Source organism: Pezoporus wallicus, unplaced genomic scaffold, assembly GCF_028554395.1.
Source record: "Pezoporus wallicus isolate ANWC-B61680 ecotype Strahan unplaced genomic scaffold, APGP_CSIRO_Pwel_v1 contig_3017, whole genome shotgun sequence".
NCBI classification, from domain to species: domain Eukaryota; kingdom Metazoa; phylum Chordata; class Aves; order Psittaciformes; family Psittacidae; genus Pezoporus; species Pezoporus wallicus.
The window spans coordinates 802,862-874,950 of record NW_026638957.1 but is presented as its reverse complement, the minus strand read 5'-3'; the positions used below and the strand labels follow the sequence as shown (position 1 = coordinate 874,950).

Here is a 72,089-nt window from a genome sequence, read left to right as displayed (position 1 = left end):
ATCTTAACATAAGTATTATACAAGATAATATTTTGTGCTCAGATAGGGTTTGTTTTCTTTTGAAGCATGCCTGCATCATTAACAACCCATGGCATTAAGCTCATAGATCACATCCAAAGCATTAATGCTATTCTCAGAGAAATTGCCTTCAGAATGCTTTTTGGAACAAATTTAAACCCCTAATTGTCTCGGAGGAGCTCTAAATCTAAGTATCCATTCATTCAGATGTCCCAAATGATGAATATGCTAATGAAGAACAAACAGGGAAAGACTCTTGAAGTGATCATAACTTGCCCTTACGTAGACTTCACTATCACAAGCTGTGCAGGGGTAGAATAATGCTGACATTCAAAATTGGCTTGTTTTCTTTTCTTTATTAAAAAATGTTGCTTCTCTTTTAGTGTTTTAACACTTCTTGGACTCTGCCCAAAGAAGGCTGCTTTGCCCCTGGTTTTACCTAGGTGAGTTTATAATTTAATAGTCAGTGGCACATTTTGAGAGGGAGAAGGCATAAATGTGTATTGATACAAAGAGGTGGAAGTTAAACTCTTCTATAAATTTCTGGGCAAGCATTCCACCACTAGTAATGCCTAGGAATGGTGAGCACCCGCATGTTTTGGGAAGCCTAACTTTTTATCACATGTTCAGTACACTGAAAACGGGACAAAGGGCAAAGATCCTAATTTCTCACAGAAATTATTCAGCTGTGCTTCTGACACTACTGAAGATAATGCTAAGCCCACTCTGCTGATGATTTTTTGAGTGAGTTGTGCTCTGATGAAAGTGCACTGTCATTCAGATATGACCAAAGATGTCAGATCAAGATAAATAGTTACAGGTTTCTCTAGCACATAAATGCCTGAATTCCCAAAGTTTTGGTGGAGTTTGTCATGCACTCTAAACCACCAGTAAATGGACTGCCTAGACACTCAGGTCTTCCTCAGAAAATCACCCCAGGGAACCAAAGTAGGTTTCTACACAAATTCTGGTCTATTATCAAACTGATGCATCAAATCAGCTTAGCACCTATACCAGTATCTCATGTTGAAGCCCTTTTGGAGACCTCAGCCTACTTGCCACTTTGCAGGTCTTCCCTAAGACAAGAAATACAGTTCAGTAAGTTGAAGAAAATTTAGTACTCAGCAACTGAGCATTCTCAATATTGAAAATTGAGTATTCTCCTCCAAATAGCTGCAGATGTATAGTTTACTTAGAGTTACTCATTTGAACTCTCTTGTGTACTCAATAATACATAAATGAGAGGACTTAATCAATTTTCAACTAAAATCACTGAAATGAAGGGGCAGTACATGAAGTATGCTTAAAACCCACAGAAATCAAGAATAATAAAAAAAAAACACTAAGTGCTGGAGGGAGATGTGCTAACAGGAATCTTCAGAGGAAAATTGAGGATCTACATGTAGCCTTATTTTTGTGCTCTACAGAAGTCCAAGAAGAAAACCCGTATGCAGTGGCAGTGAATTTAAAGTCTCACTACAGTGGCCAAAACATATTTAATCTTAATAACAGCAGTAAAAACAATCTTGAAATATAAGAGGTATTTATATCTTGAACCCATCAAATCAACTGTAATAGACATTAGATGAAATGAGTAATAATTCCACTCACAAATAATCAGAAAAAATTCTGAACAATTCCACTGTATTCCTTCCTTTTTAGTAAAAAATGGAATTGAGACTATTACCAAATATATGTACTTTATTAAATAAATAGCATAAATTGATGAGGAGCTTAAGTACTGTTAAAAAAAAACAAAGGGTTATGGAACAGTATTTGAATTTGTAAATTTAACAAACTATTTAAAGTCTTGTCAAATAATTATGTCTTCATATTTCATTCCATAAAATCTTATCACAAATTGTGTTTTTTCCCAAATGATCTTGTTAGCACAAAGTAAAATTTACTAATAGTACTAAAATTATGAACGCTTTGAATACTGATCACTGCTTAACACTGAACTGCTTTCTATAATGATTACAATTTAACAGGAGTCACAAAATCTTAAAGATCTCAATGGTCTGCAAAGGTAGAAGACTTAGAAGGTCACTGGGAACACTTCAATTATACATGGTGCTCTTCATTCCAGTTAGACCTAAAGATAATAGCTTCAGTAACCAAATAGAGCCTTTAAGATCATATTGAGTTTAATACTAAAACTTCATTGCTTTAAAAGCCCTGTTCTAAATTAACTTTCATACTAATCAAACAATATACATTGATGCAACCTTTCAGCTTTTTTCTTTTGAATAATAATTGTCATACAAGTAAATTAATAATTAATTATTCATTATGTCATTATATCATCATATTTATCATAATTACATCAATTATGCCATTAATAAGTGTCATACAAGTAAAACACCTATTTATTTTTTTAATCAGAAGTGCAAACCCAATAATTAAAAATCCTTGTACCTTGTACAATGGATGTATTAAAACCCTATGGAATCACAGATTGAATGAGATTGGAAGGGTCCTCTGGAGGTTATCTTTTCTACACACTCTGCTCAAACAGGGCACTTAGAACAGGATGCCCAGGAGCACGTCTGGATGGCTTTTGAGTATCTCCAAAGAGGAAGATATAACTTCCTCTCTATGAAACCTGTTCCAGTGTTTGAGCACCCTCACCATAAAAAGCTGTTTCTTGATGTTCAGATGGAACATCTGTGTTTCAGTTTGTGCCCACTGCCTCTGGTCCTGTCACTGGGCACCACCAAAAACAGCCTGGCTCCCTTATCTTTCAGGCATTAATATACATTGATAAGATCCCCCTGAGCCACCTCTTGCCCAGGGAGAAGTCTCAGCTCTCTTAACTTTTCCTCATGTGCTCCAGGTCCTTAATCACCTTCGTGACTCTTTACTGGACTCTCTGCAATATTTCTGTGGAGCCTGTAAATGGACATAATACTCCCAGTGTCGCCTCACCAGTGTTGAGTAGGGGGAAGGATTAACCCCCTCAGCCTGCTGACAGCACTTTACCTAGTGCAGCCCAGGGTACCTTTAGTCTTCTCTGACACAAAGGCACACTGCTGTCTGATTTTCAACTTGGTGTCTACCAGGACCCTCAGGTCCTTCTCTGCCAAGCTTCTTTCCAGCCAGACACTATGTAAGTTGATAGAGAAATGTTTAGACCTTCTATGTTAATCTTTGAGCATCTGCCTAAACCCTTGTTAAAACATCATTACACATAAAAATATGAAGCTATTAATAAAACTATTTTCACACAGTGTCCAAGTTGAACAAACAATGAAACTGTACTCATTTGACAATTAGAAAGAACATTTTAAAGAAAAGTTAAAATCTGAAAATATGCTTACAGGAAGCAGTATCTGCTGCTGCATTTCATGAGATTTTTCTTTCAGGCTATGTGTGTGAGAAAAGCTTTAAGCTATTATTATGCTTATCTTTTAATCTTCAAACTTTCTAATTTGACCTGATGTCATTCTTCTGCCTTATCCATTACAGCAGTGACATTCTTTTGGTATCAGCAGTGGCTTTTTGATAATCTTGCAATTACTTTTAAAGAATTATGAAATAAATTGAGCTGGAAGCAAGCAACTCTCTAATCTTTATTCTACTCCTTTAAAATTTCTGATCCCTTTAGAGGCATCTCCCTCCTTGAATCTAAGCAATGCTTTTTATTTCTTTCTTTTTTTTCACAAGGTTTGCAGATTTATTAATTGTCACTATCTGACTCTTTCAGGCTATTCTTCCAGCCGAGTTGAGGTATTTTAAGTAAGTAAAAGATTTCCCATTTAGAATACTTTTACTAGTATTGCTCTTTGTACAGAGAAAGAAAACAAATCCAGGTAAATATTCTCTTAACCATGAACAAATTTAACAATTAGAGCTCAGCAAAAAAACTTTTCTTGTCCAAGCTACTCAGAATGAGAAATAGGAATCAAAAAGAATGGGAGAACTGGAGAACAACTGACATTAAAAATAATAATAATAAAAAAGACATACAAACAAAACCAGATTTTCCAATATTTCATTAAATATTTTAGCTTTGATTACTAACCAGGAATATGGGATTTATACAATAACCTGGGGGGAAATGCCAACTGAAAAAGCAATGTTGTCAAACCTGCTCTTTCTTTCTTTCTTTCCCTAAAATCTCTTTGGGTAATAAAAATGTCTTTTTAAATGTCACTGCTGAAATTATGCTATGCATAATATAAAAAATGTTATTTTTTTTCCCCTCCTTTTAATATGTCTACCGTTGCCTGTAATATCAGGTAGAAAAATTGTTGCAAGAGCTAAAACCTGTTGGTCATGCTTGTGTTTATATTTTCTTTTTAAAGGAACTTTTGCTGTAGCATTTTGATTTCAAAGACAATTGAATGGATACAAATTACCCAGCACAACAGGATCTTTCTTTTCCCATATCAAACTCTGGGAGAGTATAAAAACTTTGCTATATGATGGTTGATGAAGATGTTTGATTGTAACGTTTGGCAGTGTCTTGTTTGGAAACCACAGGCAGTCAATCGTGCCCCATAGTCTGGCTTATCCACCTGTCAAACAGGATTATTATTACTCAAAGGCTCAGTAAGGCTTAGTAAATACATATAGCAAGCCTTAGGACCTCCAGGTGAACATCCCTGTACAGAAGGGTAAAGTATCATGAAGCAGGCTCTGGGAAACACAAGAAGGCCTTATGCCAGAGCACTGGGAACTGCCTAACCAGACCAGAAGCTGAAGTCAACTGTCACCAGATGTTTTTATGCCTGGGTTTCACTGTCAGATACCTGATTCCCTAGCTTTACCAGGATTACAGCTTTTAGAGAGTTACCTTTCCCTTCCCAACTCCACATCTCCTCGGTCCTTCAAGTGTCTACTTCAATCCCCTGCTCTGTCAGTCAAATGTTAGGAGCTGAGGATGTTTGCACTTTGCCTAAAACCTTACACTACCCTTACGTCAGTGTTAGGGGGAAAATATTATCCCACAGAAAGTTTCCATCTGATTCCCACAAAAGAATTTCAATGTTATTTTGTCTAAATCCTGTTGTTCCCAGATCTTGTTTTTTCTATCCCCCTTGTGAGCAGCTCCTCCTCTCATTGCATAGAATAAAGCTTATTTGTCAGGGACCTATTGCAGATCCTGCCCTTTACAGGAGATTTAAGCTTGTGCTGCATTTGCAATAGAAAGAGCTGTGTAGAAGCATAAAGTACCATCTTTGAAGAAGGATGAGAAATTTCTGCAGTCAATGATGGACATTAGAGGATTATATAGGACATTAGAGCATATGTAGGGGTCTTGACTTAAATTTCCTCTTTACTCCCAGACATTACCACCCATAGGGATTCTCATTTCTATTGAATTAGCATTTCATTGTTGTGCAGTTATTTAATGTTGCTTTCTTTTGACAAATCATATCTTTTCAATTAAATAAATCAAGTTAAAACAAATTGTGTGAGACACTGGTTAACTAATATCCGTGTGAAAGCCTGAAGCCTGTGTGTCGAAGGCAAAGTAATGGAAACCAACTAAGGCAATATAAGTAAGTGAAGCTGGAATTCGCTTTTGAAGGTGCCTGTATATGATTACAGATAGGCTGCATGTTTATAAGTGTATTTATTCAAATTGCTTCTGTTCTGGTATTCATCTGACATAAGAGCCAAATTGCTGAGAGAACAAAGGTCAAATTCAATCTTCAGACAAGCACCTTCAGTTCCTGCTTGTTTAATGAGAGCTGAACTTAGAGGGCAGTGCTGCTTCCCAAGTGTTGTCAACGCAGCTGAAGTCTTGAAGTAATAGAATCTCAGGGAAGGTTTTGTTCTTCTGAAAATTTCACATAAACTTCAGCTGGAGTGATTCAGAAACTAAAATCAATCCTGACACAAATATCCAAGCTTATTGTCATCTTTTTGGTTTTTTTTTGAAGAGTAGGCAATAGGGATATAGTCAATATTATACTGTGTGACTATGTTGAATTTTTTTAACATAAGCAAGATCTCAGCCCTTGAACTAGAAATAAATTCATTATAGGTTGGGCTATAAATAAAATTATGGTAGTATGTTATATTTCTTACCATAACACCCCTCTTTGTTTTGATGAATTTAGAAGTGAAATTGTCTCTGGCAGGACAAGAAAAAATATGTTTGGGTGGAGGAAAATACCTTTATAATCTTGGAGAAATCATGGATAGCAGTGTCCAAAGTGTAGTTTAATGGGTATGTCACACTGGTAGATTTGTTCCTGTGTAAACTGCATGACTTTAAGAAACCTCTGAATATGAAGTTAGCAAATGCTCAGTAGGAGTATTATAAAGTCTTCAAGAATTATTCTCTGCACAGCCACCCTCACTAAGCACTATTCATTCCTGCACAACTCCTGTGTAACAACCTTCCAGTGAGATTTTGTATTTTTCTTCCCTAGGCTGTGAGCACGAAGCTTGGGTCTCCTTCACTACCTGGTTCTGCCAGAATTAAGAGGGGCAAAAAAAAGATTGTTTCTTCTACAGCCTGACTAACCCTACTGCTGGCAACAGATGTCTATGGATGAAACTGCCTTTTGGCATGAAGAGATAGGAACATGAGGAAAAGGAAGATAAGGGTGTGTTGAGATGGACAAATCTACGCTTGAGCATTATGTTTGGCATCTTGGGAAACAATAGCATCTTGGGAAACAATGGATATCTAGCAGAGGCTGCAAGGGAAAAGACAAGAGGAGAAAAGGGGGAAACTCCAGTACAAAATGGAATCTCTTTGTTTTCTCAGAAGTAGTTCTGAAACACACAGATGTCATCAAATTGTCATGGCTATAGTAATGAGAGTAATAGAAATAACACAGATCTTTCCTGCCTGCGTGACCACAAGACAAATGTTCCTTAGAGGTTTATGAGAAAGGGAGAAATTAATCACAAAGTAATAGGCTGACTTCCTGTGCCGCAGCTGTAAGCATGAGTGGTCTAGGAAAAATGAGATCAAAAATTTCATAACTTGTCAGCATTTGTGTTAACCTGAACCAGTTTCTTCAAATGTAGCCATTTATATTTGAGGGCAGCCTTACACGAAGAATGGAGGTGGCATTTGGTTTAAAAAAAAAAAAAAAAAAAAATTAAAGAATTCAAATTTTGGACCTCTCAAGTCAGCAGTTGAATAAGTCTTCACAGGAGAGGGGGCTACCATCCAAATTGTCCCCATCATCTGTGTCACCAGTCACTAAATCCCTGCAAAATGTTTTTACATCTGAATTCAGATCCAAATTGGTAAATGACATTGAAAAGCTACTTAATAGTCTTAGATTTGTTTTACTGTAGGCTTTGCTACGATTTCATGAGACTGTTTCTTTCTCAGTTTTCTAGGTTAATGCATTCTCCTGATGACAGATTGAGACTATAAAATTGATAGAAACATTTTATTTTTTTTTTTTTTTAGGGGAACATTTCCTTAAGCAATTTATAATTACAAAAGAAAACATATGCCAAACACTGGCAATTTCATCATGAAGAGCAGCAGCTTCAAGTCCCCTTGCATCCCTCATTGGATGAACCTTCAAAAGCATTTCCTTAATCTTTTAAGGCTCTTTTCAAATCAAAGCAGCAATTCTTGGGAATTTGAAAGTGTGCAGATCCTCATTTCTATTCAAGAGGAAGATCTTCTGCCACACTGTTCACTAGTTCATCTTCATGAGCTTTAGTACTGCTTTTGCTGTATGACAGGCAGACTGCCATGATTTTGCTGACTTCAATTATGTGAACATAGACACAGTTTCCCATTAGGAAAGGTGTTTGAGGAGTTTATACATTTGCTCAAATAAAGACAAAATCCTTCTAATCCTTAAACTGCTCTTAAAATGTTGAATAAAGGAAAAAAAGAAAAGGGGGTGGTGGAGTAGACATTCATTGAGTCAATTGAAATACATTGTGTCAGTCTTTTCAAATTATTTTGTTTTAATTTGGCCATTCAGTTTCTTTCTTGCATAATAGGAAAGCTACATCTAGAAACAGGATATAATTTAATATTCAACCTGAAATGTATTTTTTCAGCAATTTCAAGCCTCCAACCAGCTGTAGCTTATAACAATAAAATAGGAATGTGGCTTCTTAAAAGTTTAAAGCATTGCGAATTTAACCTGAACTTCAAACCCACCTCCAATAGAAAAAGGATTATTTGTGGATTGTAAAGTTCAAACATATTCCTCCCTGACTTTTGCGTATGTTAGTTGTTCCCAGTCTGACTAAAGCAGTGTAAAGGAATAACTGAGTTAGTTAGTATGTAATAAGCTTTTAAGGAAATGATACAAGAACGTAACAATTGAGCTTGATTTATCATAATTTCACAGGAAAACAGAAATTAAAAATAACATGTATTTTATAAATTTAATTTTCATTGTTTCACTATTAGCCCCAGACTACTCATAGTAAGAATACTGCTTTACCTCAATATGTCTCCTGTGTTCATTTACAGCAAGGGTGAGAAAGGCTGTTGAAAAAACTCCTGGAAGAAGAAAGCAGGATTTCAATAAAACATGAAAAGAAAATGAGAAATAAAAGAATAAGAAGACACAGTGCCCAATAAACTCTTACAAATCAGCTGATCACTAATAATACTTTGCATTTCTTTTAGGTTTGATGGCTTGTCATTCTGAAAGGATTTTAATCTCCAGACTTCCTACTCCATTCTCCTCCACAAGGAAGCAGAAGTATGGTACCAATCAAATGCTTCACCACTTCAGTTCCTGAACAACAGTTAGGCATTTAAGCCATTTTTGCTTAAATAAAATATGACTGCATTACCTTCATCAGGTGTCAATGAGTACCTAACTATTAGGAGCTAATTAATTCAAGTCACTTCCTTCTACATGTATAGATGATATGGCATTCATAGAGGATTGTAAAAGCAGGAAGACAGCTGAAGCCTGAAAGCTAATAACCAGCCCTTTTGGAGAACTTCATAAGTTCAGCTGAATGTTCTCAAAGGCTGAATTTAAAAACTACATTAGTAAGGAGAGATAAGGTCATTAGTTCAAAAATGCATTCCACTTTTGCTTTCCCTTGACTTTTATAACATACAAAGCAATTGAAACCACAGTTGGGGCAGTTAAGGTAGCTCTGTGAACAGCAGTATTTCAGCAGGAGGTAACAACACTAATTTAGAAAGGAATAGAATTGACCTCAACTTTTTTTTAAACTCAGGGCTTTATTTTTTTGGTTTTGAGAATTCTTCAAAGAGAATGTAAAAAAGCCTCTACAATACTTTGAGAAATACAAAATTTATTCTCTTACCACCCAGATGCAGCCTTGGTGCCAGAGTAATGAATGCATTAGAAATACCCAGAGATTAGACTTTCTTTATGTTTCTAATAAGAGACACTTAGTTTAGGCAGCTTAGATCCATGGTTTTGGATTTGTAAAAAACAAACAACTATGGTTTCAGAAAGATCTTGAACAAACAAAATTAAAATGAGGTTTTCTTTTGGCTTGGAAATGAAAGAATACCCAATCTGGAACATCAGATCTCTCAGAAAGCACAAATGGGCCATTTAAAATCATTTAAGTGTGCATACAGCTACATTTAGGTGCACGCAGCACTTTTCCAGACATAACAGAAGTAAAAAACAGTGGAAAGGAGTGCAGATTTTCTTGAAAGATTTCAATTGTGTGAACAAGTGCACAACAAGCGCTTGTGACAAATATATTTAACACAAAAAAATCTAGTATTATTTTGGAAAGTTAAATCTATCATTTTGAGTCCAGGTCCTAGTCCTTGTTTATTTGATATCTTTATAGCATAAACCACTCCAAGTGCCTCTCAATAAATTCAGTGTCATTGCAGCAAGTCATAAGGAATGTGTCATTACTGCCATTTTACAGATTTGAAGACGAAGCACAAGGAGGTCAAGAGATCTTCTGCTGCACAAGGACAAAAAACATTATAACCAGTTGAAAGACTTCTCAAAAGATTGTGCTATCTTCCTGCTTTGATATGAACCAAGACTCCAAGCTTCACTGCAAATCTACACCCATGAACCACTTCATTCACAGTTTAACACTGCTTATGCTACCGACGCACACTGGTACTAGCTAATTTCATAGTTGGAGGTAGTGGTCTTACCAATAATTTTACACAGGTTTTTTGTTGGATTTTGGTTATTTGTGTTTTCTGGTTTGCTTTATATATTTTTTAGCTCCTTCCATTGTTTTTCCCAGAGACGAAATATGCTCATTGCTCATGCAAAAAAAGAAAAAACAGACAAACAAAAAATCTATGTATAGACACATGATTATCTAGTTTTGACTTCTGTGTTTCTGGATGTTGGGGAGCCATTTGTTCTGGATAAGGACATGTGTTCTAAATTAATTGAACATAAATTAACAACAGTCTGGATTTCCAGTTTTAGTATTTTACTTGCGTACTTCATTTGAGGCTGCAGTTGCAAGCTTTCACTATAATGCAATTTTGACATTACAGTTATTTCTTCAAGAATCAGTGCTGCTGCCATGATAAATAATGAAATAATCTCTACAAGTTAAGAAAACTACAAGGTGTTTCCTCTGGTTACAGGCCACTTGCGAATATATCTTTCTCCCTGTGTTTGCCTTGATAAACGTCACATTTGTGATAGAACAGGTGAACTTCAACGAGATTTAGATCTCTTTAGTGTGAGGGAGGGGAGTGGTTTACCAAATGTTTTACAACAACATATGTTCATAACTAATGGTGCTACTCAAAATCATAAATAACAGAAGAAATTGATATTGCAAGTACAGTTTGTCTAGCATCTCTCAATTACACAAGCAGTGGATATGTATCAAGTTTATGATATTGCATAAATTTTTATTAGACACTATAAAAGGCTTATACTTTTATAATAATATGCAAATAGACTATTTAGCTTGCTTACTGCCCCATCAAAATAAAATCCCCATAGGGTATCTAGGCAGCAGTAAACAAAAGTCTTTCAGGAGTTTGCTGCTGACCTTTATATAACTGCTAGGATTCCAGGGAATAGAAATAGGAGATACAAAAATTGCTGCAGTAGCTTCTCTACAGCAGCATATAACTGCAGGTGACGTTTTGGAGGACTGTGTATTTTCTTGTACTATGTGTTAGTTCACGATGAACATATTATGAACATGGACATACTTTTTCCTAAATGGCAAGGTGGATAGGAGCTCTGAGAAAGCACCAGGGACTGAGGGGTGCATGTCCAGCCTGCTGTCCCACATGATGTAGGCTTAAGGTGAATTTGAATTTCATAGATACTTCCTTATTTGTCTGGTGAATCAACTCACAGAAGTAACTCTGTCCTTACTGACAAGAGGGACCTTCAGCAGCTACTCTTTGAGATACACTACAATGTATTACCCATCTTCTTCTGACATGGAATTGAAAACAGAAGCTGCACTCAAGGAAAGCCTTTCATATCAGAAAAACAACGTGTTCTAGGAGAAAAAGAAATGACAGCTTCAGAAAGACTATGATAATAATCTGCACCGGTTTTGTATTTTATCCAATTTTTGTTAATAATTTTCACTTCCAGGTAAGCATACAAACCTGAAGGACACAGGCATTACTTCTTCCTCTATGTTTTAGACTGGTTTAGATTAATGTTTGTACTTCATGTAAGGGGTACTATTAAGAAGGCAGACTGCAAATTCACCTAGTCAATATTGCTTTTGGTCTGATTGTAGAAAAGTCAAGTACACAGTGGGAAGAGTGTGTGGTTGTGAATTTAAACTTGAATCCTGATAGAGTAGTTAACCTGAGTCACTCATTTCTGCACTGAGTTCCTCTACACAAGTTGCTCTGAAATAGAAATTGAAATGCTGAAGGACAGGATTGTGTTTTCTGTTGTGAGTCTCGTGAAGAATGACACCTTTGAGAATCTTGGAGTCACATACCTAAACACCAAAGGCATCCCAAGTGGAATTTAAAACAGTTTCCTGATGTCAGCCTCACTTTCTCTTGGTCTAGTTAATGTCTAGGACAGCACTGCATGTTTTTTATTACTTTCTGGGGCACCTCAAAAGTACCCAAGTTTCACTCATGTTACTGTCATTATGTTTCTAATCCATTTCTAGTCAAGAATGACTTAACTGAACCAAATCTACACTGAAATCATCAGTATTGTCAAGAAGGAATACTGGACAATAACACCTATGTCAGGGTTGTCCAGTTCAATACTCCGAGATCATGATTACTCTAACCCTCCTCCAACTAAACACCTGAATAAATGTGCAATATTATTGGTCTGCTTGGTTCCAGAGTCAGTAAATGAAGATTTCAAGGTGGAAGTGATACAGAAATGCAAAAAATTATAAGTACTGTACACTTAAACAAGTACATTCTGTTCTATTTATTAATATATTTATAAGTTTTAATGCAGTTTGCCCTGCTTTTTTTGACTACTTAATAGACATGTTTGGTAAAGTAAGGAGACAGCAGACTGAAAATAACTTTTGGATATTAAGTAAAATCCATGCATTTTGAAGTCACATATTTGAAGAATATCTAATTTTAACAAAGCAATGTACTGGTTGGTAAGTTTGCTTTTTTTTCGGGATATGCCCAGTAACAATTATATTTTGTTATTAATATATAGTTGGCAATCATCGAATCATAGAATAGTTAGAGTTGGAAAGGACCTTCAGATCATCTAGTTCCAACCCCCTGTCGTGGGCAGGGACACCTCACACTATACCATATCGCCCAAGGCTTTGTCCAACCTGGCCTTAAACACTGCCAGGAATGGAGCATTCACAACCTCCCTGGGCAACCTATTCCAGTGCCTCACCACCCTCACAGGAAAGAACTTCCTTATATCCAATCTAAACTTCCCCTGTTTAAATTTGAACCCGTTACCCCTTGTCCTGTCACTACAGTCCCTAATGAAGAGTCCCTCCCCAGCATCCCTATAACCCCTCTTCAGATACTGGAAGGCTGCTATGAGGTCTCCATGCAGCCTTCTCTTCTCCAGGCAGAACAGCCTCAAATTCCTCAACCTGTCTTCATATGGGAGGTGCTTCAGTCCCCTGATCATCCTCATGGCCCTTCTCTGGACTTGTTCCATCAGTTCCATGTCCTTTTTATGTTGAGGACACCAGAACTGCACACAATACTCCAGGTGAGGTCTCACAAGAGCAGAGTAGAGGGGCAGGATCATCTCCTACCACCTGCTGGTCACGCTCCTTTTGATGCAGCCCAGGATACGGTTGGCTTTCTGGGCTGCAAGCGCACACTGCTGGCCCATGTTCATTTTCTCATCAACCAACACCCCCAAGTCCTTCTTGGCAGGGCTGCTCTGAATCTCTTCTCTGACCAGCCTGTAGCTGTGACTGGGATTGCTCCCACCCAGGTGTAGGACCTTGCACTTGTCATGGTTAAACTTCATGAGGTTGTCATCAGCCCACCTCACAAGCATGTCAAGGTCCCTCTGGATGGCATTTCTTCCCTCCAGCGTATCAACCGAACCACACAGCTTGGTGTCATTGTCAAACTTGCTGAGGGCGCACTCAATCCCACTGTCCAGCGACGAATATGTTGAACAAGACCGATCCCAACACCGATCCCTGAGGGACACCACTTGTTACTGGTCTCCAGCTGGACATTGAGCCATTGACCACAACTCTGTCCGTGCATAATCTTTCATTCATACATCAGCACTAATTTTACTACTGCACATTGTTTTTTTCTTAGCTGCACAATGCTCCATTTTGCATTTCAGGTTCTATGTCTTAATTTTAAGTCATTTATGGCCCTTTTTTGCTATTCTCTGTGAGGCTGTTTGTGAGTGCATGTGTATACGTATAGCAACATGAAAAATTTCTTTAGTTCTCATATTTTTTCCATTAGGTTTAGAAAATAACTTCTGGTCTCTATGCAATATAGACATTTTATTTTACTTAAATGCAGTTGAAATTAACAGGCTTGTAAGCAACTCTGGAGCAAAGGATGGTAATAATATTTTAAATTTAGGTAAGAGTTATCAAAATGATTCACAAGCTACAGACTTTTAAGAGTTGCAATGAATTACACCTCCCCCTGAGATGTGTGCCCAAACAAGATGGTTGGCAAGCAGCAGAGACCAGTGTTCTGAACACTATATATTTATATTACTATTTTTTTTTTTATTTCTTCTACTTTATACATTCTGGTATTGTTTCCAGTTTTCATCAGTTTTCAAACAAATTCACAAGAGGTGCCAGAGTAAAACTTTTCTGTTTTCTTGTACCTTTACAAACTTTTAATATTTCCAACTGCAGTGATCTGAAATCTAAGGTTCTTCCCATTGAAATAGTCATTTCCTTTAAAAAGATTTACAAACTAAAATAGGATTAATACATAATGAAAAAGTAAAAATCATAGGGAATTGCTAATTGTGCTGTAATATGAAGAATTTGGGGAGAAAGGATAATAGTCTGGGAATGCTGGAAATTAACACATTTTTTATTACCAAGTCCATATTTTTAATACCTATGTTTCTGCTTGTCTCCTGTTATGTTATTTATTGGAGTACTTCAGGAATACTTAGTATAATTGCATTATAATTATCTTAAATATATGATATGAAACTTTTTTTATATTTGATTCATAAGATTTTAATTTTCCTAAAAAAATCCGTTTCCTTTTAAATAAATTGCTTTGATCAATAAAACAACCCAAACCAACCACCACCAGCACTAAAAAAATAAACAAAAAATGCCAAACAACAAACAAAAATGCAACAAAGAATTCCCTTCCCCCAGGAAAAAAAAAAAAGGAAAAAAAAACTAACAAAAAAATTAACCACAACAAAAACAACCAAACGAAAACAAACCAACCCAAGAAAACCTCAGAAGAGCTGACTCTGGAAATCAGATTTGAGGTAACAACTAACAGGTACAGTAAAGTCCTGATATGTGCGTCTCTGGATGCATTTGTGAGACCTGCTGGCTGGGCAAAGACCATATGAAGTAGATAATTTGAAGAACACATGCTTATTTCTTTCAATGGGGATGGATAAAGGAAGAAATCACCATAAATGAACAATACGGTTTGATGAAGATGCTCATTCCCTTTCCTTCCAGGATATTCAGCATACTCTTTAAAAGCGTGGTAAGATCAACTGGGATGCAGGTGCAGAGAAGGAATTGGTCATATTTAAGGGATGTGGGTGAAATCTAGGTTCTAAAGTCTGAATTCTAATTAGATATACCTCACTTGACTTCAGCCTTAACCTAGCAGCTTCTAACTTCCACAAGCATTTGGGATTCATGTCACCAAATGTCGCATTTTTGTCTTCATTAGTTATGCAGTCTTGCTTTACAGTCAGTTGAAATAAACAGATAATTCTAGGTCACATTTGTCTCATTATAAGTCTAATGTTTAAAATAGATCAGATGAATCACACTTCAGAGAGGTCCATTTCTCTTCATTGATTATAAAAGGAGACTAAATGTCTAACGTTAGGAGAGATCTATCCCTCAGGTCGTTGCAGCCAAGTGTAGTGCCATGCAGGCATCACTCAGCAGCTCTAGGCTAGCTGCTTTGTCTACCAGGGCAGTTTCTAACAGGTCTGGAAGTAATTATGTTAGTGTAGCCTTCTGACTACAGTCATTTGCTTGCTTATATTCTTGCATTTGGAGTGAAAATCTGGTATTGGCTCGGTCCCTGCCTGGAGCTGCAGTGCTCTTAGAGTAATAACCTTTAGTTTTCACTTGCAAGTTCTCCTAATGCTCCCAGCCTATTCAGTGATACGCCTCTCTAGTGTAAGCATTTTCCTCTGTTATTTACCATTCTTGCCTGTCACCTACTAACTTATCTTTTTAAGAAGCAATTTCATATTTATTCCTGGATCATGGATAAAAAAAATATTAAATATTGTCAGACTGAATACCAGTTCCTCTGAAAACATTCACATTCAGTGATCACTCCATACTGACCCCTACCTTTGGAGATCCATCACTTTGTATTTCATTAAGCATGTGCTTTATTTTTATAGAGTATGAAGGTAATTTTTCAATATCTGAATGTGAGATGGTTTAAGTCAAATGTTTTGCAAAAATCTAAGCATATTCATTCTGCAACAATATCTTTATGAGCTAAACATGTAATCCCATGGAAGAATTAAATCAGGTTTGTCTGACAAGGTTCATTCTTCATAAAACCATTTTAACTGGCATTAATCATATCCCTATCCTCTATTTCTTTATTAACTGGTTACTCTATTATCTCTTCTATTATTTTTTCCAGATAGGTGTCAGAATAACCAGCCTACAAATGTCCTATTAACCTGCCTGCTTTTCTGCAGCCTGACAAATCTGTATAATTGTTCTATTATTTTGGAATATTCAAAATATCAGAAAAAATATTAGAAATTAGCATAACTGGATTATTTATTTTTTTTTTTAAGCTGGGAAAGAATTTTATACTTAGTAGCTTTTAAGACATCTTCAGTTGCTAATAGGTTAGAATACACTTTATCATCCTCTTGAGGTTAAATACAACATCCTTTTATGTTTTTCCATGGAGCACAGACATATTTATCAAACATATGTGCCAGCTCTGCATCTAATTAGCAATTTCACCATCTCCATTTAGTACACCTACAGCAATGCAGGATTGCTTTTTTCTTTCTGCTTTAAAAAGGAACTTGTTTTTGTAGTTAATAATCAGCACCATCTTTACTATTTCAAGTTTTTTAATAAGCTTTCTACACTTCATAACTTTTAAAGTATTTTGCCTCCTTTTTCCACTTTCTCCTTTGTTATTCATTGCATTTTTAATTTCTTATGGACGTCTTCATAGCACCTTTCAATCAAGTTTAATTGTACAAGGGGCTGGCCCTTTTTGTCATTGTGTTCATTGTGCTTCTCTGTTCTCAGCTGTAATCAGTGTGGTCCTGCAGAGACTGCTGCTTGTGAAGTATCATTTAGCAAATATCAGAGCACATGTTGAAAAAGTGTCAAGACTTACTCTGTGGAAAACATGATGACACTCAAAGTTTTAACCCATCTGCTAATTAAACAGATACCTTCTGTCAGTCCTGACTGATCATGTCATAGCCTTTCTTATTTAAAAGACAATGTGCAAAAACTATAAAAAAATCTTTCTTCCCATCAGAATACTGTGTTTAAATCAAACTTGGGTTTATAATATATCTTTCCCTATAATCTGGAATCCGAGATCCTTGATGTTCCAAATGCTTATGAGTAAGTTATAGGCAAACTTCACTCTATTGAAGCTGGTTATTTTTGTTTGTTTTGTTTTGTTTTGTTTTAATTTTAATCAGTCATTATGTGTGTGTGATCACAGGGAACCTGGGAAAACTGATACTGAATTGATCTTCCTTATCTGCAGTGAAGAGTTCAAACTCTGCGGTAAATTCAAGAAAGAGTTAAAGTCAATTTAAAATGAAACACCAACTGGATTCAAAATGAAAAATTCAATTACAGTTCTACGGTGAAACAACTGTAAAAAAGAAAAAACACAGTCCTTTAAAAGCCTCCCAGTAACTGCATCTCGGATGACTTCATATTAAAACATTCATTTTCCTTACCTGAAATCTCTGATTCCATTTGAAGTTAAGACATGTTCCAACATAAACCTTCCTATTTATTTATTTATTTATTCATGGCTTTTAATATTGGGAAGGCTATAAATCTCTTCTGAGCTATGACATTTTCAATTTTATATTACTGGTGCAGATAATCAATTAGAATATCTCACACTCTGAAATATCAGTCTGCTTTTTTTATATTGTGAAACTTCTTACCTGTGTCTGTTAGAAGTCAATATAAATAACTACATACTACATATGCACACAAGTGCATAGATCACGTGTATAGAGTAAAAGTACTGCAGACTGCAGTACTGCAGATTAAGAAGAATAGTCAGGTCTGTGTATACAACCTGCCAGCCCAGGAAAATCAGACCTTTACAGCTCAGCTTCACTGGCATTGATCTTGCTGCTCCTCCCTGACCAAGTCCTATACTCCCATGTCACAAGGTAACTTATTTCATATGGCAGTTTAAGAACTCCTTGAACACAATGAAAAAATCATTTAGATTTTGAATTCTCATTGTTTATAATTACAATAATTTCTGTGAACAGAGTAACTTTCATTCAGATAGATTCCAAAGCACTTTACAAATTATGTCTTACAGGAAAACCCAGCCATTCATAAGTAGAATGGTTCAGCACTTGCTGACCATTTAAATTATATAGCAATTACAGAGGTGGAAAATAATTTACCACATTTGTGAAAATAGGTGTTTAACAAAGTAAGGAGTTTAATTCAAGCAGAAGCACTTTTACACTGGAAACCTACAAAAATGTCTGTAAAAATTTCAAATGCCCAAGAAGTCACCAAGAGTAAAACTGTGTTTTGACAGACTGGACTTCATCATAAATACGAACCTTCCCCTCAGAACTTCCATCATTTCTCAAAACAAACCTGACCATATGTTCTGGGCTCAGCAGTAGCAGTCATTTTTCTCCTTCTTAGTAGCTGGTGCAGTGCTATTTTTTTGAATTTCAGCCTGGGAGCAGCACTGATAACACCGATGTTTTTAGTTGCTGCTCAGTACCAAGGACTTGAGTTGCTTACTCTGACCAAGGACTTTCTGAGTCTCATGCTCTGCCAGGGAGGAGGGGAAGCTGGAAGGAAGCAGAGACAGGACACCTGACCCAAACTAACCAAAGAGGTATTCCATACCACAGCACGTCATGTCCACTATATAAACTGGGGGCAGTTACCTGGAAGGGCTAGATCACTGCCAGGGTCAGGCTGGGTATCAGCCAGTGGGTGGTGAGCGGTTGTATTCTCTTCCCTTGTTATTTCCCTTACCATTATTAGTGGTGGTAGCAGTAGCGGTTTGTGTTATACCTTAGTTACTCCCATGGGAGTTACATTCTTTCAATTCTCCTCCCCATTCCTCTGGGAGCTGGGGGAGGAAGGGGGGGGAGTGAGTGAGGGCTGCATGGCTGAGTTGCCAACTAGGCTTAAAAAGGGACACCATATTTAGAAGTTTATCATTCCTTGTCTAAACAGGTGTAATTTTTTTTTGGTTTATGAGCTCCGACAGGGATGCGTTCCTAAAAAGTGCAGGAAAGCATGTTTGACAGAGTTGCATGTGTTCCTGCTGTTGTCAGGTACCAAGGGATTGTCATAAATGCTTATTCTTACCAAGGCTCCTGTAGAAGGTAGATTCTGGTCACTTGAATTTTGTTTCTGTTATGCAGCATCCAGAAGAGAAACTTGTCTGCATCATGGTCTCAAAAATGTATGCTAGTGTATAGAAGAAAATCCATTCATTTATTATTAGAATCATAGAATGGTTAGGGTTCGAAAGTATCTTAAAATCATCTAGTTAGAACCCCCCTGCCATGGGCAGGGATGCCTCACATTAGATCACATTGCCCAAGTCTCTGTCCCACCTGGCCTTAAACACTGCCAGGGGTGAAGCATTTACAACTTCTTTCAACAACCTGTGCCAGTGCCTCACCACCCTCATAGTAAAGAACTTCCTTCTTGTATCTAATCTGAAATTCCTGTTTAAGTTTTAACCCACTAGCCCTTGCCCTGTTGCTACAGTCCGTAATGAGGAGTCCATCCCCAGCACCCCTATACCCCCCTTCAGATACTGGAAGGTACTATGATGTCTCCACGCAGCCTTCTCTTCTCCAGGCTCAACAGCCCCAACTTTCTCAGCCTGTCTTCATACGGGAGGTGCTCCAGTCCCCTGATCATCCTCATGGCCCTCCTATGGACTTGTTTCAACAGTTCCATGTCCTTTTTATGTCGAAGGACATCAGAACTGCACACAATACTCCAAGTGACGCCGATGACACCAAGCTATGTGGTTCGGTTGATACCCTGGAGGGAAAGAATGCCATCCAGAGGGACCTCGACATGCTTGTGAGGTGGGCTGATGACAACCTCATGAAGTTTAACCATGCCAAGTGCAAGGTCCTACACCTGGGTGGGAGCAATCCCAGGCACAGCTACAGGTTGGGCAGAGAAGAGATTCAGAGCAGCCCTGCCAAGAAGGACTTGGGGATGTTGGTTGATGAGAAAATGAACATGGGCCGGCTTCAGTGTGCGCCTGCAGCCCAGAAAGCCAACCGTATCCTGGGCTGCATCAAAAGAAGCGTGACCAGCAGGTTGAAGGAAGTGACCCTGCCCCTCTACTCTGCTCTTGTGAGACCTCACTTAGAATCATAGATTCATAGAATAGTTAGGGTTGGAAAGGATCTTAAGATCAACAAGTTCCAACACCCTGTCATGGGCAGGGACACCTCACACTAAACCATATCACCCAAGGCCTCATCCAACCTGGTCTTGAACACTGCCAGGGATGGAGCATTCACAACCTCCCTGGGCAACCTATTCCAGTGCCTCACCACCCTAACAGGAAAGAATTTCCTCCTTATATCCAATCTAAACTTCCCCTGTTTAAGTTTGAACCCATTACCCCTTGCCCTATCACTACAGTCCCTAATGAATAGTCCCTCTCCAGCATCCCTATAGCCCCCCTTCAGATACTGGAAGGCTGCTATGAGGTCTCCACGCAGCCTTCTCTTCTCCAGGCTGAACAGCCCCAAATTTCTCAGAATGAAGACATAAGGGATTTTAATTTCCTAGTACTCTTTCTTCCAAAACAGCATTTAAGCATTATGGAAAAGTATAACTGTGTTTTCAGTTCCATTAGTGAAAGCAGACTTGGTTTTTATGCCAAAGATTCTTGAACATTTGTCACACACCTAAATTTTTTAAACGTGGGAGGACAGCTTCTTTAATTCTCATGAATACCAGTATCCATACACAGAGACATGCATGTATGCATACCTGGAAAGACTAGTGGCAGATATTAACAGACAAAGAGGAGAACAGAAAACAGCTTTTATAGAAGGAATGATAGTAAACACTATTTTCCACTGGAAATACTCTGTGGGTCAGATTAAGAAGTCCTGAAACAGCAAGGATAATAGTATTGATTTGGAAGGAATGTCTGGTTAATTTTTCAGAAGGCGTAGATTCCTCAAAAAATCAATAACTTTCTGCTGTATCTTTATTTTTCTGGATAAACTGTGTCTGTCTAAGAAACTTGATCCTACACTCGGTGAGATTCATAAAACATTCACAGACATAGACAGCACAAAAGAAATACAAGCTTTCCCAAGCAGCAGTGAGCATTTAACCCCAAGGCAGGACAAAGTGAATTATTCTGACTTTATGTAGTGTTGTCCTTGCAAAGATGTGATTTCTTTTTTTTTTTTAGTGCTATAATTTTCTTTATTTTGGCTGGCAATACCCAGGCATCTACTCAGAAATTCTTTTAAAGGTTTCCCTTTGCCCCATGAATATTACCTTATCACATTTTACATTTTTTAAAGCATATGAAAGACTATTCATTATTATAGTCTTATTATTCTTAGAAATGATAAAAGAAGGAATGCACATGGCACTCCTGCTACAGTAGGCTAGCAAATGCTCTTTGAAGGAGAGATAACACAGCCAGAAGGACAATGAAAGGAAGCACATAAAATTCAGGAATTTTACCTGCAGGAGAATAGAGCAAACTCTACCTTGAATACCATGCTGTGAATCCTGTCTGTGCTGTTAGCCACCAAATTAATCTGTCTGCATCTGAACTATTCAGCTTCATTGATTACAGAGCACCTAAGGAAATAAATATCTTGAGATAAGCACCCACATTTGCATATCTAGAACTAAACCTTTCCTCTATTTTTTTTTGGAGAGATGCTGACTTTAACTACGCAGACATATTACACAACTCCTGATCTCAGTTAGTTTTCCAAGTGTATTAAATTTGTCTTTACATCATACAGTTTACTCTGTGCTAAGGTGGCAGATTTTATGTTGTGTCAGGTGGACATAAAAAGTAATCAAGACTTATATCCAGTGTAGAACATCTTCAGCTCATATGAAAGCCCATAGCCAAGAGTTGCATCCTAAGTAGGAGTCTTCCTTAATCACATGAAAGTCGGTCAGGCGCTAGTCACTGCTGTTCCTCTTAAAGGCAGCGAATTAAATGAGTTGTGAACAGCATTCCCCTCTCCTCCTTAATCTGCCTGCCCCTTCCACCTCAGTCCCTTACAAGCAATGAGTGAAAATACTGACAGGGCAATTTCACACCAAATGAACTCATTTTCTGCAACAATTTTGATGTCTCCCCTGCCTCCCCCAAACCCAAATTTGTATTTTAAATGTTTTGCAGATATTCATATGTATTTGGTTCCTTTTGTTATAAAAAGATTATTTAGAAAGTCTGTAACAAATTTCCTGTGGCAATACGAAGGGAAGGAGAAGTAGTTAATTAGTACTAGAATAAAAACCCCTCCTTCAAACATTGAACAATGAAGCACAGGACTAGGATGAAAACCTACAGTAGTGGGTGTCACCTTGAATACTGTTACTTAATCGTTATGTCTGCACAAGCACAAACACCTCTTTACAGGGAGATGCCAAGCATGTTACAATGCACTTTGAAGCCTGAGCGTGAACTCAAGACTCCATGTAGCTACAGCATTCTTGGAGAATCACGGAATCAGAATCACAGAATGGCTTGCGTTGGAAGGGACCTTAAAGATTATCTTCTTCCAACCCCCCTTGCCACGGGCAGGAATACCTTCTACTAGACCAGGTTGCTCAAAGACCAATCCAGCCTGGCTTTGAACACTTTCAGGGTTGGGGCATCCACAACTTCTCTGGGCAACCTGTTCCAGTATTTCACCACTCTCATAGAGAAGATATTTTCCTAATATCTAATCTGAATGCTGAAGCAAATGTAAACTCAAACAGAATTTCTTTCCCCACAGAATCAGTGTCAGAAAGAGTGTAAAAACCTGGATGAATCCTCAATTTTTCATATCTTGAAGTTATTTTTGGTGAAACACTGCAGCAGTGAAGACATACAACCTTAGCAGCAGAGATGGCTGTGGTTACAGAAATTTCCATTGTTTTAGGTAACTAGCCACACTGTTGGTCAGAATATATACACAAAAAACCCAAAACAAAACAAAACCAAAAAACTCCACTAAATTATAAACTATATAGTTTTATTTTCTCTTATAAATTCAGTGTTGTGCCATCTGAGGTTTGGTGGGGTGTTTTGGTGTTTTTGTTTTTCTTTTCAGCAAAACTTACAGCAACATGCAATAAAAAAGAAAAAAATATTGTTAATTTAACTTTCACTTATTTTTCTGGATTCTATTCCTTGAAATTTTATGTCACAAAATTTAACAAACTTTTAAAAAACTGTCTTTGGATGTGGAACTGAGAAATACATCTGTACTGCTTATCACCTCCAATAACTACAGTTATCCTGCTTAGGTAGTATCTCAAGGACAAACTATAATAGGTTAGGAGCAGGAAGTGTAAGCACTGAAGTATGTCCGTATCTGGCTGGAGTGTGTTTGTAACAAAGAAGATTCTGTAAGAATGCAAAGGTTGCTTGAAATCTTACAGTAATAGATTTTCTTATGAGCTATCTGTAATCACCTAAAACTGATCTTATTCCAGTTACATTGGGAGAAATCCTTTCTTACAGTTGATGAGAAGGCAGGTAGCAGCAGCATACTCTTTCAACATGCATCCATGCACAGGACAGTAAGCCGATTTTGCATCCTTATGCCAACATTAGACAAAAGCCTTCCCACAGAGAAGCCATTCTGCTATATTTTTATTTCATCATCCAGGAGCTAAAATTCCATGACAGTTTCTAATTCTGATGCTTCAGACCAAAATTAACCACTTATTATGGGGAAAAAAAAACCTTTGCATTCTGTCGTGGTTTAAACCCAGTCAGGTAACTTGTTCACTCACTCCCAGTGAGTGGTGCTGAGCTGACAACAATCGAGGTCCGTGTCCCCCCCCCCCACCGGGGCTCTCCCCTTCCCCGCTCCCGGAGGAACGGGGAGGAGGATCGAGAGAGTGCAACTCCTACGGGTTGAGACAAGAACAGTCCAGCAACAAATCACCACCGCTACTACCAGCTAAAACAATGATAAGGGAAAATAACAAGGGAAGAGAATACGATACCACCGGCCAAGAAAGCGAGTTCCACCCGGAAGCCCCTGTCCTTCCGGGTAACTCCCAGTTACCCCCCACCCCGGGCATGACGTGCTGTGGTATGGAATACCTCCCCGGCTAGCCCGGGTCAGGCGCCCCGTCTCTGCTTCCTCACAGCTTCCCCTCCTCCCTGGCAGAGCATGAGCCTCACAGAGTCCTTGGTCAGGGTAAACATCACTTAGCAACAACCGAAAACATCGGCTTCACCAACACTGTTCTCAAACTAGAAGTCAAAACACAGCACTGCACCAGTTAACACAAAGGAAAAACATGACTGCTACTGCTGAACCCAGGACACATTCTTACTTCCTAATGCCAGAATGATGGAAAAAACTTGATACTCAAAGTACAAAACTCCCTGTGGAATAATATGAGGTCCTAGTGACCTAATTTATCCCAGATAAAAGAACTCTGACCTCCACAGATCTGCACTAAGGTAAGGATTAATTTGATTTTATGAGTAAAATTGCCACAAATCTTAAATTTCAAAATGGAATGAAGCCAAGGCTAGTCAAAACCCACAGTTTCCCTTGGTTTAATGTCAAATCCTTAAGCTTCCTGTGGTTTTCATGAGAGGACACACATCAGCCTGAGATTAGAAAAAAGAAGATCCACATTTTTAGCCTTTGGTACTTTCCGCTGCATTTTATGCCTAGAAAAAAATTCATGTTATCCTAAGGTTACATTATGAACATTTTGTAAACGATCTACTGAGAATAACCAGAGTATATATTACAAAAATAAAAATAAATAATACTATGTCCCGGGTTCAGCAGTAGCGGTCATTTTTCTCCTTCTTGGTAGCTGGTGCAGTGCAGTGTTTTGACTTTCAGCTCGGGAACAGAGCTGATAACAATGATGTTTTGGTTTGGCCAAGGACTTTGTGAGCCTCATGCTCTGCCAGGGAGGAGGGGAAGCCAGGAGGAAACAGAGACAGGACACCTGACCCAAACTGACCAAAGAGGTATTCCATACCACAGCATGTCATGCCCAGGATGGAACTGAGGGTTATCCGAAAGGGCTAGGACTGCAGGGTTGGAGGAGGTATCAGTCGGTTCTTGGTTGGGCTGGGGGGGGGGGGGGGTATTGGTTGGCTGGTGGTGAGGTGATGTATTCTCTTCCCTTGTTATTTCCTTTATCATTGTTATTATTGGTGGTAGCAGTAGTGATCTGTGTTATACCTTAGTTACTAAACTGTTCTTATCTCAACCAGTGGGAGTTGCATTCTTTTCGATTCTCCTCTCCATCCCTCTGGGAGCAGGGGGAGAGCAAGAAGGGGGGGAATTGGGTGAACGAGTTGCCTGACTGGGTTTAAACCACGATATACTGTGTTGTTTTTAATACTGTACACATTTTTTCTATATTTCTTCCAAGTACCATTTGAAATTTCTTCTTGCATGGAAGAATGTTTCTTTTAAATAAGAGAGGAAAATGCATTTTTAAACTCTAATTTGTTCATAACCATTGTCATTGATCAAAGACAAAGCTAGTTTTTAAACCATGTTCTATAATAACAATAGGAACTATAATAACATATGCTGAATGCATAAGCAAAATGCCAACAACTAGAAGATTAAGGCTTTCTCTTGACTTCATGCAAAACATTTCACAGCTGGTATTTCAGCAGAAGCATGCTCAGTGCAAAACCTTGTTGCCAAGAAAAATGTTTCATTTTTACAGCTTTTTCTCTTTATCAGCGTTTGTTTTAGAGTACAGAAGGGTTTATGAAGAATATTTTGGTTTTAAGAGTATAGAAAAGAAACTGATCCCTTCTCAGACTTGCTCAATCTTTTTATCCCTTTAAATAAATTGCTTTCATTTTCTTTTCTAAAAGGAAAAGCACATTGGGTGCAAAAAGTCAAAGGACATCAAAATGTTCAACTTTTGTTGCTAATGGTCAAATTAATTGAATATCAGCGCAAGCTAGACTTGGAAATCAGCAGTCTTCCTTTCTCCTGTTCAATTCTTCCTCCCATCTATTCCTGTGATCATCTCTATTCCAAATCCATTACAGTGCTGTTGCTCTTTCCTTGTATCCTATTTGCCTATCAAAAGGAAAGAAGATTTATTCTTTGAATCTTTTCTGAGTTGAAACTTGCTGATGGCACTTGGAAAAGAACAGAAAAAATATGTACAGTGATGCTTCAAAGTGGGGAGTGAGGTGTATTTGAGAAAGCTTCCACCCAAATTAATCTTTAGCCAGTCTTCCGCCTAGTGGTTACAGTAACAAGAGCTGTAGCTTTCAGAGCACCAACTCTTGGCCCTGTTGGTGTTAGAACTTCATTACTTTCTACAGGGTCAATATTTCACCCTGAGTTTATGGCCAAATAGTACATAAACCAAAACAATATTTCCCTACATATGGAGATCTCTCAAGATTTCTGAGGTGTTTTGGTATAGAAAAAAAAATAAAAAATAGTGCTCTTCTACAGAATGCATCATATAGGTTATGTTATTCCTTGCAAGAAACATGAACGATTACGGTGTTTGCAAGTATTTGCAGGCTGTTGTCTGGTGATGACTCTTCTGCAAGCTAACTGGCACAGAAACTCTAGATGAGACATTACAGTAGTGGGAACTTGCTAGCTCTCCCTGATTCCCTTTGTGCTCCAAAAAGAATGATTTTCTAGATGAGGTAAGTCACAGTACCGTACTTTGGAGAGGGACATTCAGTCCTTCACTGCTGCAGTTTTGGTCAGCAGAGATTCTTTGGGCCACCCAAGAAATCTTTTAGGCATGAAAGGGCCAGAAATGACAGCTGTTACACCACAGTAGCTGTTACAGCACAGGCAATGCCACAAGCTTGCTCTTGTTGCCAGTGTCAGGTTTTAACTTTTTTTATTGCTTCTAGCTGCATCCAATGTCAGTGAGTCTCTTAGGCAACACGGTACCAGTGACATCTGAGAGACCAGCTTGGAGGCAGCTGTTTTAAAAAATTCAGCCTCTGGGAATTCCTATAGTTACATTCACAAATGGATCAACTTCATCATTTAGAAGATCCCAGATGCAGTGAGAGTTAATGTAATTGTAAAGAACAGCTACATGGATTAATATCTGAAGAACAAGAGAAATAGCCCATGGGAGTGAAAGAACTGCTACAAGAAGATTAAACTTGAACTAAATGCCAGAACAGAACAAAGGAGAAATATGTTCCAAACCCACGTTGTGATATATAAAACACTGATCAAGAATATACCTCTAAAAATGGTTTGAATTACTACCTGTGATAAATCAAGCTGGTCCTCGTGTTTATAAGCCACAGCTTGGTACAGCTTCCACAACAAGTACTAAATAAACCCTACAACTGTATTAGTTAACTATTATTATTGCAATATCTCTAAAATGTAGCCTACTCTCATTTTTATTACAATTCTAGATCAGGATAAGTGAAAAGTGCAGTCTTTTTATGATTTGCAGCACCCAGCCTTGTGGGAGATAAGCTACCACAGGCTCTGATCTTTAGATATACATTAATTTATTATAGTTAATAACTATACTGATGAAAATGGTGTTCACAAAGGTTTGAATATTAGCACTATTGTGCAGACAGAGGTCATACAGGGTTCTCCATAGACCCTTTCAGTGACTTTTAATCCATACTTAATCCCCTTACTTTTACAGGCCTACAGTTTTCACACATTGTTCTGCCAACATACATCAATCCTGGTCTATGAAGTGTCCCCTGTGATTCCTGTTCCACACCTTTCTTTAGCAGAAAAATGGATGTCATTCTTAATGGCATAGTGAAATCTGTAATGTACATAAACTACATCCAGGGGATCATATTGAAGCCATTAAAATGTTTTTCAGTATGGGTCCTAATGCAGAATTGGAGCACTAATCTCTAAAGTGCATATAGATGATTTACCACTTTAGCCCCCACTTTTAGCTGTGATTTTATTATTTGTTTGCTCTGTAACTTTCATCTATTTCCTAGACCCTTGAGCATTCAGAAAGTCTTGGCAACATAACTGCTTTCAAACATACTGTGTCTGGCTGACAGATCTGAAGTGTTCAGAATATACCTTCATTATCCAAACTGGAATTAATTGGTTCTTTGCAGCACAGATTATATTAATATGAAATAGGCTATTATACAGTAGGAATACAGCATTTAAAAACCCTGTGGAATGGACACAATGCTCACTAGCTCCATATTGATTTCTCTAAGCAGGAATTATGATCAAAAACTAATTTCAAGCTGAGTTAAGTTTCAGTAAGACTGAATAAAGCTTTCCATTAGTTCAACTACTACACACCAAAGAGTGAGATAGCATTCATAGAATGGCAAATTCTTCTGAATGATTTCTAAATCACTGAGATTCTCTTAAAAACAGCTGGTAGGATTTACTGATATGCATTCAAGAAAACCTCGAAGCTTGGTGCAGCACTTCAAAGTGATTATTTTGCTACTTAAAGCTGGGAACTTCGATTTTTATTACTTCTTGTTAGTGAAATAGGTGGAAAAATACAGATATTATGTGGCTTTCTTTGCATGTGTGTATTCTTTCTTCTGCATAAGAATTAAGAGATTTGAAATATTTGGAATATCTAAATTAAATATGCAATTAAAAAAGAAAAAAATAATTTTTCTTACTGTTGAAGTCTGGCAATTAATTCAATGACTTCACTATATCCTTAAAGGATTCTGAGTGTGAAGAACAAACACCTCTGGAGACAGGTTTTGAAACATGGCATAAATCATGGTCTCTTGAAATAGTGGATATAAACTGTTCTGATGGTTCACTGAAAAATGTTTCAGTGGCCATTTGGTTTAAGAAATGCTATTTTCCTCCTTTTCTATTTGTCTTGGATAGAACATGTAAGGACTGGGAAATTGATTAGTGGTTTAGGAGAACCTGCAAGAAGAAATCAAAGAGGAGAGAAAGGTTTCTCTCAATCATCACATGCAATTTCTCTCAATCACCACAAGAGCCATGATACAATACATTTGTCTTTGACATTTTTGCATCAAATATTTCCAGCATTTGCAATAGCATGATCTTATTGTCAATAAATATCAGTATATATAAAGTACAGTCTGTGGTCATGGGAACAAAACCCTGTAATGGCTAGACAGAGTTGATCTTGATACAGAAATGTTCAGGGTAAAATCTGCAATTATGTGATAGTAATCATACCACAAAAAAGGTACTGTAAAATATAAAAATGTAAAATATCTCCTCAATGAATTTCTCCTTTGGACAAAATTTATTTATTCTTCTGAGGTAAAGATAGCATAGCAAGACTTTTGATTTTTGCTGTAAACAAATCTGCTCCTAGTCAGAACATGTTAGTCTTTCATCAATAGCTCTCTTTCAGTCTTTGGATGAATTAATGTATCTACAGAAAGATAAGTAGATTTTATTTATCTAGATCCTACATGTGCAAATTATTATACTCTTAATTATGCTTAAAACTTCATTATTTTTTACAGCTTCCCCAGAAGGGAAGGTGGAGAGGGAGGTGCTGAGCTTTTCACCCTGGGATCCAATGATAGAACACATGGGAATGGTTCAAAGCTGCTGGGAGGTTTAGACTGGACATTAGGAATAATTTATTTACTGTGGGTGTGGTCAAACACTGGAACACGCTTCCTAGAGTGGTGGTCAATGCCCCAAGCCTGTCAGTTTTTAAAAGAGATTCAGACGATGCCCTTAACAGCAGTCTTTAACATTTAGTGAGCCCTGAATTCATCAGGAAGTTGGACTACATGATCAGTGTAGGTCCCTTTCAACAGAAATATTCTGTTCTATTCCATTCCATTCCACTCTGTAGGTCTGTTGGTGATGTTCTTAATATATCCATATTTTTTAATGTATTAAAAATATCATTATATGAATGTAATTGTTTATGTGTATTACTAACAGACTCACTCTAGCTCATTTAACTCATAAAAGATAAAGACTTAAGAAGCAGCAGAAAGTAAGATTCTTTATATTGCCTGTCAGAAAACTCATTCTTCCCTAGGGACATAAGATGTGCCTTTAGATGGAGAATGGCCTTTTCTGGTGGAATGAATAAAAGCTGGTTAAGAGAAAAAAGTGTTTAAAAAAACCAACCCCAAACCATCCCAAATAAAAAAAAAATATCCAAAGTAAACCCCACCCCCAAAACCCTCAAACCCTAGGAAACAGCAAATAACAGTTTATAAAATCCTTAGTGAGATGGGGGAAAGCTATTGGGCAAGTTAATTGTGAAGCTGCTATCACAGCTCTTTGTGCTATTTCAAGTCTACTGTCTGTACAATCGCTGCTATTGAGCTGATCAATGGAAAAGTGAAAACAGGCCAGAAGGGACCACTGTAGAATCTAATCTGATTGCCTCTGCACGTGGTATACAATTTTATGTTGATATTCCTTGACACAGACTCTTGTGCACTGTTTACTGAACTGAGAGGAAAGTAAGGTGACTCTGAGGACCTGGAAATTTTGGGAGGCACTGAAATTAATAAATTTACGATAGTAATTAGAAGTTGCTTCTAGGCACAAAAGGACTAAAGGTCTGAAATATCTTCCAATAGAAAAGAATAGTGAGAACAAACCCCTCTCCTGAGCCATCTGTAGTCAGTGTAATGTGACATTATGAATTACATGCATAAGGCACTATGAAATAATTGCCTGCTTTTATGAGAATTGGATTTACTGACCTTGGAGGTTCTTGTGAGTCTTATATTCCATGTCTGTCTTTTTGATGACAACAGTGGTAAGGGTTCTGATGCCTTCTGTCCTTCTCTGAGACTGAAACTCAATTTATCTTCATTACACAATCATCTAACCCTATCGCTTGATCTATTTTTTTTTACTTCACTCTAGACTGAGTTTTCATGTGTTCATCTCTTTTTATTGTTTTTATTTGTGCTTTAGCAAAGGTTTTCTAATAAATTCCATGTTTATCACATAAGATTTTTATGGTTTTAAACTCAAAGTAGAATTTTAGTTTAATAATATTTGAGTCAAACTTCTAAACTCACACAGACCAAGTAGATTCAGAATCATACATAAGAGATTTCTTCATTCCTATTTTAACACAAGGTATTATGACAACAGGTGAGCACTTGGCAAAACTAGAAACTTTATTATACAGCTATGTGCATTTTAATGAAGTCTGAAACACAAAACTAATATGATACGATGGAAGGGTTTTATATAGTAACTGCTGTGTCATATTGGTAGCACAGTAGCAGCTAAGTAAATATAGATGCTTAATGGAGTATACTGCTAGAGCATTGTATATCAAATTAATGGCCCTATTTATAACTTGCATTAGATTTTCCATTGTCTTCTGTTAAGACCAGAGGCTACTTTTTTTAAACTGATATGGAGTGTTCCTTTTTTTTACCTTCTTCTCTCAGTCCCAAGATTAAGCACCACATTCTGAGCTGTCATAAATCATTATCACCTTTCTGAAGGCAATGAAGCAATTCCAATTTACGCTAACTTAAGATTTGTCCAAACAAAACGAAGAATTCGATCCCTAAAGGGAAGTAGGTACATAACTTCTCTGACTACAGTGGTAGATGGGAGTATGAGAACATTTTAGGATTTAAGCAGAGGTAGCTTATTTGTACAACTAAGTTCTCTAATTAGTGGTGAAAACTTATTTCCATATATTAGGGAAAGCTGTCCTTGTAGGATCATACACAAATTCCTAGGCTATAAAAGATAGTATGCTTGCAATTATAAATGAGTCACTTTCCAATATTAACAGTAAAAAGAAAAAAAAAAAATCCTGAGTTTTAAACTCCAGAAAATTGTCTATGCGCAGTATTCACATTGTGTATGCACTTAAAAAGCCATGCCTAGCAGCAGCACAATTTAATAATTCATTATATGGTACTATTACAGTACTATTTTCTCCCATTTGAAAGAAGCTAGGTAGCAGCATTTGAAATTCCATGTGATATAAATGATCAAGAATATTTCATATGTAACAAAAAAGCACACAGATAGTTCTGGACTCTTACTTGACTTCATACAATTTCTCCCTTCACATAACAAATTTACTGAATAATCAAAATGGGTTTATAGTCTCTTAATGACGGCATGAAATCCCAGGGTCATTTATCCACAATCAAACAATGTGACCTTTACACAAACTTGAAGTCACAATGACTGCAGATCAGCTTATGGCGTCATTGTACATAGTAGCAGATGTTTGTAATTGTACTTGTTTCACCACCTCTCTAATGACGTGCAATTGTCTTGAGGGAGAAGCAAAAAGCCAACTTAATTTGAGGATTGAAAAAGTGTTTGTTTGAACAAATTAAGAGAAGATAGACAAATCAGACAGCAGGAGATCTCTAAATAAGGCAAACCTCTAAGGATGAATTAGTTTAACTATATATTTTGTTAAGCTTGCAAAAAAATATAGCTGCCAATAGTGCATAATGCTATGAATTAATGTATCTATCCACGTTTTGGCTTTTTCACCTCAATCGATATTAACTTAATATTAAGTCAACATAAATCTAGCTGCTATTCTCAAATGTGTTTCATAGCCACTTCTCTGCAATAAAGGATGCTTTCGTTTTATGCTTCACATAGCACAAAGGGACACATTAGCATCACATCTTCCTCATTTCACTTCACCTCCCAGCATTGTTACCATTGTGATGGCTTTTTATCCTATTTTCAGTGATACACAGCCTATAATTTTGCACATGGACCACAGGCAATGGAAAACGCATCAAGTTAAAAGCAATTTTGACACTGACTTTTAAGAAAGGAAAAGAAAGTGAGAAGGGAGAAGTTAAAAGAAAACCTTTAAAGAATTCCATTAGCATTTTTTAATTCTAAGATTACAGAAAGGTTGTTTCATAAAAAAATATAAAAATATTGGTATATAGGGTAGCAAAATATCTCTTTATAGAGTTACATTCTGATATAATTTAAATTCAATGCTTTTAAAATCGCATTTCATTTTTCCCCCTTGCTGGTACCTTTTCTCCAATAGTCTCTGTTAGCATATTAGGGTTGATTGAGAACCAGATTCATAACTGTATGTAACCTCCTATTTTGATTTCTTACCAAGCTGAATTTTGAAAATGGGCAATCTATTTTTCTGAGCCTTGCAAATCGAACAGCCCTCTCTACATCTTTTTGACTGTACAGTATAATCTTGCAAGGCAGCAAATGTCATAAATTCCACATAGCTGCATTTCACCTATGAGGGTTTCTGAGGACTGGGAATTCCATGTGAAACTTTCCTGTACTCAGAAATATTTTCTCCTGCAATTTCTTTCGAATTTAGGAATTAGCTGGCAACTTTTTTTCTTTTCTTTTTTTTTTAAATATCAAAAGTTAAACAAATGTTTGAGAGAGAGCTGTGGAGAAGCTTTTTAAACCCAAAAACTGCTGACAGACTCTCTAAGATTGTTCCTCAAATATTAAATGGCCTTCTATCAAACGGTTTACATATCTCCTTCCCACCTCTTACTCCTACAAATATATGTATCTAAAGTTCATGTGCACACACACACATGCACTCAGACACAAATCTATAGTTTCAGTTAACATTCTCCAAGGCTTTTTTACATTCTGTGTTGATATTTATATAAGAGAGAAAAAGTTATGAAACAGAAGACTAGAAAGGCTCCAGACACTGAATTAGTGTCAGCCTAGCACGTGAAAGCTATGACTCCTTAAGCACATCTCCTCTGTTGCACCTACACCTTTTCACAATGACTAAATCACTCTTTCAAATACATTTTTATACTCAGTATCTTTAATACATGAGTAAAAATACAACAAATAAGAATAATTTAATGTACCTTCTGCAAGAATAAGAAGTCATCAAGGACATCAGCTCCTTTTTACAGTGGCAAAACAGACTCCTTCTTCCAGTAACGCATAATTCAATCCACTGATAAAAGTGATCCAATGCATTTGATTTTATACCTGTGCCAGGCTTGGACCGATCATTTATAAAGCAAGCCTATAGTTGTTAAAAAGGACATTGAATTCTTATTTGTCTTTAAGCCATTTGAGTGTTTGAGCGTTGTAGTGAGTTCACAAATAGTCCAGCATTTCCACACAGTGAGCCTACCTGCATTAAGGCACAAACCTAGTACAGCGCATAAATATGACTTTGATTTTGACCACATCAGTTGACTCTTTGAATGCATCTTCAACAGGTCTGGTTATAGAATAAGATTTTTCCTGAAGTTTGCACCTCTAATTTCCATTGAACTACCTGAGCTATAAACAAATAACAATAAGCAGAGAATGTCCAACAGCTGCATGCAGTGCTGTTGTTCTTGAGAGGTATTTTAACTTTCTTCAAATGTAAGGGCAACATATCACTCAAAGTCCATATTTTCATCTAATCTCAGCACTTTAGACTTGTGGATGCTGGTATGCCAGAAAAAAAAATTCCTCTTTTGGCTCAAGGTGCTCATCAGACATCTGGAACTACTTCCCTCGTCTCATCCATTATATAAATGAGATGTGCCATTCGTTATGTTTCATCTACTGATACTAATACATTAATGTGGAAGTTACAGTTTGAGCCCCTGAGAAGGAATTGGCTTCACATCACTCACTGGCTTGAGATCATATCCCATTACTCTTAATGGCTTTGTGGCATTTAAGGTCACTTGACCTTTAATACAACAGATTTCTGTGATGTCAGTAAAATGGTAGTTGCCCCTCCTGATTTCCTTATCTTTCTTCTTTTCTTCCCAATAAATTATAGGATTTCAGACCACTGCATACATCATTTGTTCTATAAAACTAATTTCTTAATTTATCTTTTGCTTTAATTCATAGAATCATAGAATAGTTAGGGTTGGAAGGGGCCTTGAGATCTTCATGCCTTTTTACTGTTTGAGAATAAAATAGTTGGAAACTTCTTACTCTATCCTAATGTATGAGGAAAGCAAGATTTAAAATGCCAGGGAATTTGTTAACAGAATTAGCAAGATTTAGATAGGAGCGGAAAAAAAAGTTCTGTTCAGTATTTCAACTGTCTTTGATATCTGATATATGAGACAAAATCAGCCTGGTAATATCATATCTGTGTAAACAGTCCTTAGTCACTCAAGTGAGTAAGCTGAAATCAATGTGTAAATGAGCATTATGGCTCTGTCCTTGAAAATCATAGCTTGAAAGTGCTGCAAATTTAGTCACTTTTATAACTATGAACTACCTTGCAGGATTAGCCCTGTCAGCACAGGACAGCAGACTTTGCTGAAAAAAGTAGGTATATTCCAATCCAGTACCATTTAACTTTTTTAAAGAAGACTTGCTACATGTTAAGGATTTAATATGCTTGCTCACTATTCCAAATCGTCTACAGTATAAAAGAGGAAAGAAAAATATGGAGGGCAATTAAAAACTGTCATTTAACATGGATAATTTAAACATTATTTTCCCATATTAAAAAAGTGCTTGCCAAATTCCAAATGGAAACGAACTTTAAATGCAATATAAGCTTTCAGTGAGCTTTATGCAGAGAACTATCTAGAAAATTAACCAAATTGTTTTTTTAAGTTATGAAAATGTATTGCAATCAGTCAAGAAAAGTAAAACATGCAGTTGTATTGAGCAAGGCAAACATGCATGCTACTAATAAACAATTTCAAAACTGCAATTTTTTTCTTATTCTAGTAACCCTTGGGTACCTAAGCAATCCCAGGCTCTTGAGAACGACTAATTAAATGAGAGGGGACAACAAGATGGGATTCCAATAACTATTTCTTTGAAGATAATATGCTTGATAAAATATCTCAGTTCATCATTTTATCATCAGGCACATTTAATAAAAATATATAATTTTCAAAATAAAGGCACTAGCTGCATCTAAATTTGTCCATGCTAAGGTTAGTTCATCAGATAGTAAATGATCACATGTAATAATGTTTGGGGATTAGAAGAGGTATAAATATTATTTTCCTCCTTTGGGTTATTACATTTTCTTGTTATGTATCTGTATTTCCCATCTTGAAACAAACTGTGATGTTTTGCCTCAAAGTAAAATGGAGACAAAAATTTATTAACAGACATTTATTTGCATTTTTAGTTTACCACACAAAATGAGAATGATAGAAATAAATTCTGCAAGAAATTATCTCCTTTCACATCCTGGAACAAAATCTCCTCACTGATATAAACAACTGTAAACAGATTCGGAAAAACTCCAGGAACAAACTTGCCAAAAAGTTTTCAAGTTGACAAGCAGGTATTCTTTATTGCGGCACCAGGAGACACAGGGGATAGCTCCTCCCAACGTGTATCCCTGTATTGCTACACAAGCTGTCCTTATATAGTCACTGGGCATACATATATAGTCATGAGGCTATGCATGAATTACATCATTTTCTAGAAAGATTCCCGCATTAATACAAAAATGTGATGGTGGTCTTTGAGGGTCGTTTACTTCTTTCAACAATCTTCATAACTTCTGTCAGTCTTTGAAGCACCAGCTTAATTAACATTACAGACATAGCAATCATCCTGTCCTTCTACTTATCAGTTTAATTGCGCCCATAGAATCATAGAACAGTTAGGGTTGGAAAGGACCTTAAGATCATCTAGTTCCAAGCCCCCTGCCATGGGCAGGGACACCTCACACTAAACCATGTCACCCAAGGCTCTGTCCAACCTGGCCTTGAACACCACCAGGGATGGAGCATTCACAGCTTCCCTGGGCAACCCATTCCAGTGCCTTACCATCCTCACAGTAAAGAACTTCTTCCTTATATCCAATCTAAACTTACCCTGTTTAAGTCTGAACCCATTATCCTATCACTACAGTCCCTAATGAAGAGTCCATCCCCACCACCCCTGTAGCCTGCATTCAGATACTGGAAGGCTGTTAAGAGGTCTCCACGCAGGCTTCTCTTCTCCAGGCTCAACAGCCCCAAATTCCTCAGTCTGTCTTCATACAGGAGGTGCTCCTGTCCCCTGATCATCCTCGTGGCCCTCCTCTCGACTTGTTCCAACAGTTCCATGTCCTTTTTAGGTTGAGGACACCAGAACTACACACAATACTCCAAGTGAGGTCTCATGAGAGTAGAGGGGCAGGATCACCTCATTTGACCTGCTTCGACCTTGACATCTGCTAGTCCCAGATACTTCCCATCCCCAGGTCCTGTTTTTCTTTTGTACTAAGGTCATAAGGACCTAACCCTATATCAACTACAAGTGTTTACCTTCACGCACCTCAGTTACCTTACATTACAAAGCCAGCAAACTTAACATTACTTAGAACTGTATTTACAAAGGTTTATATTCCATTTTGTGCTTTTGTGCCTCCTTGTCTGAAAGCAAGCCACACAATGAGATTATTCTTTAGGACTAGCTCCCTTCTGCCCTATAGTTAATTTAAGGATGCTGGCATTTTTTGTTTATTCAGCACACCCATATTTCTTTATACCAATCTTCCCTTCAACAGGGAGAGAGAGACTAGCAAACATACTTGTTCTTGTTTGGTAAAGAAGGGTTTTCTTGAATTTTAGCTCTGCTACTCTTTATCTGCTTTTTCACAGTATCGCTGCACATTGTTATTTTCATGCTTTCTGAATTCAGTCACAAGGGTGGCATTTAGCTTCATGGCTAAAGTATCAAATTCAGTATTGTTCTTTACTCAGCATATGCTATTTAGAGTTTGTTTGTGTGGCAGTATATGATATGCACTTGCTACCTGCAGCAATATCTGGTTACAAACACAGTTCTCCTCCCACAGAGTGCTGGAGACTTTTGAGCAAACTATAACACTGGCATCAAATAAGCTTGTAAAATTTAAAACAGAATTTGTTTCAGAGTTTTGCAAGGGAAAAATGATGCTGGTTTTATTGCTGTTGTTTGTGATGTTATTCACTGATGCTAAATGTCATGTATGAAAAGCCACTGGTACAAATTATCAGTTTAATTAGAATTGCAAAGATATCTTGTAATTATGCTCTTATTATAGTCAGCTGCAAAAATCTGCTACAGATCCAAATGAAATAAGAAATAAAGTAAAAACAAACTATTTTAAATAGATTCTTTGCAGATTTCATATTAAACTTAAAATATATTGATTAATTCTTGACTGGAACATTTTATAGAACAACACATGCATAAAATCAGAAGATTACCAAATACCACTGCACAACTGGAAAGAAGCAGGCTAGTAACACATTAGTTTCAAAGCATGCTAATTTGCTCAGAACTAAGCTAATAGCTTTGAATTTCTGCAGCAAGTGCAGTTTGCAAAGTCAGATTAATCTCATTGGGTTCAAGACTGTATTGTACTTGTTAACAAAGACAAACATTTATTAATTCAGATTCAGCTTTTAAGTTAGGTATAAGAGCCAGATATTTGAGAGCTTGGACATTATTTCAGCTGTGCAAAAGGAATCAGCTTTTCCATTCTGCAATATACTGTGAATAGATTGCACCTGTGCCAGTAACCATAGTGGGTACAGGAAATAAAAGCACCATTTTGTACATCCCAGCTGTGTACCCAGTTTTCTACCTGCTTGCTGTGCAGGATGGGCTGTTTTGGTCTGTATTAGAAGTAGAGAATCAAGTATCAGCATCCTTTGAATCTTGAGCATTCTCCATGCCAAAATGTGGGTTTGTCTCCAAACCCTGGATAGTGGGCTGAGAGTAATGCTTGAAAGTGACCTAGACAGTCAGAAGCAGGCTGCGTTGGTTCTTCAGGTAAGTAAGTGAATCATTTTTTAGTATTTCTGTATATTTATTTGTTCTGTCAGGTTATAAACAATATCCAGCAATAAGACATAGAGGAGGCATTACAGTATCTGTATTTCTGAAATCATGGTATGATTTTAGTTATCCGTGTTAATAGATTTGAATGAAAATTCACATTTTTTTCAACACCAGTTACAGATAAGAAGGGTTTTGTCTATTTTGAAGGATTAATGAAAAACAATTTTATAGCAGGAAAATTAAAACTCTTGTAAATTTTAAAAGAGTCTTTAAATTTTGTAAAGAATCCAGCTTTTTTTTCTATATGCATGATGATGGTAGAAATATTCAATTTAAAAACAAAATGAAAAAAAGAAAGAGTGCAAGTATGAATATGAAGATCTCTGAAAAGTTATTCTGAATTGCTGATTGTATATAAAGACAGACTAGATAAGGAAAGAGGTCTGTGAATCAAACAAATACTGAAGAAGGTCCTAACCTCTGCCTGCAAGCTGAGAATCAATGAAACTGGGCTGTGTGTCTACACAGCAGCTTATGGTCAGATTTTGAAAAACCACCAGAGAGTATGTACTGGACTTAAGAAAACACTCTGAAATCATACTGATGTCTTTCTGGATGGATGGGGCAAAGCAGGTTTTACATTTTCACAGCTATCTGTCTGCTCAGAACAGTGCTATGCTTAAACCATGGTAAAAGGGTCTCTACTTTCTGAAAACATGTGTCTCTAACTTGGTTTTGGCTCTCATCTTGGTTTTCTAACTAAAGTACAGATTTCTAATGAGGTTGACATATGTTGTAATTGGTGCAATTTCTACTAATAAGAATTGCTAAATTTGTCTGGTCTTCTTCCAGAAACCAATTTTTAAAGAAACTTCTGACGAAACAACTCATGGTTCATGGAGCAGAACCTCTGTAGAGAGAAGGACAGGGTTGGCTTCTCTTTCCAGAGAAAACAGTCTTTCAAAGTCATTTGTTAAGGAATCATCTGGGAGATGTCTCTTACTGCAAAAACACAGGTGTTGGGTCTGAAAATTAATTCTGTGGCTTTGTTTGTTATCTTCTGGAATGAAATTAAGCTAGTGCCCTGAAGACAGCTCTCTGTAAAAAATAGTCTGTTTTCTTATTTGCTGGTATGTTCTTCCCTCATCAACATCCACACAGTGTGAAAATTAAGCATGTCCTCTTGCTTCAGTAATGCTGAAATTCGCTGATGTTCCTGCTTTTATGGAGTTGCAGGTGAAGATCCGGGTGTCTAGAAATCTCTGGCAGACATACCAGTCCCTCTTCACCTTTTGCTCAAACAAAGCAATGTATACAATATAAAGGCAATTTCAAATGTCTGCATTGTGTTAATCAACATCAGTACACATCCCAGCAGCTTAAGCAAATAGTTTTTTCAGTACATGACTCATTGTTGCAGGTGAGCAGTGCCTGAGAACGTAGTGTCAGAACTGCCCCGAGACAGATAGCTGCAGAGAATGCCCCTACTTTGAAAATAACTCATTCTCATTCTCCTTCTTTGCAAACAGTATTAAACTGAATCTTATTAGCAGCATAAAATCCAGACAGGGAATTTTAAGCTGCTGACATTGTGGCATTGAATATACAGAGATCAGCAGCAAGATGCCAGCAGCAAGATGCCAGCAGCAATCTGAAGCAACCTTCACTAGTACTGCCCCCTCCTCCCCATCTAATAACTTCAGATCATCATCAGATGTGCAACCTCCCAAGGTTATTGAATAACAATCCTATTTCTACTAATAGTAGGTACTTCTAGTTCTCTTATAATTAGTCACCATGGAGTTTCTATAAAGGTTACTGGGTTCAAAGTTACTGCTGTGATTTGTTTTAAGGAGGAAGGAAAACACACACATACACACACACACACATAAAGAAGCAGAAATTATCCTTCTACCACTCATTAGCAATAGTCACAGTTACCTCCAGCATTTTCTGTCTACACTGAGGGCCTTTTATGCTCTGCATCCTCTGAGTGATTGTGCTGGGAGAGGCTGGGACCTGAACATCTGCAGCTCCCCTAAAGCCAGTTAAGTCAGTTCACTCTGTATGATCTGCAATGGCCACCTAACTTAAACACAACAGATATTCCTGGGTCTAGTGGGGAAAACATTAAATATTTCCTCCAGCAGACAATGTGACAGTGCTACCTGCTGCGGGTGTGCAAGCCTGTTCTCTCAATGCTGTAAACTGCAAATAGCTGGTGAGAGCAGAGGTCCTCCTTAACCAGTGGTGATATTTCTCATTTACTTGATTTTAAATAAAAGTTTCACAACTTTGCCTGGTGATTCAACAATGGTGGGGTCAGCAAGCTGGCATGACATCTGATTGATGCCATCTGATTTTAGACTTCTCCCTAAAGGTCAAAGGCATGAAGCGTGAATAGATAAACAGGCTCATCAATGATATCTTTTATTTTCCGGGCTGATGATCAATAATTCAGATTGCTAGCACACTGTGGGGTGTGGCTAAAAAAGACAGGTTTTAATACCCGTAAAGACAGCTGTACCTGCAATATGGGAAGCTTAAATTTTAGTTTAAATATTTTTGAGGATGAATACTGAAATGACAGATTCCATAGTGATTTACTGAACAGTGAGCACTGAAAACCATAGCCAAAGCCACACAGACCAGGTTTGGGTCACACTGGTCTATTCTGTCACTGCTGAAGAAAAGCAGAGCTCCGTTCTGGCACTCTATAGAAATCTGACAAAAAATGTTCTGGCTGGGGGAATATATGCAGTGCTGCAATAATAAGCGCTCTGCAGTCTCAGGGATGTGTGCTTTCTTTGAATGCTCAGATCCATGTAAACATACCAGCATCCGTCTGCCACTGCCTTCACATTCACCAATGACTGCCTCACTTGCATTTTAATACAGAGATCCTCTGCAGAATTTGCATAGGAAGCACATAGAGTTCAATTAATCTCTCTTTTGGTCCTTCCAAAGTCTCAGAGAGAACCAGAAAGTAAAATTTATGGCTGAACATCTCTTTTTTCCAAAGTCAGTGTTTTCAACAGAGAGAACTCCAAAGTCTCAGAGAGAACCAGAAGGTAAAATTTATGGCTGAACATCAGGAAACACACAAGGTCTTTTTTCTAATCAGGTAAGGCTCAGTGTTTTCAACATTTTCTGTTTGCCATGTGGATAAACATGAAGTTATCCAAGCACTAACAATGCATAGCTCTGGAATAATGTCATTTGTTTTCTAAAACAACCTTAAACAACCACATGTTTTCCCTGTAGATAAGTCAAGTTTCTTTTTCCTATAGTATTTCATTACTAACGAGACAATTTCTTCCCTAAACAGTAAAAATTAAACTGTTAGTATGCACTGTAAAATTCTCATCTCACTTTTGCTAAGCTAAACAAGCATATTTACAATTCTCAAATGGAAAGCTTAATAAATCCACTCTCAGCAACCTATATATTTCTGTCATTTCAGACACAAACTTCTTTTCTCATTGCCTAAATCTACATTTTTGTTTCAAAGGCTGCTATTTTGTATTCAGTTCCAGTATGCTCATCTATTATTTCCCCTATCGCATTGTTATCAGATGTTCTGCAGGTTGACGGTTATTGTCCTGTGCCAAGAAAAAATGAAGTCAGCACAGTTACATATGCTTTTTCCGTGGCTAGCATGCGTGATATCATCCTAATCGGTGTATCATTCAACGGTCTTCTTACCTCATTTCCAGTCTAGATTTAAGATAGTTTTAAAACACAAAATTGTTGTGTTTGATATTCTGTTCTTTAGCTCAGAAATAATTCTAAAAGTTGCATATTGCTGAGGCTACTTGTGATTCATCAAACCAATGTTCATGCTACCAGCAAATGACCTGGGTCCTATGAATGGAAATAAAAAGTAGAAAGAAGACATCTTGATTTTAAGTGATACTGGAAAGATAAAATTTGTGAATAAAACTTGAGGGAAACTTGCTATTAGTATGCATTATTGCTTTAGTATTCAGAAACATTTTCATTTTGTATTTCATCATCTTAGACAACGTTTCTGGATTTCTTCATCTTTCTTTAATTCCTTTTATTTTTTGTCACTGGGTGAATTTTTTTTTTTTTTCTCTGACATGACAATGCAGTGTTCTGACATGCTAATATATGTCTACAGTTCCTCTGCAGGAAGAAATAACAGATTTGTGCATGTTCAGGTATGCATGATTATTTTACTAATTTTAAATACATAATTTAGGCCAGAAATGTTACTTAATTTAGCTCTATATGTCTATTTTGTATTTCTATATTAATTTTGTGTGTATATATACGCAGACTGTGATCTTTGAACAATACTATTTTGGGATTCATGGTGTTTATTGCTATGTATGTGATTAGAAACTTGATGTTTTTTGTTTTTTTTTTTTTTTTTTTTTTTAATTAAATTGTATGCTACATACTGTCTGGAAGCTAAAAGGCATTATGGAAACATTTAGTAATTTGAATACCAAAATAGACTTATTTATTGTCAGTAATAAAAGTTAGAAGATGATTTTTCAACAAAGACTGTGTTTACTCAAAACCAAAAAAAAAAAAAAAAAACAACAAAAAATAAACATTCAAAAGCTTTCACTAAAACAAGACTTTTTTTTTTTTTTTTAGAAACAAAATTACTGGTATTAAGAAGAATATGTATCAGCTCTGCTATATTTTCTGTGCATACTATCAGAGAAGGCAAAATATCTGGGAGTATTATTTCTGCTCATTCTCCTACAGAGAAATGACTAAGTTTTTTTCATTCAAAAAACTATTTAGATTTTGAAAAATCTTGGAATGAAGATGGTAAAAAAGTAGCAAGGGGAGTAGAGAAATTAGAAGTTTTAATCTTCAATTCAAAGCAGCTCCGGTCTGAAATTCTTAACCTATTAGTTGTAATTTTAGATAAACTGTAAAGACTAAACATTTCAGAATTATCAGTTTATTTCATTTTATTGACCAAGTAATTTGATAGCTTACTTTTTCCTTAGTATTTTTGTTTGTCTTTGATTTCATTGTGTAATTCAATATGAAAGGACATGAATAGCATTAGAAACGTGGAGTATACTTCTCATTCTGCTCTAAAATTAAATTTCACTTTTGCATGTATATAACCTGAGTAGAAACCTACCTCTGCTAAACATCTTTCCTTCAACAGTGCAAGTACTTCTCTACTATTCTGTCCAAAATAGTAATTAATTAGGCATACATCTAAAGAACAGTTTAATAAACACGCAGAAGCGTGGATGTCCTTATATATTAGGAATCATATCCCACATTTAATAGAATTAGAGCGACAGTATATGTTACCACATGATTACTTGCTAATGTTACCATTACTCTTAAGGTATAAATAAATATGCATCATAGTGGAATGATGGAAGCTGCACCTACTGAATTTAAACTTATCACTGTTTATAACTTTCATAACTGAGTATGTCAGCCAAAATTAGTTTGAATATGTGAATCCTGTCTTTGTTAAAAATCCTTATTAAATAGTTTTTGAAAACACCCCAGAATTTTGTTGTTTTGTTGTTGTGATTTCTTTTAATAATAGTTTTCTCTGATAAATAGCCATGGGAAATTAACATTTTCTAGCCTGAATGGCAATAGCATAATTTTTATTTGTGGATAAAGAACACTAAAGGAAGAACTAAAAAAAGGAGGAAGCTGCAAAAAGTGTCTACTGGACAAGCATGGGAAAGGTTTGGGTTTTTTTTTTGGTTTACTTTTTCTGTGAATTAAAATAAGAATTTAATTTTGAAAATCACAAACTATTTCCTATAAATTAACAGAATACTGCTGTTAACACACTGTTTTTTAAGAATTTTTAAATTCTGAAATTTAAATTAGAATCATAGAATAGTTAGGGCTGGAAAAGACCTTAAGATCACCTAGTTCCAAGCCCCCTGCCATGGGCAGGGACACCTCCCACTAAACCATGTCATTCAAAGCACTGTCCAACCTGGCCTTGAGCACCGCCAGGGGTGGAACATTCACAGCTTCCTTGGGCAACCCATTCCAGTGCCTCACCACCCTTACAGTAAATTCTTAAACTAAGTTCAAATAAAGTTTTAAATTAAAAAGAAAAATGAAATTCAGCTTTAAAACAGTGAATCTTTCTGAAATGGAGCATTAAAAATTTTAAATATTGACATAGAAACTTCAGATATTGCACGTTTTTCCCCATTTTTCAGAATAAATAGTCAATAATTTTTTCTTCAAGATCACTTTCTGTTTAAAAGGGTGTAGAGGATTTCTAAGAAAAGACTGATCAAAACTTTACCGTATACATTCGTGGGCAATGCAGGCTGGAAGACAGAGGAGAGATTCCCCCCCTTTCCTCCTTTAGTGCTATCAGGACCCTCACGGCACCCATAGGGACAACAGCCCTGGTGATCCCCCAGGACCTTCTGGGCACCCATTTTGGGTGAGACTACACTAGACTAGATGGGAAAAAACATAAGGAAGTGGAACAGTATTACTTATGCACAAACTCTATCCTTTGCCCTCAGACACAGAAAATGGGCTTTAGCCTATTTTATTTATTACTGTAATATTAGCCCTAAGCACCTCAGGGACTATTTCTTGCAGACTATTTCTTTTGGGCACTTTGCAGACTAAGTAATACCAAGTGCGTTGAAGTCAGATGACAGTTATTTGGTCTAGATGACTTTCAAGACAACAGTGAAAAACCTTACAGCTTCAAGTCTGAGACCTCTCTTCTGGGACAGAGCACTAGTTAATTAAAAAAAAAAAAAAATACAAAAGAAGAAGCACCTCTTGCTATTTAAGATTCATCAGCATGTGTAGTTTTCCTGACTTCATTTTTGGCATAGAAGTCAGGATGCTCTTCTGTAGTCTCTCATGTAGGCTACAGATTACAGCACGAGGTTGTACTGAAAGTGGAAATCAAAGAGCAGCACAGATCTTTGCTTTGTCATGGACTTTGCCCACCAGGAACACACATGAAGATACATGGGCTTACTATGGGAGAGTGGAAAAAAATGTATTTGTTATTCCACAGCTACTCTGATCAAATGCACTTCCGAAGACTGAGCAATGGCAATGAACTCCTGCTGTCATAATCCCTGGAAAACACTTTCAAGCAAACTGCAGCTTTGCAGGAGCTTCTTTATTAGACACTTAACTGCTTGTAAATATTTTCCTACTGAAACCCCTCCTCTAATGATTGTAATATGAAACAGTTTTTATTTGACAATGCAGAACTGCAGAGAGGCAATGGTTGGCATGAATCTTACTGTACTAATAATGTTTATCAGCAAGTTCTATTGTACTATGATTGTGCACTTTTGAGAATTTATCCCAAGCTGGGTGACATTTGCTACTGTTCTAAGCCTACAGCAATCCATATGATGTGACAGTGTTTGCTTGCCTAACATCTTTAGAGAGGTTTGGCTGCCACTTGTTTCAAGATATGACTGCTGTACTGGGGGGAAAGAGGAGATAAAGGAGAATGTATAAGAGATTTTTATTATTAATTCAGTTCTTCAGCCATGTAAGTAAGAGATCAGAAGTGACAAAAAGTACATTTTCAAATATGTTTCACATGTACTTACTATAAAATCAGCACTTGCTATTGTTTTTTCTGTTTTCCCCTCAATCCTAATCAAACCTTTACAAAATTCTGGCCTTATTCTATGTCAGTCGTCTGGCAGATAGTACTTATAAATAGTGAAAGGCAAAGAACATGAGGTAAAAAGTAGGGGGGTACTCCAACACAAGGCAATATATTCTGGGAATAAATAGAATCTTATGTTCTGATATTGAGATAAGAAGTTGAATTTTTAAGACTTCTCATTGAACATTTTTTCAATAGTAGAAATTTTGATGTTGAGAGTACATTTTTATGGTGCTAATACCAAGAAAAATCCTGACAAATATTCAGTGTTTAACTATAGTGTTTAACTTAAGCATGACATAATTACATTCCTACAGATAGTGAACAGGCATCTTTAGAATTTGAAACAACCTTTGGAATCACTTTGCATAAGACAAGTGAATCAATGGTTCCTCCACTGGTGGCTGCTGAAGGTGTGTTAAATGCTAAAATATAAATGAGGTACATTGGATTATTAGTCCTTACAGTCTTTCCTGGTAGAATAGTAGGCTAATCTGCTTATCCTCTCAGGCTCTCTCTGCACTAATTATGGTAGTAAAACCTGCATTTAAGCACTTGTTTTCATACTACTTTTCCTAATTTCTTTGTTCAATAAAAAATTCAAAATCAAGATTTGCTGCATTGTGATCTATGCTTCACATCAAATTATTTAAGAATACCCTAATTTTCTTTCTGGACTTCAATTAAGAAATATAGAATACTTCACCCACACGTTGTCTTTCATAACAAAGTGTTCATAAAACACTTTGCAAATGCCATTCTGTTGACTTATGTAGTTATCAATCCTGTCTTAATCGTATTTAGGTAAAATTTAATATGGGTATGCTAAGCTGAGGGCTTTCACAATGCTTGTTCTCACTTAGACCTAGTTTAACTGTTTTATGACCTTTAACAGTACCAACTAAGTTTTGATTCTTTAACTCTCTGTTAACTAACTACTTTTATTTCCTAGAAAGGGTGAAGACACACAAGACTTACACTGATTAGCACTTTACTAAAAGTACTAGCTGTTAACAGGTCAAACCACTGTTACAAGGAGCTCTGGAAATGATATTTTAGGATGATTTTTCATTTTACTATAGTGAAATCTATGGTGGAAAGCAGTGAAAAAATAGATTAAAATGCAGTTAAACCTGTAGAAGTGAACCACATTCTTTTTTTCTTACAGCAAATACAGAAATAAAGGTAAATATAGTAATACAGGTCATGCAGGTGAGCTGATTAAAATGAATATCTTCTTCAGTCTCACATGAAGATAATTAAGGAGTTCCAACCTTTACTATCTTTGTGTAAATCACTTTGAGGAAACTAATTTCCTTGACCTTCAAACAAGCTGCCTAACACTTAAAAGGCTAAAGTAGTTATTAAAGCATCTTTGATAAAGGGTAAAAATGATCATGTTCATAGGCTGTTATCTGGTTTCAAAGCTAGGTATGCAACAGTATAGTTTCACAATCAGTTTAAACCAGATTAAGTTGGCAGGGCTGCAGAAAGAAGCAATCCCACTGTTCTTCACCTCTATTTCTCCCTTGTGTCAGCACATGCATTTACCTTCGTTTAAACTAAACAGTTGGGGTTTTGCCATGTTAGTTTTAAGCATGATCAGTTCTCTGACCTGATTCACTGTGTAGCTGTACAAAGCTTCCTCAGGGAGGGGGAAGATGGCAGGGAGATGAAAGGGGAGTGATAGAAACACTTCTCTTGGCATCAGTGCCAGATTCTGCCACTGCAAATTGATTGTGAAGTTATAGCATAAGATGCAATAGGTTGCCTGCCTCTATTGATTACAGATGAGACCTCACTGACTGACCTGGACTATAGGGGAATAGAAACTACCTAAAAATGTCTGCATAGATTAGCTGAAAACACTGGCTTTAAATTTTTATTTATTTCTTTTTCTTTGGCATAAAAATAGGTTTCTTAATTAAAAGGAGAGCATTTTATTTTCTTTTCTTTTTCCTTATTTTTTATATAGAACATGTCCAAGCATGCTGTATACACAAACCGAAAGAGGGTAGTTGTTTAATAGCTATCAAAGAACAAAAACCATTCATTTTCAAAATACTAACAACTAGATACATATTGTACTTTAATTTTAATTGTGCACAAGGGAACTAAATACACAGTTTAAGTCATATAGAAATATGGGAGAACTAGACCCACAACATATCTCACCTACAGTTTCTAAAAAAGGCTTGAGTCGTTTGGGATTTGTATGGATTGATTAAAAAAAAAAAAAGTTAAAAGGGAAAAAGTAATAAACTGTAATAGAAACCATGTTTCTGTTCTGTTGCCAGAAGGGATCATAATATTTTGAGTACTATATACTTCTAAGAATAAAAATTGGGCACAAAAAAGGAGGGGGAGCAAACAGCATGGGAAAGGGAGCAAAACAAACATGCATTTGTTTTTATATCTTACAGTGTTACTGATTTGAAGGGGCTCATTTAATATGACAAATAAATCTTTCATCTTTTAGCCCACAAAACAGTGAAAACTCTCAGACTATTTGCACAGTATTTTTAGGAGAGGAATGGGGAGATGGGAATCTCCTAAAGCCTCCACTTAGTTTGGAAACATTTTAGATTAATTTTCCAGAAATACAGTATGGTGTTGGGAGTTCAATTTGCTTCTTTACCCTCTAAAGACTTTACAGTAAATTTCCTCTGCCTATAACAAATGCCGCTAAGTACAGTAGAGTTCATCCAGTTCCGGGGCAGAATTCCTCCACCATTTAAGCAACTGATGGCCAAGTTATGCAGGAGACTCTGCCTTCAGCAGTCTTTTATGTTGCTGCAGTTCCTTAGTATTTGTAGTGGGTAACTTAGCTACAATTTAAAGACTACATCTGCTATGAGAAAGACTGGTCCCATGGATGGAATTATGTTTTCCATGGAAATTTGCCGTCAACATGCCAGAACACTAGTGAAATTCATAGTCTGCCACACAAGAAAAACTCAAGAAACTTTCTAAGGTTGACCTTCACTCATATCTTAAACAAAATCTGTCTGGAAGCAATTGATAAAGCCAGGCACTGAGTCTGATCAGCAGAAAGGTACTGAAAAATGTAACAATACAGATAGCACTGTTCTGTTTTAGATTTTAACTTAATTTTTAGATAATCCTAAAGCATGAACTTCAGGCAGTAGACAAATATGAGATTGGTTGAATTAGCTTGGATAGGATCTGAATTGTCTTTTTAGTCCATTTGTTCTGTGCTACAATAGGTCCTTTCCTGGTTATAGGTATGAACACTATTCATGGCCTCTGAAACATTCCACTCCCAAGCAATATCACCAGTTCAGTCTAGTCAAGAATTCAAGAATTCTTTCAGGGAAATATTTTCTTCAAACCATGTTTTGGAAATTTGATTATCAGGGAATGATGGTCCTGGCTGAGTGTTTAGTTTTGAAGTTATGATGAGGGGAAGCCAAAATCCCAGATTTGAACCAGATTCTTCTAACTTCACCTCTCAATGGAGAAAACAGTCCCCATGTATCCAAATTATAGTAATATCAATGATTATAATCTGCTTGATTTCAACTGGGTTTAATTATGACTAGGTTTAGAATTTAGGTTTTCATCTTTCATGAGATTTCTGATTGTATTTAAGCAAAGACTTCCCCAATTAATTGTAATGGGAAAATAGCTGTTGTCTGAATAAGAAAATTATTTTTCTGTATTCTTAACAGATTGTCCCATACCTTTCTTAATATTAAAGTCCACTTTCTTTTGTCTCAAATATGAGAGCTTATAAGTACACAACTGAGAAGTAGTCACTCTACTTAAGGTCTTCCTGTAATCTCCTTGCAATCTATTTGTCTAGACTACAGTCTACATGTGCATTCCATTCTACTTTTCATTGAAGCCTTGATGCCCTCATTTTAAAATACACAGAAATATTTGGGGTTTTGTCCCAATTAAAAACTGAATATGTCTAACCTGACTATATTGAACAAAAAAAGAAAAGAAGTTGAGCATGGTTTTTGAATCAAAATTAGTTAACTAGCTTGACTTAGTTAACTAGCTTGACCAAGTTAACTAACTTGAATATTTGGCTGGTGAAAGAAACCGAGGGACAAAATTAAGTGACAAAACTTGAAAAAAATAAAAAGTTAATATATTCAAAAAAATCAGCACCCAGGTGGCAGAAGCTGAGATGGTGAAGAAGGTCATGTCACATCTTTAAGATGAAAAACTAAAGAAGAAAAAAATAAAAAGGGTGTGGGAATTTCCTAGATGATAATTCAAAGGCAAAAACATCAAACATAAAATGAATGGATATAATCAAGGAAAATAAATAAAAAGCTTGAGTCAAGTGGAAATAGTGCCCTGAAATTAGACCCATATGTGACAAAAGGATGGAATAATTGCAAGCTAAAGAAGCACTTCTTTTTACAAGATACTAGATATATGGGAAACTGAGTCTTGTTCCTGAAAAAAAAAAAAAAAAAAGGTGGAGTGCAACAGAAGGATGAGAAAGGGCAAACAAATAAATCAAAGGGCAAAACTTCGCATTTTTGGGTCAATTAGTGTCAACACATAGTGTTGCATTGTAATGGAATAGAACAGCACACTTGTCACTGCCATACGCAACCAGTTTATCAGCATCAAAGAGTAAAATATTCAAAGGCACACAGCCTGGATATAGACACAGACAAAGCCAAAAGCCAGCAACAACAGAATTATGGACAGGAAAAACACATTTAGATCTTTTCAGTATACATTCCACTTCTTCTTTGTGCCAATAACAGGGATAGCATGCGGAGAAGAGGAGCTTCTCAAACTTGGGTGGTATGTGGCTTTTTGCAAATAGCATGTTTTCACGCTACCCAATGTTTTCATTCCTACCCAGTAAGCAGGACAGCTGAAGAATCATTTGGAATATGTAAGTGGCCAAAAGATGGGTGAATGTGGAATACTGAAGGGGAACGAAGATAAACAAATTTAATAATTACAAATAAGCATATAAGAAAGAACCTTGTTCAAGTAAGCAAAAACCTGGAACTACAAATAACAAACAAAAACCATGGAACTCATCAGATTTTTCCCACTGATACTAGATGTCATCAGTATTTAGCTCAGAAAGGTTCCCTTTTCCATAGGAGACAAAGTTAAAAAGATTTTTAGACAGCTGACCTAGATAAAAGCAAGGAAAGTGCCATGGCAGAATAGGAATGGACAAGTACAAGATTAAGTGGCTTGATTAGACATAGATATTATAACACAAATACAGAACAAATAACAACGAGTAATTCTCAGGGTTTTTTAAAAGACAGCTCATAAAAGTACAGACAGTTAAAAACTATGAAAGTGCTATATTATGCACATAAATGGCATTCACAGTCCACAGGACAGAAAGCAGAAAGAGGTGTTAAAACAGGCAAAGAAGCATACTGAGAGTTCAGATAGACATCTTGAAAGGAGCGATGTCAGAAACAACAAAAATATGTCAGGCCTGGTTTGTTTTCCTTCTCCAACGTGATGGTAAAATGAAAAGCTTACATTTTCACGGAGTGGACAGATCAATAAGATGATGTTAAGATGATAATGTCATTTAAAAAATCTTTATTGCATTTTCCAGTTCTAAATGTGTTCTGCTTCTGCTTTATAGGAAGTACAAAAATTATGTAAATGAATGGTTGAAACTAAATGGTTGGATGACAGAAGGGGTTTAGAAGAAAAGGCACCACTCACATTTGTATAATTTCTTTATCTCTGCCCAGATACTTAGTGCCTGGTTTTGGTAAACCATGAGAAGTTATCTGGGAGCTTTGACTCAGTTCATTAGCAGGCTTACTGCAGCCAAGAAGTCAATAAAGCACAGAGCAAATTATCTTTTCCAGAGGCAGAAGGGGGACAGGCATGTGAAAATGAACTAATACACCACTAGAAAAAATCACACTATCACTACTCTAAGATCATGCCTACACTGTTCATCAATGTAATAATGATGTATCAGTGTATTTATCAGAACAAAATGTAAGCAATAAAGACTTGTCAAGAGCCCCCTATATAATTTCAACCTTTGGGCTGAGCTGGGGCAACAGCAATGACAATGCAAGTTCTAACCTACTGCATTTGAGCCCAGCATGTATTTTTTGTGTCTGTTCTATGCAGTAAGAAGTTGGTACATACATACTTCTGACATGCAGTAAGCATTTCCCAGTTCACAGGTGAAGAAACAAGACTTGATCTTCCTTATATCTAACCTGAACTTCCCCTGTTTAAGTTTAAACCCATTATTTCTTGTCACTGGTGAAGAGTCCCTCTCCAGCATCTTTGTAGCCCCCCTTCAGGTACTGGAAGGCTGCTATGAGGTCTCCATGCAGCCTTCTCTTCTCCAGGCTGAACAGCCCCAACTTTCTCAGCTTGTCTTCATATGGAAGGCGCTCCAGTCCCCTGATTGTCCCCGTGGCCCTCCTCTGGACTTGCTCCAACAGCTCCATGTCCTTATGTTGAGGACACCGGGACTTCAGTATGTTCCATATATTCTTGACCTTTTACAATAGCAGCAAAGCAGACACTTGTTGCAAAATATTTAATATATAAAAATATTTAATATATAAAAATATTTAATATATATAAAATATTTAATTTATAAAATATTTGTTATACATATTTCTTGATGAATTGGTCATGCTTTGTTTCAAGTCTTCTTGTGCCTTGAAACACATTTTTCTGGTCATGACTGTTTGTAATTTAAAATCACTGGACGGTCATACTTGAAAGCTTTAGCACATTTTTAATTCTTAATATTAAAGCCATGGGGGGGGAAAGACATTTAAGTATAATTTTCAATACCTACCTATTTATTTTTATAGTATTAAGCTAAGCATGCAATATTTTACACATACCATTTTTTTCATTTAAGCAAACCTTAAAGATTACCTTGACTTTCAAGTACAGTTTAGTGATTACCACCCATGCCATACTCAAAGTGAAAAAGCATTCCATAGGTCTTCCTCATCCAGAACCATAAAGACTACAAAGAAAGTAAGAACATTTGCCTGGCAAAGCTGCTGGTGATGCACAGGGTAGGACTGACATTTACCTTGGTTTTGAGCAGGTGATGTGCATGTCTTCACAGTGGCAGCAGAAAAGCTTTCAAGTTAGAGATGAACTATGCAGTAAATATGAAATAAGCAGTAAATATGAAATAAGAAAAAAACTCCTCTGGAATACTTTCATGACCATAAATATGTTTCATATTATGTAAGGCTAAATTCCCCTACGTCAGTATTATACACTTAGAACTCACATAATTCCACAGAGTGACACAAAACTGAGGTGCTTTATTTAAACTTGTGCCAAAATCTTCCAAGTTTGACTTCTGCACATTACAGTTCACACAGCTGTATTTTAACATTAACCTGCAAAACTAGAGCACAGACACAGATATAAATGCAAAAATAAGAGTGCTCCTAGCTCTAGCAGAAACACCGTGAACTATATAGACAACAGACAAACGGCTTGAAAAGCAGGCAGGGCTGTTGAACACTTTCATGCTAGGTAGCTTAGCTGTTTTGTTTTGTTTTGAGTTTTTCCTGACATATAGTTCTCTGATTAGTGCATCACCTCAATTGTACAATTCTTCCATGTTATTTTCCAGGACACTGTTATTTGGGGTATTTACTGGAAGTATGGAAAGCCATGTTTCATCACCCTGCCTCTAACATTACCTAACATGTGACTAGAATTAATGGTGCACAACTTGATGGCTTTTTTAGAATTTATCAGAAATTATGGGCTCTAATTACTTGTAGACAATGTGCATGTTTGACAAGTGCACAGAAACCAAACAGCAACAAACTCCTAAAGAAAGTTTTATTTCACTTTACCTAGAGAGACTTTCCCTCATTTTACATAATTTCTCTGTTCAGAGTTATTAGTATTTTAACACATTATTCAATCCCACTTGGAGATTTTAATCATACATAATAATATTCTGTGCATCTTTTTAATCTCAGTATAGTTTATAGTAGAAATTTGATAACTAGAAAATTCTGTTAGTGCTTTATGAGGGCTGAAGGTTTTTCACAGCTATTTGCAGCTACTTGGAATTCCAGTGATTTAAAGCTACATATGACATAAAGCTACATAAGCATCTGATTGTCTCAACCGTTGAACCTCAGTGACATTTCAAATCAGCAGTTTTGTATGCCTAAATGAAAACTGCTTTTTCCTGAACTTTCTTCCTGACAATTGATGTATTTATCCTCACAGTTTCCTCTGAGACTGGTGAATGCTATACTTTCCCATTTTACTGATGAGGAAACACAGCATAAAGATCAAATATCTTGTCCAAGATCAGACAGTCTATGGCAAAACTATGAATTCCAAATCCCAGGACACCACTATAGTAGTTATCGGACCACTCTTCAATTTTCACAGAACTACCCCCACTGTCAAATCTCAGCTTTAAACTTGTTGACTTTTGAAATCACTTGTTGTTTGAAAATGACAATGTGTGAAATGCCTTGCAATATTGGGAAAATTGGACGTTACTCAATTTTCATCAACGTGAAATGAAAGTCCTGAAATATGAAAATGACAGCATTTCCCTCTAGTGGCTTTCCAATATTTCGTAGTGTCAGTAACACAAAAATTTTTCCTTTAGGTTTTCACTTTCAGACTATTCTTACCATACAGTTTCATTTCTCTCACTGACTCAATTTTCTTTCCAAATAAATCTTACTTCTTGCACTCTTACTTCACACAAAAGAGAAGAAAAAAAGAGAAAGATGGAAGAAAAATTTTATCCGTTGTTTTTAAATTCTAACTCATTTGAGCAAATTCATTCCCATCTCTCATACAGTAAAAAAAAAAAAAAAAATCCACAAAAAAATCCCCCCCCCCCCAAAAAAAAACTCACCCCCAGAAAACAAATCAAAACACTCAAAGTGTTTTTTCCATTCCTCTTCTACCACTATACAAAGGCATTTGCTCATCCTTAAAGCATCCTAACTTTCAGGAAAAAAAAAAATCACTGTAAGTAATTAACAAGACCAGTCTTCTTCAGGTACCTAAAGTTGTAAAAACTAACAAAAAAAAAGAAGAATAACAATCCATATGTCTTCATAATTTAGGTTTCATCTTTTGCTTTATGAATTAAAAATATACCAGTGAAAATGCAAAGGTTTTCATTTCTAAGACGTGTATAAGATAAAATAGAGTTGGGGATTTTTTATGGGTAATGCAAAAGGCAAAAAGGGTTTTACAAATAGATGATACTGAAAGCTTGGTTGCTAGCTGTTGCTGAGGTTTTGGTTGCTTTTTCTTTTTTCTTTTCTTTTTTTTTTTAATATTAGTGTTATTTAAAACTTTCGAAAGACTCCAAAACGGATTGCTTTTCTAGCAACATGAAATTGCTAATCATCAACAGATCAAGCTGATAACAACTAATTCTTCCCAGGAACGTCATCCACCTTGATTACTGTTAAATCAACAGATTTATAACACAACAGATTTCCCTCTGAATCCATAACACTGTCTTCTGTGCAGAACAACCACCGACTAATGCTTTTTTCCTTTTATTTTTCACTACAGAGAGGAGAGCTGGACTGGTTTAACAATAACATGATGACTCAAAGAACTCTGCATACCAGTCTGTTGTAATGTAAGTATTTCTTCTTCATGTGACTTTTCCTCTATGGAGTGTGCTCTTAGAGATAAAAGTGCTTTATTATGGCAATGAGCTTGGTTAGGTTTAGGAATCAGTCTGATAGGTTTGACAGGAGTATCAGTATCTTCAGAAGCATAAAATAAAGTCCATTTTCTATTTTTTTTCTAGAAGCCTGTAAGTAATTACAGCAACTGTGTATTAGCCTTTACTAATACCTTTTCGACAGAGACCACACACATATTAGACACATTGCGGAGAATGTAGGGAAATGGGATTTCATCCTGTTTAGAGTCTATGTATCTTTCCACTTTGGCTTTTAAATTTACAAAGTGGAGGAAGAAATGAATCAATGACAGAACCAAAGACAGGAAATGATTCCACAAGGAATATCCACACGAATCATCTGATAATGCCCATTCATATTCAAACTTAGCTGACTGGTGGGATGATAATCTGGCAGTATTTTAATGTTATTTCTTAATACTTTCAGTATGAAGTTTAACCATGCTAAGTGCAAGGTCCTACACCTGGGTCAGAGCAATCCCAGGCACAGCTACAGGTTGGGCAGAGAAGAGATTCAGAGCAGCCCTGTGGAGAAGGACTTGGGGGTGCTGGTCAATGAGAAAATGAACATGAGCCAGCAGGGTGCACTGGCAGTCCAGAAAGCCAGCCGTATCCTGGGCTGCATCAAAAGGAGTGTGACCAGCAGGAGGAGCTAAATGATCTTAAGGTCTTTTCCAACCCTAACTATTCTATAGTTCTATGGTTCTGTGGATGTCATGTAACCCTCAAGGTGACTCAGAAAAGTCAGGAACAGAGATCAAGTTAATAACTGCTATTGGTATAGCATAGAGGACAATCTCAACGGTTTACTGTTCAACAAGTACAAGTAATTTGTCCATAGCTCCCTGTACAATGCAATACAAAGTGGTGACCAAAGATGGTTTAAATCAGACTTCATTCAAAAAGGCACCTAGCAAATGACTGAAATCAGTCATACTCATTACAAATCAAAGTATCATAGAATGTTTATGGAAAGCACTGTTTTAAAGATAACAAGGTAGATTTCTGTGCTTTGCCTTTTTTATAAACACTAAGATGTTATGGATAATGACAACTACATTATTTTAATGAGCAACTCCCTAGAGTTACTTGAACATTCTCTTGCAAAAACAGCTCTAATTTTGATTAAGACAAAGCTGTTATTCTCAATGGCCTAAAACATTTAAGGTTATATGACAGAAAAACTTGGAACCGTCATTAATTCTGACATTTGATTGTATTCAAATTTATTTCTTACTTTCTAGCCTTGAATGATTTATATATTTTTTCTCATATCTAAAGGGAGAATACGTAATTATTTTTGAGACTCTGGTATTTCAATTAGCCCTTGGTGATAGTTTCAAATTTACATAGGTGTTTGTTCATTTTCAGAGAATTTGTTCCTACTTAAAAAAAAATGGAGGAGGACAGGATGAGATGAGGATGTCTGCAGCTGCTGCAGCCTCCTGTTGTCTTGTTTGACAAGATCTTACCAGAGTGGATGGCAAATAAGCTATTGCAGAGATGGATATTAGTACAAAAAACAGAGAAGAAAAAAATCTCATACTGTGACAGATCAAAGATCAAGAATATAGATTTGAAACAAGAATAACCTTTAAAAAAATCTGTGCCAGCCTGTTTCTCAATGAAAGATAGAAAAAAAAGAAAGACATCACACACACTGGGCCTGAAATACACAATGGGCCTGACATCACACACTTGGCCTGATAAAGAAAGTAAATATAAAGCGAAAATCGCCTTTAAAAAGTTATGTGGATCAAGACAGTCTGGTCCTTACAAAGCCTAAGAAACCTACAGATTTTTTCTTTTCTTTTTCCCTTTTTCTTTTTCAAGCCAAATGAAAACAAAATTTGAAGATGTTAATGAAATAAGTCTGGAGAATATTCAAGCTGCTAAAGGGACTGGTAAATGTAAGTATAAGTAGAACAAAGTTTCATGGCTCTTGCCACATGTCACTGAGAGACTGGTGGTGCAATCCATACTTAAACACCAAGAAGCTATACAAGATGAAAAGCACTGCCTGCATATATATGTCCTCCTTCTTCTCAAAATCCTTTGTGGACAATGGCTAATTGCATAATAAAAAAATCGGAAGAATTTGTAATACATGAAGTCATGCTGTCAATAGTTAAGAAAGTGGAAAGTATTTTGAAGATTCCTAGGGGTAGGATGACACTAACAAGCTGGTTGCAATTTCTACTAAATGCTATTAGAGAACACAGGTAATGCTAAGCATCAAAGCAGTTTCTGACCAGAAGAGCTATCTTTCTTAACGGCGCACTCTCTTAGCAATTAAAATACATTTTCTGATATTTATTCTATTTTCTGGATAACATAGTTGAAAATTATGGGGAATTTTCAACAAGCTTCTGCTAGACGGATATCATTGTTTCCATAGCCAAATTTTATATGTATTGGATCTTTTTAGTGATCTTCAGCATGGGTACCAGCATCTGTACATATATGAGGAATAAATTCTTTCTTACACCTAGCCTTCTAGAGAAAGTTGTATCTACTAAAGTCTTCTGAATGACCTATATTTTATTCTGGTATAACTTTGAAACATTTAGTTAACATCAGTTGAACTTACCATTTTTATTCTCAAGAACTAAAGGGCCAACTTCTAAAAGACATGCAAATAAACACAAATCTTTGTAAGAGAAGATTAAATATGTGCTTAGTGTTCCTTTTGGGAGGTTTATCTTCATGTCATAAAATAAGCCTATTCTACCTCATTTTATCAAGTTCTTCTGGGTCAAGGCTTGTATTGCATCAGAAAACAACATGATGAAGAAGGGGGAGAGAAACAAAGATGAAATAAAGTTTTCATAACAAATGTCCTTGATGCATTTATGCATTTATGCAAGTGAATAAATGAAATATTCACAAACTGGCAATGCATGAGCACTTTCGGAAGAGAGATGACTTTATAAGTAATTTGTTGCACTACACTTTCTGATTCCAGAAAGGCTACTTTCTTAAGATCTGTAGCTTGGTCTTCATTTCATTCTATACTGGAGTAGTAATTATTATTTTTTTTTATCATTATTATTATCTTTTTAATAACAGGGAAAATAGTATCTACAACTATGCATATCTGTATTAGAGCACAGAGAAGTATAAATCTTTGCACGCACTGTACATGTATCTCAGGGCAACTAAATATGGAAAAATGCATTAACATCTGGAAGATGTTTTTGCCAGAAATGTTGAATATTAATTAAGGTATTACAAAAATACAGTACAGAAGGTTATGAAGGGATAGCCATTTAATCTTGCTATTTAGTTATTCGTCATCTTGATCCTTCTTTAAATGAGGTCTGAGGATTTGTGAGAACTGTGGCAGTTGAGGAGCCATGCTGCAGAAGCTTACAGGAACTGAAGCTCCTGTACTTTTGCTGCAATCAGAGAGCCCAGGTTAAAGACCTCAAAAGAACAAAAAAAGAATCACTTCTGCACTCTCAATAATGTGGGCCTGACAGCAATGACAGCAGGCAACTGCCTGTGCCTGTTTGAAATGAAGTAATAGGTTTATAATTACCTTAGAAAAAGTCTAAACAGAAACAAAGAAATGTAAATATTCCAACAACAGGAGGAATGCTGCATTCTTTCTTGTTGTTTGTTTACAAGTAATCCTGATTCATGCTTCAAATGCTCATTTTCTGTCTTCAACTCTGAAATGTGTTGAATATTTACTGGGCCTCCCCATCTGTAAATTTGTATTATTTTGAAATACTTTCATTCACTGTTTCTGTTCATGTTGTAATTTGGTTAGAACCACTGACTGAACTCATTCAAATTCTGTTTTTTCAAGAAAGTGATGCAGTTCTAAAACACTCCCAGAACGTGCAATAGGTTGATTTTTCTAGTATCTGAAAAACAAGCATTCAAGGAAAACAAAAACATTTTATAGGAACCTAAACGATTCATCAATTCCTTTGTCATTCAAAAAAAAAAAAAAAAAAGAGAAAAAAATAACAAGAGAATAAAAATGTAGATGGGGGGGGGGAAGGGGAGGGAGAGAGAGAGGAGAAATGAGGGAAACACAATTGAGACAAAAGCTAGTGATTGTCTATTTAAGAGTAAATTTATGCATGCCCAAACACACACACACACAAACATGAAAGATTTGAGGGAAATAGAACAAAATTTTGTTGTTTTTTTTTAGTATTGGCTATTTCATGAATAAAAAAATAATTCCACACAAATGCATTAAAAAAAAAAAAAGCCTAAGGAAAGAAAGAAAGCATGAGCAACCCTTTGCTTTGGCCTAATGAATTGGATTTAGCTGCTCCAGAAGAAAGTTTCTTTTTTTCTTTCTCCTGGATAGAAGCAAATGTCAGAGGGTGTGGTGTGTTGGTTTAGCAAAATGCAGCTGAGGAGTGGTTATGGAGCTTTATTGTCCTGCAATTGGTTCAAAAAAGAAAGAGAAAAGAAAAAAAGAAAAGAAAAAAGAAAAAAGAAAAGAAAAGAAAAGAAAAGAAAAGAAAAGAAAAGAAAAGAAAAGAAAAGAAAAGAAAAGAAAAGAAAAGAAAAGAAAAGAAAAGAAAAAAAAGAAAAGAAAAGAAAAGAAAAGAAAAGAAAAGAAAAGAAAAGAAAAGAGAAAAGAAAAGAAGGAGCTCTCAGTTCTCATGAGGATTTCCAATTGTTAAGCAGTCAAAAAAAAAAAAAAAAAAGAGCTTGGTATTTGCTTTTCATGCCTGTATTGTTGGGAGCTTCTGCTTCATCATTCTTAGTGTAATGCCAATGGCTAAAGAGCAGCATAAGCACTGCTGTACATGCAGCAAGCAGACCATAAACTATGAATATGAATGTGAGAGCCAAGTTGATTCCACTATTAGCTCATTGACTTTAAATTATTTGAGAGCCCACTACATTTCAAAATGATTCATTTAAATTGTGATAGATTGCATCAGTTTATATCCAGGGAAGAAATAAAGAGGAAGCCTACGTTCACCTCTCAATAATGCAGCCTCTCCCAATATTGTGCCTCAGTGATAATAGGAATACTATCCCTTATGGCTTTTTGATACTTAAAGACCATTAAAGCTCTACAGCATGCTATGCACTGGTAAACATTATTATTTGACTGATGAGTCCACGTTTTTTGACAATTGACTGTAGTACTATGAAATCAGGTAATACAGAGTTCAGGCACTATAGGTCTGCACTTAACTGCAGTTTATTATATTCTAGGAGTGATCCAATGGGGTTGAAAAGATATGACATAATTCAAGTGCTCCCTTTCAGCACACAGTCACTGCTATAAACAGCCACTTTTTGCAGAGGTGAAAAAGTGAGTTCGGAAGAGACCTCTGGAGGTCAGGTTGTCAGACCTCCTGCTCACAGCAGTGCTAGCTTCAAATTTAGACCAGCTTGCTCAGGTTGTTCTCTAGCCAGTTTGAGGATCTCCAAGGAGGAAGATTTTGTAATTTCTCTGGACTACCATTTCCAGTGCTTGACCACTCTCATTGTGAAGATGAGGTTATCTAACTAAAGGCTAATCAAATTAAACAGAAATACTGAGTAAGGGTCAGAGGAACAATGACAGGGTGGGAATAACCCCTGGGTCTTCCATCCCAGCAAAGCCAGCTTTATCTGTCTGGGAAGGAGAAATCCTCTCTCTCAACAAGTACAACAGATTTGGCTACATGTACATTTCCATTACAGTAACTAGTGGCAGTTTCCTCTTGCCAGAGGTATACAGTTTTTCCACATCTGCAGGTGGAGAAAGAGTTTTCTGCTGTCCAGAATTACCATCTTTTAGCTTCCACCATTGAGGAAATCCTCCTACTGTGGGAGATGGAGATTGGATTCCTCCTCTTCAGCCCTCCTCCATCCCTGGAGTAGTTGCAAAAACTGTTTTGATCTCCCATTCATTCTCCTATGTTATGTGGTGTATTCTCTGCACCCTGCATTCTTCACCCGGTAACACTCATGCAACCAGAGCACACACCTACCACTGAGGAGGCTGTCATTGCTGACAGCTATAGCCTCAGGCAAGAGGTATGAAATAAAATTGCTGCTGAACAGTCATATAGTTAGTGCTTAACTAGGCTTCCCTCCCACTGATGTAACCTTCTAACCCCTAGGAAGTTTTTGCTTTTTTCTCCCAAGTACATTAGGAGGCACCATATGTACGGTACTTTATAGGACACTGTAGTAGTATAAATGAACCATTAAACTCAGAGCAAGGAGATATCCTCTGCCTTTTCATTTTCAAAACACAAACACAGGGAGTGAATATTTCCCTTCCACACATGCAGGCTTCTAGCAACTGGATTTTAGTGTGTACAGCATGTACCCCTCTGGCTGTTCTTAGATCTGAAATTCAAGGTGTGACTGCTCTAAGCATGTATTTTTGAATGCAGGTAATTGCCACCTCTAACACTGATACATGACACCACCATAATTTAAAAATATGGTGGAGAGTAAGTAAAGAATCTCTGGATGATCATCAGCCAGCTTACTTTAACATTTGGATGATGAGTCTTTGAGTGTGTTTCCCATCAGGGTAAATCTCTCATCGAAGATCTGGGCAATGTCATAACTAGTGAAGAGAAAGGCAGCAGCTGTATTTAATTAAAAATTCATAATAGCTTTGATTGTCAATATTCTCTGTTTTACTTGGTTGCATCTTTAGCCCCCAGGGCTCTTGACCAAATCTGAATTTATTTGGAAAGACCGAATGCAAATGGTCCAGATATCTTTGCACATGACGAGGATTAAAAATATATCATTTTTTGTTTTAAAATATTATTCTATTATTAAAATATTTTCATGAACAGCTATGTAGTTGGAAAGGCTGTTAATAGAAAGTTGAGATTTCATTTGGCATCCAAACGGTCAGTGTTGAGGAGACATAGCTGTCCATGTTCCAGAATCAATTGACCTGAATTCAGACTGAAAAATTGAGGTCTGCATGTAAATACCCATTTTTCACAAATAATTTCTTTTATATTTATAAAGCTTTGCATAAAGAGCAGTTGTGTTTTATATCCAGGTATAACTTAACTTGCAAAGTGGAAGTTATACAAGTAGGCTAGGCAGAATAAATGCTACCTGTTTGGGATATGGAGACCCTGAGTAACAGAAAAGTGTGATAGATATACACTGCATGATTTTCTATTCTTATAGTCACAAAAAGTTTTTAAAATCTTGAAGAATTTTTAAATTCTTGAAGGATAAGCTGCTATTGCTTATTTGGTCCGGTAAACAAGTTGTAAACTGAATTGTAAACAATTCAATAAAGTACTAAACAATTCAATAAAGTACTCAACAGTCAGAAATTGTCTTTGTTTACAATATACGCGCAATCTGTAAAGAAGTCTTTTATGCTCCTCTTCACCCCAAAGAGAAGACTCAGCACAAGGTCCTTCCACCTTTTTTTATGGTTTATTTTACCACTAGGTGAAATATAATTACAATCATGCACCCTCCCCAAGAAAATACAGACAATTCTCCAGAAACAAGGTTATTTGATATTCAGTGTGCTCTTTAACGTCCTTCTATGTAGAATTTACATAATACACCTTAAAAAGGAACAAAAAATATATTCAAAACATGTTAAAAAGAGAAAACTTGTGTCATCAGTTTATATATTTCATAGATTTTATATCTCTTCTTCACCACCTTCTTGGTCCCTCCTTCTTGCTCTTTGCTCAATAATAGTCTCTCTTGAGCAGAATGTGCAATAAAGGTGAAATAAATTTACATTAACAAAACTCAATAAATCTGAGAACACAAGTCAAGGCCCAGAACCTGGAGATGAGTGTTTACTATATGTACCCTTGCACAGTGTAGATGTAACACTCAGCAACACTTAAAAGAAATCATTTCTCATTCAAAATTCATTATATTGTAACTACAGATTTAGTAACATACTGTCAGTTTCTATTGATTAACCCAGGGATATTGTGGTAACTTGAAGCATACTGAAAGTGCCTTTAAAAGAAGATACTGATTTTATATGGGAAGAGTGGCATACAAGCCTGCTAAAAAGATGTGAACAGTGTAATTCTTTTAGAATAATCAGAATCGACAAACTGTAAGTTATCGTATTGTATGTGCTCTTCTATGAAAATCATTTATTTGAAAACTGACCATTTAGCTCCCTTAAGCAGGTTAAGATGATAAAGATTGTAATTTGAATTGATGAAGGTGAATAAAGAAAAGAGAGACATGAGTGTTTGAACAACAAGAACTTGAGGAGAGACCCATAAATTCAGGAGTAAGGCAATTTGTGATTATAGCACATTGTCAAGCATATACTGATTATGACTCATCTTGAACTTGATACTTAATAGCTGCTGAGTCTTTAAAATATGTGGATTTAAACAAATACATGGTGATTTATTGCACTTCCAGTGTCCTGGGTTTAGCAGTAGCAGTCAATTTTTCTCCTTCTTGGTAGCTGGTGCAGTGCTGTGTTTTGACTTCAGAGGGTAAAGATTTATGCCAAACATGTTCAAATTAACTACTTTCTTTAACAATGATATTTGTGTCACTAGTAAAATCATTATATGAGTAAAGTCTTTCCCATATATTTTTCATATATGTATATCATATATATGTATATATTTAAGTATGTAAATTTATCCAAAAAGAAGCATACAAAAACTTAAAATCAAGGCCAAGCGGTATAGACAAATTACCTTATATCATAAAGGAATCTGCAGTTATTTGCCTTTGTAGTGTTTAAAAATTTTAACAGGAATTTTTCATTTTTTTTTTTTTTTAAATAAGCATGTCCTTGAAAGTTAAAGACAAGGACTCAGTTTTTTGGCCTGTCTTGTATTATTTAACCAGCTTCCTCCCTCCACATACTGTCTGCTTAATGTGATCTAGTAATTTCGTGCCTCTGGAATGTCAGGAAGAGTAATAAAATAGCAATTTAAGAACATGTTAAAAGCTGGTATAAATGGCACTGTTCTTCTGAAGCTATTAAAAAAAAAAAAAGGAAAAGAGCTCACAGCAAATTCTCATATAAGGCAACTCTGAAACTTCCATGCTTAGAAAGTATTGCTGTTTTGGCTCAGGGGATGTTCTGTAAAATGAAGGGACAATTCAGAGCTCACAGATTACACCCATAGCAGATTAGAGTTATCTTTTTATCATCTTCTAAAGAATTCTCTCCTGCTTATTACTCTTCCTCTCCACCCTGATTTTTTATAGCACAGATGTTAGACATATTTTATGATTTAAAAGTAAATATTATTACTGAAGAAGGAGAAATCTTACATGGCTCAGAGTCCTGATATAACACCCAAAGGTACAAGTGCTGATTTCAGTTTTTGGATCTACCTCAACCGGTTTCCCAGTCTTGCAAGGCTGATATACCATTTTTATTTATTTATTTATTTATTTATTTCCCCTTACTGTCTGGAAGGAGAGGAAAAAGCAGGAAAAGGAACACTATAAGTAAGAGCATTACCAGAATCAGGTAAGGCAAAAATTGGACAAGAAATTAAGATTGTTACTGTGTCTCAATCCTTCCTTCATTTTGTGGCTTTCAGCTGACTAAGGTTACCAAAAAATCCTTTTTTTTTTTTCAGAATAATTTGGTGAAACACAATTTCACTGAATAAAGGAAAAGGCATCCCTGAAAATACTCTGTCAGAGCTTTATTGTGATTAAATTTTTAAAGGTTACATTTGTAAAATCATTGACATTTACAGTAAAGTATGCTGAAAGAAACTTCTGAGAAAGCGTTGCAGATTTAACTCAGGAAGTCTCTTCCATCACAGCCATACTGCACTCTACGATTGCATAACACATTTTATCTTGCTACCATCAGGTCACCAATCATGCACAGCGCCCGTCTTGTACACAGAGTAGGCTGTGTAGCATTGCTTGTCCAGAGCTCAGTGTCTCCATCCTTGTTTCATGAACACATGGCTCTGGGTCACTATCTGGTTCAATGGGATAGAAGCCAAAGCATGGATATGACATTAATGCAGCTCTAATGTGGTTCAGGTGAGGGCTGAGAGTGGACCCGAGGTTAAACAAAGGTTCCAAGAAAATGAGAAGGGAGGCCTATCTTCCAGCTCTTTCCTCATAATGGCTCTTCCCAACAACTATTCTTGTGCAGTCAGCTATTCCCCTAAGGGAGTGGGAAAGTGGGCTTCATGCCCTGACAATGGTTGTTCCAACTGTGTTGAGCTAGAAAAGTGTTACACCCTCATCAGGTCCTCTTTCCGTCATTCCAGCAGCTGTCAGTGGAGAGCAGAACTCATGCTTTCTCAGAATTTGGCTACCACTAGCTAAGCCCCCCATCTATCTTTTTCAAAATGGACAGCTCACCTCCCTCTCCTAACAAGAGTGATATCCTGTTTCTTATGAAATGCACAAATGATCATAGTAAAATGATACATATCAGCATTATGTCATCAAATGTCCCAGAACCATCCCAAGAAACGAAAAGGATTTTTATGACATTTTTGCATGACCCATTGCTTCTTTCCCCTGACATCTACCCACCTTCCCCAACTGTCTCCCTTTCAGAGATTGTCCTGTGATGGAAAGTCCACTACAAATTGTGGTCTTGGGTGTCATCTCTCATGAGAAGCTAAGTATATTGGCAAAAAGCTATAGAAAATGCCAGGGACCAGTGGAGATACCATAATCAGAGTGCCAATCAACGCTGACTTTTCCTATCTGGAACTGAATGAGATTGTCTATCTCCTGTCTTGAGCAGATTTAGCACTGCCTATCTTGGCAGACAGGGAAGTTGTGGCAGGTGTTGGCATAATGTCCCACAGGGAAGCATCCACCAGTCATGTCCTGTTTCATCTTGTTTCCTTTCTTTCTCTTCCTTCTCTGAAAAATCAACCACTTGATAAAGCTATTTTTCCCTGTGCCAAACCTTTTCTAAAGAGCACATTATACCAAACAAGGAAACTTCCTAGAGTGCAGTTGAAGTTTTGAATAGATTTTCAAGGGTTTGAAAAGACGGAGCAATGCATTAAAAAAAAAGGGAAGAGCAAGACTAGTAAAGCCATTTGGTGCATTGGCTTGCTTATACTTTCTAAGCAAGTCTTCCACTTGCTACTGTGAAACTTCAAGATCATATTGAGAAACCAAACAGTAATTGTAACGGAGTAATTTTTTCAAAAAAGCTCCATTGGGTTGCATTCACAGTACATGTGACACTCAGAATTTCTGCTACAGAAGTTGGTCTAATTAAGTAGCAGCTATGTTCATGGTTGGGTATGGATGCTTGGAAAGGTCTTCACTCCTCAAGAGATAAGTACAAATACTCAGATTATCTTTTCTGTGTTTGATGGTCATGCCGAGCCTACAGGTCTCTATCAAGTACAGCTGCAAACCAGCTTGCATTGCTGGCTGTTGCTGCTCCCCAGCAGTGCAGGATCTTCCCTGAGTGCAACTCTGAATTCAGAGGAGAGGCTGTGCTGCTCTTGAAATGTTCTCCTTGTCCCAAAATCTACATCTGATGATGTCATCTACAGGCAAAGAGGCCTCCTGGCTCCCTGTATCAGCTCACAGTATTAGACAGCACAACTGTGCATAAAACACTCGGGACTCAGCCTTTTATAGTCCCTTGAAGTCTAATCTGGACCAGTTTATCTTTTGCTGCCTCAGTGGCCAAGATACTGAAATTTGGCTCTGAATGATAAACCTAAAATCTTGGCACTGGCCATAAAAGCTACTAAACCACCAAAACTGGGTGACCGCTTTCCATTTATATATTTTATACATTATTTATAATTGTGATATGCATAACAAACAACCCTTGAAGCCTGCTTTCTCTTGATGGCATAGATATAGGCAACTTTTAGTCCAAGTTTAAATTGGCACTGACTGCTGCTATAACCTTTTGGAGACCTGTGAGCCCCACAATTTCTAAAGTACCTTATTAACCCCCTCTGAGTTCCTGCCAGGGTGGCAGGTGCTAAAACCTTTTGGTATTTTCTCATATGAAGTTGTATTCAGCTATCTTCAGCTCTGTAAATACAAATATGTATGTGTTGATTTGTAGCTGACGGAAAGTTCTGAAGGGAAGATATAGGAAAAAAAACTTGGAGCCAGGCCAATCAGAGTTGTAACTGTATGTATGGAAGAAAATACTCCAAGTGAGCAGCTGATTTCTGTTACACTGCAGGGTGGCAACACCAGACTGGGCTAAGAGGGCAGACCAGTATATAGACGCTATGGTAAGTGGTGCAAAAAGATTCCAGGTAACCACTATAAGTGTTTTATGTTTTCAGAAGGGTCATGAGACTTTTTTCAAAGATTTTCAAAGTATGCTATTACTGGAGAGCATTTCTAAATAGATTCCAGTTTATAATCTAGATTTCTGAAGAAAGAAACCTCCAGAACTAGAATTTGATGAAGATACACAATTTAGAACTCAGCAGAATTGTCTTTGCAGGTACTTTCTAGAATATCTTGAATGAATTGCAACATTATATACATGCAGAGGCTCTTCAGCTTTCAATAACAGGAGGAAATTTAATTGACTTTTTTTTTTTTTCCTAAGGAAATGTAATTTGTTTTGTAAGTTTCAGTTTAAAAAATAAATGTACATACTTATTATACTTCTGCACTGCTTTCTATTTATTGACACATTTCATCCAGCGGTTTCAATACATGCATATGCAAGAGACAACCAACAAGACTGACTGGCAGGAGTGTTAAAATAGACAATAAACATGTTAGTAAGAATGCTTTATTAAACAGATCCCCACTAATAGAGGCAATTTTTACTCTATTGTAATAATTGTTATAGGGAAGCTTTGAAACATATGAGTTTAGATAAATCTTACTCTTTGCAAGTCATGTAATGTTAATGAGCTAAATATAAAGTTACATAAACCAAATATAAATTCTTTTACAACAGTTATGAAATGAAGGCCTTATTTGATGACAATTAAAAAAAAAAAAAGAAGCATTCATCTGAGTTCAATTTGCAATTATATCCCTTTTTCCTGTTCTGTTTCTTACTTTTCTGCTGCCCTTATCCATAGATGTTTTTTTATCGAACTTTCAGCTTACTGCCAGAGTCAATAAATCACTCTTTTTTCCAATTACAATTCTCCATTCTCCAATCCAGGGGTCATGAAATAAGTGACAATGTAAATTTTGAACTGTAACTCAAAATTCTGTATAAATGCTGACTGACATTAATAGATCATTTACCTTTCTCCTACAATCAGTCTGACTGAGTAGATTGAAACCAAACCTACAAAAATCTGTAGCAACATAAGTTTTGTCCTGTTCTATCTATGGCTTGCTTTATTGTCATATCTTGTGAAATGCAGGCAGCGGTAATGACTATGGAGGGCGGAAAGGATGCATCGAAAGATGTACCCTGTTCTACTTTAAAGCTTAGTATCATGCATGTTTGGCTAAGTACTCTTATAGCAAATAAAGGGTTACTTAATTGATTAAAAATACCCTGCACCCCATGGTTTCTTCCTTCCTTCATAATTTTCTCATCTCTCTCATTTTATATTTATATTTATAAAGAAGGAGAACTATATCTAGCATTATATTTAGCTTCTCCTTCAGGATAGTTTAGTGTACATAGCTTTGATAAAAAATTGTTCTCTGTCATGCTAGTCATTTTAGTTCCCCTGTAGTTTATCTGTTCAGTAGAAATCCAGTTTCTGGATTTTTGTGGTACATGGATGACAAAAATAGACACCCACTGGTGATTTTCCAATAGTTGTCTTCTGCCTCTAATTCTATCCTTTGCAACTTTTCTTCCAGATAACATGCAAATACCACAAAACTTATTTCAGAGAGTACAATATTAATTTTATTCTCAGCTGATATTCTCTTTTTTAGCTTGAATTTCCTTCCTGTAAGACAACCCTTTAAAGACTCTTGTATTACATTTAGTCAGGTACATTAGGGTTTTACTCTGTATAACTAACTCATCAACGTTCCAATTTGCAGCATTCATTCACCTAGCTATGGGAATCATATCAGATATACCAGAGAATGACTCAATGAACTCATAGCATCTGTAGCTGTAAAGTGGGATCTGTATACTAATTCTGTCTTTAAAATGGAAAAAAAAAAAATGTGTGGAAGTGGATCTGTTTCAAAAGTAATTGTTAGTAAATGGTGAATTTTTCCACAATAACTTCTTTATGCAGAAGAATATCAATTTCTTTTAGTAAACAAGGATAACTCCTTTAAACTTATGTATCTTACAGATCCAAGAATTAAAAGTCAAGTCCATGTTCAATAGAAGGTTTTGACAAGTAAAGATTGCTAGATGTGCAAGACTGTAACCACACCTCACATCCCACAACTATGGGGATGTAAGTAAGCCTTGTCAAAACCCAAACATAATACCTGCCTATGTGAATACTTTCACTCCTTAGTCTGCAACTTACTCCTTTGTAGCACAATGGTTGCATGCCTAAGACCGCACTAAACTCAGCTAAGCATAACATGCAGGGGAAAAGTGACCCTGAAAGGTCCATTTCAAGCACCCCTTCCTTCCCTGCTTCATTTTTGCTCAGTCTTCACTGGCAAAGGCTCTGACCAAACCACCCAAGTCTTGGAAGGCAGACACAGCGACTGTGAGAATGAAGACCTTGCACCCACTGGTGCAAGGAGTGTATCTAGTTCAAGACCATCTTAAAAATCTGAACGTGCACAAGTCCATGGGTCCTGATGAAATTCATCCACGGGTCCTGAAGGAGCTGGCAAATGAAGTTGCTAAGCCACTGGCCATCATATTTGAAAAATCATGGCAGTCAGGTGAAGTTCCCAATGACTGGAAAAAGGGAAATATAACCCCCATTTTCAAGAAGGGGAAAATGGATGACCTGGGGAATTACAGACCAGTCAGTCTCACCTCTGTGCCTGGCAAAATCTTGGAGTAGATTCTCCTGGCAGGCATGCTAAGGCACATGAGAAACAACAAGGTGCTTGGTGACAGCCAGCATGGCTTCACTAAGGGAAATCCTGCCTGACCAATTTGGTGGCCTTCTATGATGGGGCTACAGAACTGATGGACAGGGGTAGAGCAGTTGATGTCATCTACCTGGACTTGTGTAAGGCATTCGACACTGTCCCACACAACATCCTTGTCTCTAAATTGGAGAGACATCAATTTGATAGGTGGACCACTCAGTGGATAAAGAACTGGCTGGATGGCAGCACACAAAGAGTTGTGGTCAATGGTTCAATGTCCGGCTGGATAACAGTAATGAGTGCTGTTCCTCAGGGATCGGTGTTGGGACCGGTCTTGTTTAACACCTTTGTCAGTGACATGGATAGTGGGATTGAGTGCGCACTCAGCAAGTTTGCCGATGACACCAAGCTGTGTGGTTCAGTTGATACCCTGGAGGGAAGGAATGCCATCCAGAGGGACCTCGACACATTTGTAAGGTGGGCTGATGCCAACCTCATGAAGTTTAACCGTGCCAAGTGCAAGGTCCTATACCTGGGTCGGAGCAATCCCAGGCACAGCTACAGGTTGGGCAGAGAAGAGATTCAGAGCAGACCTGTGGAGAAGGACTTGGGGGTGTTGCTTGATGAGAAAATGAACATGAGCTGGCTTCATTGTGCGCTCGCAGCCCAGAAAGCCAACCGTATCCTGGGCTGCATCAAAAAGAGTGTGACCAACAGGTTGAAGGAGGTGATCCTGCCCCTCTACTTGGCTCTTGTGAGACCTCACCTGGAGTATTGTGTGCAGTTCTGGTGTCCTCAACATAAAAAGGAGATGGAACTGTTGGAACAAGTGCAGAGGAGGGCCACAAGGATGATCAAGGGACTGGAGCACCTCCCGTATGAAGACAGGTTGGGGAAGTTGGGGCTGTTCAGCCTGGAGAAGACAAGGCTGTGTGGAGACCTCATAGCAGCCTTCCAGTATCTGAAGGGGGCCTATAGGGATGCTGGAGAGGGACTCTTCGTTAGGGACTATAGTGATAGGACAAGGGGTAATGGGTTAAAACTTAAACAGGGGAAGTTTAGATAGATTGGATATAAGGAGGAAATTCTTTCCTGTTAGGGTGGTGAGGTGCTGGAATAGGTTGCCCAGGGAGGCTGTGAATGCTCCATCCCTGGCAGT

At 36.8% G+C, this 72,089-nt stretch overlaps 1 long non-coding RNA gene across 1 annotated transcript; it reads left to right on the top strand.

Moving 5' to 3' along the window:
- Positions 1-24,981: 24,981 nt before the first annotated feature.
- LOC130601381 (uncharacterized) lies at positions 24,982-57,952 on the top strand. The gene is made up of 4 exons (XR_008972654.1): positions 24,982-25,012; positions 53,310-53,419; positions 55,900-55,969; positions 57,872-57,952. It is a non-coding gene; the product is annotated as an uncharacterized LOC130601381 (long non-coding RNA).
- Positions 57,953-72,089: the final 14,137 nt, after the last annotated feature.